The 72089-nt window shown below is 37.7% G+C and overlaps 2 long non-coding RNA genes across 2 annotated transcripts; one reads left to right on the top strand and one right to left on the bottom strand.

Annotated features, from left to right (window-relative positions):
* Window positions 1-10761: 10761 nt before the first annotated feature.
* LOC308654133 lies at window positions 10762-12396 on the bottom strand. The gene is made up of 3 exons (XR_014023183.1): window positions 12295-12396; window positions 11750-11890; window positions 10762-10831 (listed from the first exon to the last, which is right to left on the bottom strand). It is a non-coding gene; the product is annotated as an uncharacterized lncRNA (long non-coding RNA).
* Window positions 12397-36422: 24026 nt separating this feature from the next.
* Window positions 36423-71650, top strand: LOC308654230. Its single transcript, XR_014023201.1, has 2 exons — window positions 36423-37018; window positions 71280-71650. It is a non-coding gene; the product is annotated as an uncharacterized lncRNA (long non-coding RNA).
* The last annotated feature ends 439 nt before the right edge of the window (window positions 71651-72089 follow it).

Genomic DNA, 72089 nt, shown 5'->3' with positions numbered 1-72089 from the left:
GAGAAAGAGAATCAAAGGAAACAGATATGTCAGAGAAAAACTATATGTAGTAAACATTAAAAAAATTAAAAATAAAGATAAAAGACTACATAAAAAGTTAAATAGACTAATCAAACATCCTCTTCCTCAAAGAAACTGGTTCATGAAAAATAACTTGCTTCGGAAATGCTAGAAATAAGAGAAAAACAAATGTGAATATGTATAATGTCCATGTACCATTAAAGTCACAATTAAACAGAGAAAAGAAAAAAAAAAACAGAATCTTAATGAAATTAAGATTAATGTTGGAGTTCAACAGATTCTCAGCTTCTCTTCTCAGCAGTTTTAGGTGGGGTCATCTGGAGTGTGATGTTCCACCCTCCAGATTGCTGAGTGAGAGAGTTAATCCTATAGGCATAATTTTTGGAGGCAGTATTTAGGTTTAATCTTCACTGAATGCCAATTGTCTGGAGATTTTAAATCAGTGCACCTCCAAAGTCCAGTAATTGCAGGTCCATGCTGGAAGACTCTACGCCAGGGATCTCCCCTAGGTTCCACTCCTTTGGTGGGGAAGCCAATTTTTATTTCCTCTATGTTTCCTGTGGCCCCCACATTTCATGGTCTTGAGTTCAGTCTCCAATTTCTCCTACTGATACCCTTCCAAATTCCCAGCCAGACATGTCTCTCCTGGCTGGTCCTGTAAGTGGCCCGATTGGAGGGAGAGGGGTAAAGCTGCATGGCTATTCATGACCAGCTGTCCCTTGTGTAAGTCTCTCTCCATGTTTGATTTTCTCCTGGTCACTTAAGCACACTCTATGTCATGCAGTGTGTATCTACTGGGCCTGGATTTCAGGCCAAATTCAGGTTTTCCAGAAGTTGGCTCCCTAAGCTGCCAGCCCCCATACTGCAGCTGCAAGATGGTTCCTTCTTTTCTCCTCTGCACACTGCCTGGAGAGATGGCGGCTTCTTTTCTGTACAAGGATATTGTGCAGCACGTCTTTCAGGTTTGTTGGGCAATGTCCTTGATTTCTAAATGCTCCCTACCCAGACTCACCTCCGGCCTTCTAAAAATGCAGGTTCCTTTAATTCCCTTCTCCATCCACTTTTCTTGGGGAGGAATTACTCTGGCTGGTGCTTCTGGTCTGGTGGTGGCAGTGGCTATGTTGCTGTGGATTTTTTCCTTATTTTATTATACCCAATCTCCTGAGCCCATGATCTGCTTTGAACATCCAGTTTTAAATTCTGGCAAAGCTTCCCCCCACCCACCACCTTTGTATTTTTGTTCACCTACCTTTTGGAGAAGCCGCCTGTCTGCTTTCTTGATTTCATGCCACTAAGCAGTCAGGAAAGCTACCTCCACTAGTCTACCATCTTGAAAAACTCCTTTATTAAGCACTTATTATGGTTCCAGGTACTTCACATGTTTGCTTGTTTGTTTTTAGCTTTATTACCTCATTTAATTCTAAAAGCAACCACATGGGGTAGGGATTATTATTCTGATCATATTACAGATGGCAAACTGAGGCTCAGACCGAGTAAGTAAATTGCCTGTAATGTAGTGAAGCAAGGAATTCAGGGCTCTTTCAAGACCTATTTTCTTGAAAAAGAAACTTTGGAAGAATAGGTTGTGCTTGCTCATGTTAGGAAAAGCAGAACCAATGCTAGCAAAGAAATCATATTCTTGCATTTATACTTAAAAAGTAGAATGCTCTAACTTTCTGCTTCTCATGGTACTTGATGTCCTTCATAAAATCTAGGATAACACTTAGATCTACCCTGGGATGTGATGGATGAGAAAAGAATTTTAAAGATTTTGTCCTATGGAAGAGAACAAAAGAAGTAGAAATAGGTTTTCTGACACCTAGGTCTTTCCAGAATTTGATTTACTCTCTTTGTAGTGTTTGCCATATTTTGTTTTAATTTTTTCAATTTATCTGTGTTCATCCCCTCTCCTAACTTTAAGTTGGCAAGCCTCTAAAAGATAGGGACTGTGTCTCGCTCAATTTCTCATCAGACTCCATGTGATGCCCATAAGGTCTGGTAAGTCATAAGTGCCCAATAAACTCTTCTAAAATTGATGGTTGAGCTAGGCATGGTGGCATAAGCCTATAATCCCAGCAAGCTTGGGTGGCTGATGTAGGAGGACCATGAGTTCAAAGCCAACCTCAGAAACTTAGTGAGGCCTTAAGCAATTCAATGAGACCTTGTCTCTAAATCAAAATATAAAATAGGGCTTGGGATGGGGCTTAGTGATTGAGTGCCCCTGGGTTTGATCCCTAGTACCAAAAAAAATTGAAAAAAATTAAAAAAAAATAAGTTGATGGTTGACTTGCTTGTTTATTGTCTTTTATAAGACTTAACTTTTAATAGGCTTAAATTTGCAATTTTTTGACAGTAAAATTTTTATTGAACCTTATCATTTTATGTTACTGTCCTTGCTCAAGTCACTGATGGATATTCACTAAACTTCTGGATCTGTGGCTCCTTGCAGTCTATTTACTTCAGGAAACTATGAAGGATTAATGGTGAAATGGTAGAACCTTAAGAAAGGTTTTTTTAAATTTTATTTCTTCTTTTCTTTTCTGAAAAGACACAGAGTTCCTTATTGGCATAATTATTTTAAAATATTCATTTTCCTAATATATGCTCAAGGTTGACTACATAGTGATATTGTTTTTACCTAAGCAGTTTTAGAAAAGATGATGGGAATTTTTCTTAGGCGTGCCATTTTTGTGAAATAGAACTAGCATTTACTTCATTCTTTCCCTTTTTGTTTTCCTGTCTCTTCATTAAACCATTAGAAAGAAAATTTGGGTCATCTATTTAATGTGCATTATCCTTGATGCTTTTTTTCTTTCTAAACAGTCATTTTTACTAGATTTGTTGAGGAAAGTGGAGGGTGTTGTCCAGCATTAGCTCTGTGGCATACATCAATAGGATAGTACCTCTTTGGGAGCTTCGACTATGTTATGATGCCACTTTCTCCTCTTTCGTGTCTTTGATTCTGCTCTTTCCTTTTGAATACCAAGGTCTCTGTGTGTTATGTAGTTTGGGGCTTTATGTAGTTCAGTTGTTTTGTATGGATGGTCCCAACTGAGAGTGCCTCCCACTAAAAGCCCCTTAACTGACATTGCATAGTGATGATTCTAGAACTGTGATGCGGTTTGCACCCTTCCCCAAATTAAAGGGCACAGAAAATAACTTGTTAGTGGGCAATGAACATGAAACAACAGTGGCACACAGTGCTTAGTGAGCAGTTTGTATGTGCATTCCTAATGTCCTCAAGTGTCTCCAAGGGAGTCCTGTTTCAGGGTCATAAAACAGAGCGGTGGTACTGGGTACAGTCATTATGGACTAAACTACCTATCTCTTTCCTTTTTTTTTTTTTGACAGAAAATTTCCCTTTCCTTTCACATTAATCACAAAATTACTTCTAAGTGATAATGTATGCAAATCTCTCGATTTCTTGGAGTAATTCCTTTAGAAGTCTTAATGGTCACAGATTATCTCTGCTCTAAATGGTGGGATAGTCTTGGAAGAATACGGTCAGTGGCTCCTTATTTTAGCTGATGGCCCTATTAGACACAAGCAGGGATCTTAGAGAAATTTGACTTTGTTAACAGTCTCTTCCAAGGTTTTTGTTTTCCTCCAGCCAATTTGAATTTCAGGGGAAACTCAGCTGAATAAAACATGGCATGTAAATTTTGTTTGATCTTGTTTACATTTCTACTTTTAATGAGGCACAGATTCTTCAACCAGCCGACTCCAACTAATATAGCAGAAAGGCAATGCACCCTTCCACAGCTGGCTCTTCCTATTCTGGGGGACTGTGTTCTTAAAGATTCTACTTTATTGTTTGTTGAACAAACCTGTTTTCCTCATTTTGCAGTTTTTGAGAACATTTCTGATTTCCTGATAAAGTCTCCAGTGTGCAGAGCAGAGCTGAAGTGGAGACCCGTATCTGCCATCTTTCCCCTGTTAGGCAACCCCTTGGTGGCTTCTCATTTGTTCCATTTCCCACTGCTCTACCTGTCCCTATTTTCTGAATTTTTGGTAATGTCTGTGCCATGAGCAGCCTTATTGGTTTTCTCTATATATCTTTATTTCACTCATCCACTTGTAAAAGCCATGATTCTCTTGTCTATGGAGGGACAACAAATTCATTCTTTGAGGCTCAACCCAGAAGCCATCTTCTATTGAAATCCTTCCCACATGAGTCAAATGCTTCCCTGGAACTTCTCCAGCATGACTGTTGGAACCGTTTCTGTGGCAGCAGTAAAAGCTGTCACTACCAAAATGGGTTCACTTATGTGAAAACCCAAACAAATGGAATCAGGAGGTCACCCATGGAGGGTCTTCATGAAGCTGCTTGATAATAGGACCTATTCAAGAGATTCTACCTGAGAACTTCCCTACACAGAGAACCAAGACCTTGCACTAAGGCAGTCACTATGGGGACATCTGCTTAGCAACGGCCTATTCACCTTGGATGGATGCTGCCTTTGTTCTGAGTCCTTGTCACCAAGGATTATTGTTCCAAACAACTTATGTAATCCTCTGTATTTTGCTTTTACAAACCTTTTCTTTCCTTTTCCTCCCTGGGTACACCATGTCTCCACCACGGCTCACCATGACATTTGTACCTGGATTTGCAAAACTCTAGTTTATTCCTGAATGAACTCATTTTTTCTTTTGAGTCTCCCTGTTTGTTATTTAGGTTAAACCATCATTCTCTCTTCCTTATTGTTAGGACCATTTGTGCACACCTAGTTTTCCCTACCAATCTGTGAGCTCCTGGAAGGAGGAGACTACCTCCTCAAACACTCTTGAATAGAGAGGTCAGTACCCAGTACAAAATAAGAGATTGGTTATTTCTTATTGAGTGCATGAATATAGTCCCTCAGGAGTTATGCACTGACTCGAGCAAATTGCAGACTCTCTGCATCTCTATCTCTGACCTGGGGCTCCAGAGGTAGCATACCTGGCATGGCAGTAGAAATTCTGGACTCTCCCTCTCCCTTGTCTAGGTTAAACTGGCCATATTACAGGATATATGTACCCATAATAATAAATATACTAATATAATGTTTTCAAGTCTTTTGATATCAGGTATACTGTTCTGTAAAAAGTTGCCTCTTAGCTATTAAACTCCCAAGAAGTTTTTTTTGGATTTGAAATCATATATCTGGTGATATTTACCCAAATTCAAGCAATCTGCTGAAGAGCGAAACGTCCGTGGAATCCCTTCTGTTCGAGTTGGAAGGAACTTGTGTGACTGTCTATGCTTTCTAGTCTTAAGACCATTCTTCTCCAGGGGAAAAATGAAAACAAAGGAAAGACTTCATTCTGTTGTCATTCAGAATCTGTGAACAATTTTTTTTTTTGTTTTTGGAATTGGGATATTTTCCCTCCCTGATTCTACCTGCTTTAAATCTAACTTAAAAGTTTCTTCTTATGGGGCTGGGGATGTGGCTCAAGCGGTAGCGCGCTTGCCTGGCATGCATGCAGCCCGGGTTCGATCCTCAGCACCACATACAAACAAAGATGTTGCGTCTTCCGAGAACTAAAAAAGAAATAAATATTAAAAAAATTCTCTCTCTCTCTCTCTCTAAAAAAAAAAAAAGAGTTTCTTCTTATTATCTTTATCTTTTTTGACTTTAGACTTTAGTTTCTCTGAAATGATTTTAGTTCCACTTTTTAAAAATTGTGTTTTTCATTAGGTGTACATCTCTCTTCTTGGAATTTCTATGCGCATTAAAAATCTGAGTTTATCAGAAAGTAAGATCCCTTGCAGCGAACTGATTTTGTTGGCCACATCATTTGTACATTTCTTTAAAACCCATCCACTAATCAATAATTAAAATTCCACAATCAGGTGGATATTGACTCTTCATTCAAACACAAAGGTCAGGCTAAACACCCTTTGCCTGATTTCAACAAAGTTATAATCATTGTGCCTGAGAACATCAGGAAAAATTTATTCTTTTCTTTTTGTCATGAATCATTGGTATGATGTAGTTATTAGGAAAAAACTGAGTAGAAAGATACAAGAATCCATGTTTAATGCTCCTTTAACAAGGGTCCACTTTATGCTTTGAGTATGAATCTTATTTCTCCTCCTTCTCTTCCTCTTCCACTTCCTCCTCCTCCTCCTCCTCCTCCTTCTCCTCCTCCTCCTCCTTCTTCTTCTCCTTCTTTTTCTTCCTCTTCTCCTTCTCCCCATTCCTAACTGTAAGAGAAGTAAGATTAACATTCTCCTCATCCTAGGCTGGGTTATTTGTACTTCAGCTCATAGTTCAGAAGAATGGCGTTCAGACTGGGAACGGGTGCAGCAGATCTGAGTCATGGTTACCACAAGGCCACAATCTGGATGTGAATCCTGTCCACTGACAGGCACACCTGGAGCCCAGTCCCTGAATTTTTCTTTAAAAAGACTTTTGTTCTCCCTTTGAGACACTAGTCTGTTATTCTTCTCATTTGCTAGCAAATCATTAAGTCTTATTTTTCCTGTCTATCAAAATCTTGTCCTCCTTATTTGGATAAGCACGAGGGATAAGGACCACACTTTTGGTATCACTTTGGGTACTATATCCCAGAGATAACTTTTATACTCTCTGTGATCTTTTTCAATGATGGTTCAAAAGAAGGTAATGTATATTCTAATTCTTTAAGCTGCTCTTTTTGAAATGGTCTAAAAATGCCTTATGTCCACAGAGTTTTAGATATTTATGCTGGAGTTTTCCTTTTTGTAATTTTAGTTAATTAATTAATTTTGTGGACAAATTATAGTTGTATATAATTATGGGATACACAGTGTGCAATGATTGAATCAAGCAGATTAACATATTCTTTCCCTCACATACTTGTCTTTTATTCTTTCTAACTATAACTTTGTACCCTTCCTCTCACCCTAGACCTTGGTTAAGATCCATTGTTTAAGATTCCTCAAACAAGTGAGAAAATGCAGTTTTTGTCTTTCTATACTGAGTTTCTAAGTAGCAATTATTTATGGTCATAGTGTTATAGGAAAATTTTCATGTTCTTTCTATCTTTTTGTGTTTTCTAATTTTCCTGGAAAAAGAAAACCCAAACAAAAGACTGCCATATTTAAAAAGTCATTCAATTAATACAGCTTATTTATCACTGATGTTTATCCTAATCACAGTGAGGCTTTTAATCCCTTGCCAACTTTGCTGTGGTTTCTACTACTTTGTCTTTTCTCTTTTTATGTCTATTTCTTAAAAAAATAAATTTTATTATATGTATTTAAGGTATACAACCTGATGTTATAAGATATAAATATATAGCAAAATGGTACTATAATGGAAGAAATTAGCATGTACATTGTCTAAATTATCCATTTCTCTTCCCCCAGAGCAAGAATAGCTATGATGCAGTTTACACATCTATACATTTATCAAGAATACTGAATACAGTGACACTATTATTAACTTATTTCTAAAGCTCAGAAACCCCATGAATTTCTCCTGTCTGAGAGGTCCTTATCCTGGCTCAGTTCATTTATGTGGTTATTTGATAACCTGTCGTCATTGACATTTTTAAAATTGAACTAATCTCAATTTGAATTGGTTCTTTTCCTAAAGATAACCAGGAGATCTTCAAACAGATTTCCTCTGACATCCAAATAAATGTAGGGTCCAATCTTCATTCACTTTGCTGTCTAATCTCAACTGCTGCATCTTTGCATATTCAGTCTTATTTTCTTGGTTGTTTTGGCATTTGGGCACATCTTAAGTTTCTAGAAATAATGCTATCAAAGAGAGTCTAACAGTTTTTATTCTTCTTCTTTCCCTTGCATCTTTGTGATAGAGAAAGCACTCTGCCATTTTCAACTAAGGGCCTTTGGAATTAAAAGCATAGTTCAGTGTTTCATTTGTGTTCTAGCTCAGGGCCACATTTGGATAGTTACAGAGGCTCATGTGGCCTCATGATTTTCACAAAAAATTAATCTCTTTTGCATGAAAAAGTTGTGAATGAAGAAGTGACAGAGGCCTGCCAATCATGGAGATTCTGTCCAGTGGTCCAGGATTGTGACATTTTAGAGCTGTGCACGTCATGCTTGGAGTAGTCTGTTGAGACTTGGTTGTGTCTCTTTTCAGGGCATAGACAAACTGTCACACATTCACACTAGCCAACACAGCAGCTATGGAGCATGTCCATGGTACCTATTTCATTTCAGGCACCTTGATCTGCCTTTACTCATATCATGAAGAGGTAAGTGTTGCTGTTGTCATTTTTATAGATTAGGAGACTGAGAAGCATGTAGATTTTATGTGATGTAAGTCATATACATTCAGGGTGTTTGTAGGATTGGAATCAAGGTCTTTCTGATTAAAAGCTTCTGTCCAAAGCCCCATGCAACACTTCTCTTTACAGTGAACACAATTAGGGCTAATGGTGAATGAGAAAAGCTGATGGAACTGGGGATGGCAAGGTAGATGAAGAAGACTTGTGGAAAAGCTGTCATTAAATATTTTAAGAATTAAAATGTGGAAAAGAAGTTGCATTTGTTTTTGTTTTTATGGTTCCAAAGGATCTAAAAGGATTACAGGGTGAAAGTTGCCAAGACAGAGATAAAAGGCCTTTCTAACTCCATGGTGTATGGGATCAGGTTGCTTTTGGAAGAAGTAAGATATCCTTCTCTAGAGGTCTTACATAACTGGCAAAGACAGAATAGAAAATTTGCATTAGATGGGTGATGGGTTATCTTTAAAATGTTTCAGCTTTGGAATATGTGTATAAATATGTTTTGAAGACTAGAAAAATTGACCTTGAAGTTCATGCATTTTATTAGAATTTGTACTTTGGCTGTTTTCCTCATAATAGTGAGAACAAACCACCAGCGTGATCTTCCTCAGTATCCTGAGTGTTCAAAAGTGTGAACTTCTGACTTGTTTGCCGTGGTGGTTGTCTGTAGTTGGAGAAACCCAAATGATTGTTCTTAAAAGAAATCTTGTTGCTCTGGTTTCATTAGTTACATGCCCAAGTCCAGTACCTATTGTAGCCACCGAGGGGAAAGAAACTATCTATCTGTGGTTATGCCAAGAGACCAGTCTGGCTGCTCTTCACTGTCTTTTGGAGGTAGAGGCGCTCAGTCATAATGGCAAAGGCAGAAGAGAGAACGTAGGCGCCTGGGACTGCATCCAAACCTCAGGTAGGCAGTAGTGATGCAGGATGTTCCCTTTCAAAACCCAAATGCACTGGGGGAAGCACATAGTTTCAATATATCTCTACAGTAAGGATTTCCTGATTTGTATGCCATCTTGTTTTCAGTTTAGAGTGTACAAATGCAGAAGTTGTGTGAATTGCATACCCCACAACACAGAAGTGTAATAATGAGTGTGGAACTTCAGAAGACAAAAGCAGAGCTTGGAGCAGCTGACCTTGACTCAACAGTGTTACAGTAATGCTGCGCTGAGTCACTGAATCCAAACGATTACTTAAAACACAATGATGATATCTCTTGCCCAGAAGCACTCATGTTACCTCTCAGTCTCAACTAAAGACAAATAATGAAAGGCCAGGAAGCAGTTTCAGATCCAATACTTCAGGAATCTACTGTGGGGGTTCAGAAAGAGGTTATATTATGATGGCCTTGGGTAGGGACAGAGCCTTCTCAGAATCTGAAGGAAAGAATGGTGGCCTCATTCACTCCTTCCCAGAGTGAGGTGGATGTGAGTGTTGTCTGCTTTATATTCTTTTTTTTTCTTTTTTAATTATTATCTTGTTAATGTTTAATTTTTACCAAAGGACTTAGTGTACATATTTTTCAAAGTCAAATAATACAAAGTTTGCCTTATTTGCTCAACAGCTATTTTTCACTCCCGAGTACAATCATTTTCAACTCTTCAGCTCTTGATCCCAGTAATTATCTAGATGTTTCTAATAGAATGCATAGAATGCTATTCCATCATATTTTATGTTTTAGATATTACCTATTAACTATAGAAGATGTACTATAGTTTAGACATGAGGTGTCCCCCAAAAGCTCACATGTGAGACAGTGTAAGGTTTAGAGGTGAAGTGATTGGGTTGTGAGAGCCTGGATCTGCCTTTGGTGTCTATATTTTGTCCTGGTTAAGTAGAACTCTCTTTCTCTGCTTCCTGGTGCCATGGTGCCAGCTGCTTTCCTCTGCCACATCCTCTGCCCTGATGTTCGGCCTCACCTTGAGCCCTGAGGAATGGAGCCAGCCTTCTATGGACTGAGACCTCTGAAACCATAACCTCACAAATAAGCTTTTCCTCTACTAATTGTTCTTGTTATGTCTTTTGGTTGCAATGGTGAAAAAACTAATTAAAGCGAGATGAGATTGTTTTTGTGTCCCTCTTCTCTCTCTCCCTTTCTCTCTCTCTCTCTCTCTCTCTCTCTCTCTCACACACACACACACACACACACACACACACACACATGTTTTTCTAAAAACTTGCAAAATAACTTTATGGTTAAATCTGTATTTAGGGTTTTGATTATTTTGATCTTGTAAATATTTACTGCCAAGTAAATTTCTTGTGTAAACTTTTATTTTTACCATGAATTCACTAACTTTTTTTTTTGGCTTGGCTTTTTCCAAATTCCTGGCTAAGATTTCATCTAATGGCTTTGTATTTTTTATTATTAATATTTTATTTATTTATTTATTTATTTATTTATTTATTTATTTATTTATTTATTTTTCTACACACCTTTCTTCCTGCTTAGGTATGACCTTGGGCTCACCTTTGTTGTCAAAGAGGTCAACTCTTGTGTTCCATCTCTGACTTCCTGGATTTTATGTCTTGATCTTTTTAGATTAATTCTATGTTTTGATGGATCACAATATCCAGCAATTTTCTAAAAAAAAAAGGGGAGGAGGACACAGAAACAAAATCTTTGGACAACCTGGATGTCTAAAAATGTTTTGATTCCATTGTGGCATTTGATTGATATTGATTTAGATTGGAAATAAGTTGTTTGATATTGATTTGGATTTGAAAAGTTGTTCTCTTTTAGGAGAAAGATTCAAAATGATGAGTCCTTGGTTCCTTGACAAAACTGTTCAGTGTAGTTTGGGAAAGAGCAGTCTGAAGGAAAATTTAGGTTCTCTCGTCAGTAGCCTTCTGAGTATCATTAGGACAAAATAAACTTATTCTGTTACTTGGAAATATTAGCTTTATTTGCTGGTGTGCTATTGTCTCACTGGGAATCAGTGTTGCCCATCAATTTGTAGGTAATCTTCAATTTGTTATTTGAAAGAAATAGGCTACATCATGCCATAGTTTTGTGTAACCCGAATGGGAACAGTTGCCCTTCATTTTGGAAAAGAAATGTCCAGGTAGAAAGATTATATGCTTTAGCTCAGAAATTTTTGATTCTCATTCTTCTGTAGATGGTCTATGTGTCTATGTGCTTGAATTTCCTGAACTTGAGTGCTATTTTTATTTTGTTTTATTTATATAGTCTGAGATTTAGTGACCTAATACTAAGGAGATAATATTAAAATTTTCTCGTGTGGTGGATGTGATTTTTAATACTTGAAGAGATTCTTGACACAAATAGCTAGGAACTATTGAACTCTAACTGTCATCTTTTTTTTTCCCCACTCAACAAGTAGAAAAAGAGATCCCAAAGAAGTTCAGTATCATGTTAATATAATATGCATTTAGCACAGCTGGGTCCAGAGTGCTGGTTTCATGACCCCTAGTCATGGAGTCTTACCATGTCAACTTCAGTTAGGGTTATTATTGTGCCTTATTGATCAATATCACTCACCTGTTTTCCCAGGGAAGGTGAAATGAGGGTTATTTGTTCCAAGATTTATTGTATATCATTAAATGCAGCTGAAAAAGGCCTTTGAAATCAGAAATTGTCAAGGGGACAGCATTCATTTTTGTCATTACTTATTCTTCTCACCTGGTCATGAGAAAAATAAAAATATGGATAAATTGATGTGGATTCAAAACTTTACTGTACTATATGACTTGGGTGTACATTGAACTCTCAAGACAGTAAAATACATGTTGGAAAAGAAAATATTCTGTGAAAGCACTTCTGACAAAGAAGACCACTGTCTTTGTTTAATTGATCTCTTTAAGAAAATCAATTAATGTAACCCTGTGGGAGTGGCCTCAATAGTTGATATCCTGTGATCAGAAAACACTGTTTTAATTATTAATTACCTGTAATTTCTTACATGTGTATATTGTTTCATTGTTTACAAAGTGCTTTCACATTTTATTTGAGCCTCAAAGAATCTGGACATTTACAAATTTACAAATGAGAAACTGAGGACAGAGACTTGAATGTACATAACTTACATGGACTAGAAATGGAATGAGAATATTTGCCTTCTGTTTCCAAATTCAGTTCTTTTTCCCATCACAATATGTGACCTCCTAATCATCCTTAGTCATGCTGCCTCTCAAACTCCAATGACAGACACATTTTGGAGGTAGGGGTGGAACTGGAATGGTGTGTGCTGTCCTTGAGGGTTTGCAGCTGTGCCCCATGTGAAGGAAGCATGCTCTGTTAGCCTGCCAGGTGTGACCAGGCTGATGGCATGTGGCTTCAGGACTGGCCAGATACAGGATTCTGGGGATCCTGGCCAGTGCTATCATTCACTGAGAGATCAACTTCACTCATGCTATTTCAGATGGATCTTGATAGTAAATAAGGGCACTAAATACTTTGCAAAGAACTGAGACAGATGGACCAAGAAAGATTTATTAAATTACAACTCTCCTTGAAGGACCCAGCATAATGTGTTTTTTTTGGGGGGGAGGGGGGGTTTGTTTTGTTTTTTGTTAGTTTGCTTGTTTTGGTCAATTATATGGATCTATAAGAGTTTTCTTTAAAATTGCGATGGGTCCAGGTTTTCATCTTTTAGTTTTGTCTAAGAAGTAAATTACATTTTCAGTAGCTTATACAAACAATTGCTTTTCATTAAACTTAACTTTTTGGCTTTGAAAGTTTTATGAAAAGGAAAAAACCAAACCCTCAACTTTTTACTTTGCAAAGAAATCTGCCTTGTTTCTCTCAGGACATGAAAGGCTTTGACTAATGAAGTGCCCATTTCTGCCTTGCTTTAAATGGAGAGGGAAGTTTTCATTCTTTCCCCTGTTCTTGATTTAATGTACATGGGGTTCTCTAAATGCCTTGCTCATGATCAGTGCTTTGTTTTAGACAAGTGTACATTGAAGCAGCTGTAGTGGGAAGCCCATACCAACAGACACAGTCTTCTGAATCTCAATCCTCTTTGGTCCTGGTAGTTGCTGAACAGTAGCCTCTCAACAATGCTCTGGATGCATTACAGACCCAGGCTTCACCAGACCATGAACATGAGAAAGTCCTCTTTAGCAAAGAGCTATTTATAATCTTCTGTGAAAAACATGAAAATCATCCCTCTTGGATCACACTGTGCTGAAGTCCCTGGATAATTCCCCTGCTGTCCCTTTGCACCACTGTAATTGTCTTGAATACTATGCATACTTTAATTGAGGACATTGTTCCAACGAGATGTCTCAGGAACCATCTAAAAGAATAATTAGCATCATGTCCAGCACTTATGGTTTTAAATATTTGACAACCTGCTGTTATCCAATCTCACAATTTTCTTCCATACCAACCTTACAACTATTTCTCTTATATCTAGCCTTAAATACAGTGTTTTTCACCAGTACTTGCATTTGATTTTCTTAGCTTTAATAATTTGAAGGCCTCTTGGGGAGCATTTCCAAGCTTCTTTAGTCCTTAGCATCTTTTCTTCTTTGAGATGCTCTGCTCAACAGCCACCCTTGCTAGTCTCTTGGGTAGAGCTCAGAGGTAATGTGATGGTCACCTAAGAGACTGTCTATGAACCATTGCAAAATTACTAGCCCTCATTAACTGAACAATTTAAAAGTTGTTTTCATTCAAGCACTACTTCATCTATATTGGTATTTTCCAGACATCTGTATCTGTCAAGTCCAGGTATATTTCCTCAGCACTTCACTTGCTGGAGAGATGGGGAGAGGGAAAGCAGCGTGAATAAACAGTTAAAGAATTGACGGGAAATCTTGATGGATACACTGACAATATGCTTTGCAGTTTCCCCCTAGTTCTGATTGTGGTTCTGAATTCTTTGAAGACTAAAGAGAAATTTCTGTATTTGACAACTGAACTAACAGCTCGAGTAGGGGAAAACATGCTGTTGAAACCTGTCAATGAATGTTGCTAACGTATGTTGCATTTTTAGACAGGGAGAAAAAGAAACCTAGCAAGTCCTTGGAAAGACGTGCAAGCTGGCTGACGGGTGTGACAACTCAGCACAACAAGTTAAAGCTCTACTGAGCAGTGGTTGTGTCTGGTGAGACCTGATTGTTCACAGATGACAATTCCGGCTCACTGAGCTGTTTCTTCAGTGTCTGCAATTAATATCAAAGTCAAGTAAGGCTGACTTCCAACAATAAGGTCCGAAATATACTCAGTTAAAACAGCATAAGATTTTAGGTTTCTCTAAGCCAATTGAGCTGTCTAGATAAGTCCTCAGGAATAACACCTTCATGTCACCACTCTAGGATGAATTACATAGAAGAGTTTCAAGGGCTTTCCTGCAGCAAGGTTTGCAGTACAACAGAATGATCCTTGTCACTTGTATGTATTTATCACTCAAAATGGTAGGAACAGCCTCTTTCAGCCAAAGACATTGGATGTTTTAAGATTCTCTAAGAAGATTTTGAGAACAGAACCTCAGAAAGCACACAATCATGGAGCTAATAATGGTTTCAATCAAAAGGAAAGGTGGCTTACATATTTTTGGAATGGGTAAAGAAGAGAGTGCACATGTATGTACATATACATATATACTTTTTGGTTTTTATGCCTATGAGAGTCAAGGGTCTTATAGTCATCAGTAATAAGAAAAATATATATTTATTTTCTAAAAATATTTTTATAGGATATTGCTAAAATATTTTAAAGGTGACTAATATGGAAATATGAATAACAATTTGTATTGAAGATGTAGTTGGTTTCCTACCTTTTATCTCTAACAAAGGGTTCTTTGCAAGCCCTAAAGTATAGATGTGCTCTTGCTTTAGATGGTCAGAATTATTTTGGTGGTTTGTCAAAGTTGGTTACAAAGTTGCATTTATCATCATGTTTCCAATACCTTTGAAACAGTGCTTTAAAAGAAACCAATAAAATTTGAATTAAGTATTCACTTTCTTGTTGTCTAAAAGCTGAATTTATGAATTCTATATCCATGACTATTTATGTATTTATTCAACAAAAATTCCACAAAGATATGAAATTGCTTAAAACAAGACTATGAATAATAAAAATAATAGTATAGAAGTATACAGTTAAGATTAAGTAATTTTAAATAAAGGGAAAACAGTTTGTAAGGAATGATTCAACATGCACACTGAAGTCTGAATCTGAACTTGATCTTGATCATTCTGAGTATGAAGATCTGCACTATGATCGTCTTCATCAGACTGGAGATTGTGTGTGACCAAGATATGCCTGTTTCATGCATTCCTTTGTGGTTGGAGGAGAACCCCATAAACCTTGTATGCTCAAAGAGATAGTGAGAGTGAGATTAGTTTTAAAATTAAGTTTGCATGACACCAATGTCAGCAATTAAAAAATAAAAAAAAAAAAGATTTAGTCTATTTTCTTTATTTTTATCAGCACAAGGCCAAGTCACCTGCTTGATTAATTCTCTTAATGGGATGGTTTTGTTTTCTGTGGATCCATTCTGTGGTGCTTTCATCATTCATAGACTAATGAAAAGGCACAGTCCCTAGGGCATCCTGTTTTTGTCCCCAGGGCCATTTGTTCTTTTGGTGTGTCAGCACAATTGGTTGAAACTCTCACCATTATGAGAAAGTCATCCACTAAGAGCTAAGTCTTAAAGCCAGTTCTCCCAACAATGGCCTTTAGAAAAGGCAGGGCTTTAAGTAGATGCTGATGCTAAGAGTTCAAGTATACTGCTGGTTATCTAGCTGTCTCCTCCTCTATAAGCCTACACAGGCACTACCCTGTACACATGGGCTACAGAGGACAGTGACAGTGATTGTCCCTTTCTACTGCTTGACTTTCATGTAGTGAACAAGGGATTTTATTCTTTTTTCCACCAACGGTGTAATTATGAGTTTCTTTCTTATTAAGAAGAAGTTAAAGCCAGATTCTATATAAATTATAATCACCTCTAGTCGAGGACAGAAGTACATTTTTTCATGAATTAAATAACAACAAAAGCAACAAAAGAAACAAAAGACAAAAAAAATTCACAATTATGAATGTTATAGGAAATAGGTAAGAACTGTGTAGTCAAAAGCTTTGGAGAGTCTCATCTGCTGGTATGGCCCTGTGCTACTCCTTGAAGGAGGGGTACTTGGTGAGTAATGAGCAACAGGTAGGATTCAGGAAGTTAAAGTCGAAGAAGAAAAACATTCATGTTGTGCTGCATAAGGAAATGTAACTCATGGAAATGTAACTCATGGAGAAGCTGGCTATGAGGAAGAACTTGCTCTTCTCCTACTAGAAGCCTTTTCTCATTCTAAGAATGCCTTGATCTTTAGGAACACGTATTTTCCTAGATTACCAATTCCAAGAGGCAGACCATCTTGAAAGGAGGATTTTTAAATACAGTTTTGTAATCCTTCAAGTATAAAGCATTCTCTCAAAAACTGTTTTGCTTAATGACCCTGAATTTAAGTGCATACTGCAGTTTTTGCATCTGTGGGGGCGCTGATGATCACTTCTACTGGGATTGAATATTATAAAATGGTCATTAAGTGAGAATAAGAAGGCTCCCAAGGCTAAGGTTAACATGAACAGTGTGGTGTTGCTTCATTCTGGTTTTTGTTCTCTTCACATGTATAAATGTTTGTAAATAAGTTGAAGAATGGTATTTATATATGGTCTGTGATATATCTATTTCACTCAACCACATGAGAAGGACACTTTTTTCTCCCTAGAGCAGACATAGATCCCTATTTGTTGAAAGTTTTTATTGAAGTATAACATATACATACAAATTGCATCAATCACTAATATCCACTTTGATGCATTTTATAAAGTGAACAAACCTATGTAACGAGCAGAAAGAAATAGAAAACTACCAGCATCTCTGAAATTCCTCTTGTGTCCCCTTTTCCATTTATTAACTGACCACCCTCACAGCAAAGGTAGCTACTGTCCTGCCATCTAACACTGTAGATTGACTTTTCCTTTTGACCTTTATCCAAAATGGAATCATGTGGTATCTTTTGTATCTGGTGTAATTTTGTGGTTTCATATTATGTTTGTGAGATTCACCCATATTCTTGCATGAAGTTGTAACTTCTATTCAACAAAATTTAACATTTAAAAAACAAACAAAAAAAACCCCCACAGAATGGGAGGATATATTTTCAATGAATATACCTGATACATGAATCATATTTAGAATATAAAAAGAACTCTTAAAATTAAAAAGAAAAAGACAACCTCATAGAAAATTAGGCAAAAAGGCCTGAAGAGGTCTTTCACAGTAGATGACATCCAAATACATTTCTGTACATGAAAAGTGTTACAATTCATTAGTCATTATGGAGACAAGAAAGCAAACCACATGTGATTCCACTACAAATGCTGGAATAATTAAAAAGGATACGAAATAACAAGTATTGATATAGATATGGAATTACTGGAACTCATATAAATTGCTGTTGGGATAGTGATTTTGAATGTTTTGCCAAACAGGGAATGTCTGCTGGTTTGAGTCCCTGAGATGTAAGAGGGCAATACAGAAATAGATATACAGGATATTTTTTGTGGGTGTGGGGAAAAAGCATGAGTGGGCAAGGAGAGCCTTCATAGCACAGTGCTGGTCTGGTGGCTTTAAAGGAGGGGAGGAAGAAGAAGTGGGAAGAAGAGTCTCAATCTGTAGCACAGTTCCAAGAAACGTTTAGCCAGGAAGTTTGAGTCCTTGAACCAAAGTTGACAATTAGATGAACACCATGTCCCACAGGAATGGGCTTGCTCTTGTACCCACTTTGTGCTCAGTCATTGGCTGGGAGCAATTTGAAGACAGTGTAGCCTCGGTGCAGTCCCAGTGGTGAATCCAGAAAGCCAGCATCTGGGACAGCAGTCAACTGTACTTCCCATAGCCTCATATCTGAGCAGCCCATTTCCATGACTTGCCATAGGAAGCATCGACCAAATCTGAGCACACATTCCCTGTGATCCAGTGATCCCCCCTCTAGGAGTACACCCACAGAAATGTGTACATATATTCATCAAAACATATGTCTACATATGTTCACAACAGTGCTGTTTGTAATATCCTATACCCAGAAACCATCCAAATGCTCACCAACAGTAGAGTGGATAGTAAATTATGACATAGCCACACAGTGAATTCTTAGACAGCAGATTGAAGCTATTTATTCTAAAAAATTTTGACATAGTTTTTAATAGTATAGGTATATTATGGCTTATTTAACTATTTATCTATTGGTGAGCATTTGGCAATGTTTTATTTTTCTCCTGTTACAGATAATCATGTAGTCTCATTTTCAATTTCTTTTCCCTTTATGACTCCTGGGTTTCTTGTCTTTCTTGGAAAACATTCTACTTCCAGTTATAGTCCCCCCAGCCCCCGCAATTTTCTTAGTGTTTTTGAGTTTTGTTTTTTTACCTTTAGAAAAACCATCCTGAAATTTATTTTAATATTTGTGGTGAGGTATCTAATTATTTTTATATAGATATGATTTTCCAATGTCATTGGCTAAATAATCCATTCTTTTCCTACTAATTTGAAATGATGATTTTATCACATAAAAAATATCCATATATATTGGGATCTGTTTTTGAGCTGAGTTCTTTTTGTTGAATCTATCTTGTTAATTTTGGCATTAGGATTATGCACCTATAAGTACTCTGATTTTTAAATCTCTTTTGGTATCATAGGGAAAAACCTTTAATTCTTATTTTTTTAATGATATTCAAGTCTTTTCAATGATGGTTACTTTCCAGATAAGACACATTTGTTTAGACCATCTCTTCAGGCCATCTGATTTGTTCATTAAAGTTTTATGGTTTTCTTCTTGTAAATCTGTACCTTTTCTTCTAGGTAGATGTTTTATAAATTTTGCTGCTATTATTGATGCTATTTGTTTTTCTAGTTGGGTATTCTTGGTACTAAAAGAAGCTTTGGTTTTTAACATCAGTTTGGCTTTCTAATATTTCTAATTGCTTCTAGTTGATCTACCACCTTTTGAATGTTCCCTCTAGCACTTGGCTGTATATGACCGTCTCAGTTCTGATCCAACCTCCAAGGCAGCCCACATGTCTGCTCTTCTAGGACCTGCATCCTGTGTACAAAGGCAATTGTGGCATAATGGGAAGAGTGCTGAACAGGGACTAAGAGGACACAGGTGGGACCCTGCTTTGTGCTTTCTGTGTGATATTAGCCAGGATTGAATAGAGCTATTTGTGTCAGAAAACCACAAAAATAAAAGTGGCATAAGTACATAAGACCTTATTTTTGTTATGAAATAATCTGAAAATGGGAGTTATGGGCTAGTAAAGTAGTTCATGAAATTGTCCCTGACAGCCCTAGGACAAGAGTCTCATTCTTATGTTCTAAGAAGGTATCTGTGTGCCAGTGATTATGTCTGATTCCAGGCCAGTGGTACGAAGAACTGAGATAGCCCCCTATGGACTTTTCTTTAAGGCCAATTCTTTAGAATCATTCACAATCCTTTCAGTTGCATACCATGGGATGAACCTTCTCTCATGGCCTTGTCTCGTAGTAAGAGTCTGTGTAAGTACTTGCTAGTGAGTACCGTGACCACTAAAATTAAGGTGTTTGTTACTTAGGAAAAATGGATGAAGAAGGTATCTAGCAGGCTCTGTTGAATCACTAAATACTCATATAAATGTATGCTAATTCAGATTTTTCTCATAAAGGAAAGCACATTTTTTTCTCATTATAAAACATACTTCCATTAAAAACCATTCACACAAAGCAGGAAATTTGAAGACAAAGATAAACAGTGACTGAAATTTTACTATTTGAAGATAAATTATCATCACCATTTCAGTGAATATTTTCATACTCTTTGTACATACACTATATAATTTTCTAGAAATAGCATTATTTCATGCATTCCTTGTTTTTTTAAGCCTGTTGGGCATGCTTTGTCTCATGGTATTTGTATTTATGATCACCTGTATCTAGAATGTTCTTTCATTTGGTATTTAATGTAGCTCTTTTCTTTCCTCCTTAGTAGAGGTAGCCCTTTCTTGGTCCATAGGTGTGTCTAGCTTCTTCACTTTCTGAGCATGGTTAGGTCCTCATGTCTTCAGTGTGGCCAGATTTTGCAATTCCTTAGTATGACTAGCTCCTTTGCTTCTGTATGTAGGTAGCTCCCTCCCTTCCTCAGCCTGACACACTCCCTCCTTTATGTAGGATGGGCTAACTCTTCACATTTTCATTATGGCTAGTTCCTTTTCTTCCTCCACGTGTCTGGCTCTGTCACTTCTGCAGTGCGGCTATCTTCCTCACTTCTGTAGTATGGCTTTCTCCCTTTCTGTACTGTGGCAACTCCTGACTGTCTCTGTGTGACCAGCTAGCTGCTTCACTGCCTCTGTAACTAGTTTCCTGCTTCTTTCAAGTTTGTGCTCAAATGTCAGTGATTACTCCCTGTATAATTGTACATCTATTCCCCTTTTTATATTTTAATTTTCTCCATGGACTGTATAACCTTCTAAGTTATATAATTTTGCTATTTTTCTGGTTTTCTATTTCCTCCCTAAGACAGTGGAAATTCCATGAAAGGGAAATCTTGGTCTTCCCTGCCCACTGTTTATCCAGTGCCTGGTACGGGCCTCGTGTATAGCAGGTACTCAGCGACTCACTGCACTTCAAAACACCTGAGTCCATCAATGATCGTGAGGATTAAATGAAGTAACATGGACAACACTTAGCAAGCAAAGGGACAGTCAGCGGAGGCTCAAACGAGGACTGTTTTTGCTGCTGTGGCTTTTATTTAGACTTCTATGTCCCTCCCAGAGCGCTAACCACCACACCTCTGGGCTGTTTATTCCCATGTCTACCTCATCCACTATCTCCATGAAGCTCCGAAGGTAAAAATTGTTTTTGAATCACTAGCTTAGTATACAGTAGGTGCTCTACAAATTTGAATTAACTTGAATCATTTCTGACTATTCCTAAAACTTCAGACTGCCATACTTTCTAATTTTCAAATGTTTTCCTCCTCGTCCTGTACTGCAATATTTATGAAGCTATTTGGTACTCAGAGGAAATCAGGTCTTAGCACAGCTGAGTCTGTCTTCTCTCCAGTCAGTGGCTTTGTTGAAAGCTCATTTTAATAAATTCACCAGAGAGGCATTTTTGAATAGGAAGAGTCGTGGAGCTTTGTGAAATGTCCAGGTGGAATAAGCATTAGATGTTTTTGTTATTTCTGCCACTTTGGTTAATGAAGCTGTTCCCTTTATAATATAATTAGAGCATGAACAATTCTCTCACCAAATATAAAATGACACACATAGGATCTTGTTACTCAAGTGTCCCTCGGAAGAGTTACAGGAAATCATTCAAACACACAACTTGACCTACTAGGATAAATCCAGCCAATTAAGAAAGTGGTAAGTAATTCCAGGAGAGAAATTTTAATTCTTATTAAAGATGCTCAATGTTCCCTTTGTATCAAGTTGCCTGTTATTATTTGTTTTAAGGTTCCACGGAGGCCATTATATAAACATGTTTCTTTTTGTGTCCAGGCAAGGCATTTTTATGAGTGTGCTAATGTTTGTGTTTCTCAATACAAAGTTAGAATTTAAGGAGGAAAAAGGCATGACTCTAGTGATCTTGAGATTAATGACAAAATTAGTCTTAAATTCGGTGGTCTAACTCCTGATTGTGCAAGATAAGGCAGAGAAAAACATGTCATGCCTAAGAGAAGCAATTCAGCTCTTCTTCAGGGTCTATTAGGTCAGATACACTTCTACAAGACAAGGGATTCTTTGTTCTTCATTGTAGAAGGTGGTATTATATCAATGGTGTCCACACCACAACACTGGCTTGCTTCACATTTGTATGTCCTGACTTTTCCTTCCATCTCTCCATCCCATTCCACACATTTTTGGAATATTTTTTTTTTTTTTTTTTGCTTTAGGACTTTATAAAGTATGTTCATTTTTCTTGGCTAAAAATTTCTACACACAGTCAAGATAATGAACTCAATCAAACTGAAACATCTTGAGGTTTAATTGAATTGCATTGATTTCCTTCATCAACTCGAATGGCTTGAGATCTGCATTGATCATCTGTGACTGTGTGGTTGATGTATAATGACTTAAAAAAAAAACTAAGCAACTCACATATCTGATTTTGGCAAAAGATATACCTTACGTTTTTAGACATCTTCTAATTACTAACGTAGGATGAACACTTTGCTTTGAGTCATGTTTAAATTTGTAAAATGTGTGATATTTTAAGTTTGCCAGACTTGGACATGGTCCTTCATGCTGTTTGCAAGAAGAGGTCAATATCTAGTGTCATTTCTTTTCAAATACTTTCTCCCCTTTCACTCAAAGATGCCAGGTACCTTTGGGAAGTAGTGAGCTTAGTTGAAAGGGCCCGAGTGTTAGTTTTTGAGAGAATCAGATTCACACATCCACTGTCATTTAATAGCTCTGTGGCCTTTGGCCACCTCTTAATATATCTGAGTCTTATAAAACACAGCCAATAATACCTACTTTACAGGATACTAAACAGGAGAAAAATCAACATTTACATTGCTTGGTTTTTATCTAAGTTAGGGTTTGAAGAAATAGTGCTCTTACTTTTCTTTACTGCATTGTTTTGCAAAATTATTGTAAAATTATTGGCTTGGGAAAATTCCAGTAGATGGTGTTTTAGTTAAATTAAAGAAAAATCATATCATAATTTATAGCAGGCTTTATAGAGAAAATAATAATTTTAGAGCTATGTTGATTATTATGATTATTAGTAACAGTAATTCTGGTCCCTGAATAAAGGCTATTTAACACACACATGATGATTTTGCATTTTCATAGATCAATGTCCCTTTCAGGGTCATTCAGAATAGCTTGTCACATATGGAAAAGTCATTCCTATATATTTCATCAAATAAAAACTTTGAGCTATTAGTTTGGGAGAGCAGGAAAAAAAGAGGGCAAAGATGTGTTTGAGAGTCACGTAGTAACGAACAAAATGTGGGTTACTTAGAATGCCTGAAGAGTGATTAAATTGTTTTAAAGGTTGGTGAGTAGGTGGATAGTTTGACTCTATCAAAACTAGAATCAATGTGAAGCTCATTGTGCAAAGGAATAAAATGGCAGGGGCAAGAGTGGTAAAAGAAGCCAGTGATTTTAGACTTAGTAAGTCAGGCTGTAGAAGGGTAAACAGACTGAAGACTCCGTTCACTTATCAACAGACCAGCTAAGAGAAAATACATGGACACAAGAAAAGATACTTTGGGTCATTCTGCTAACTTGAAAGTAAAAACCTTGCATACACATAATGCTGACAATAATGAACTTTAATTAAGCCTGCATGGTGTGTGTGTGTGTGTGTGTGTGTGTGTGTGTGTGTGTGTTACTTTTTTCCCCTGAGGAATTTTTCAGTGGCATCACCAGGTTTTTATTTTATTTTATTTTATTGCCTGTGGTGTAATTTCCCCGACTTATTTCAGCAGTGGTGTTATTGATGCAGTGGTAATAGTTTGTAAAAGCTCTTACCTATGTCATGACCTCATTGGCATTTAATTCAAACACAGAAGCCAGAAGAGGAGAAAATTCCTGTTTTATAGACAAAATGCCAGAAATTCTAAGGTATTCAGTATTCAACACAGTAACTGATATTTTGACTTTTGTAGTCTGAAAGAATCAAGTGTGTCCAATATTTTCATTAAAATGATGTGGTAAGACTTGCTGAAGCTTCCTGTCTGGCTGTGCTCAGTTGCAAGTATGTTAACAAATGGCTAAGGGGTGCCAAGGTGAGGTAGGGCCCTGGTGGAGGTTTCAGGGGTTAGAGAAGCTGCTTCTTCTCAAAGGGACACTGATGCAGTAAGTGTGGTCGGACAGAAGAGAGAAGAACAAAAAAGTTGTATCCTGGAAGAGATGCAAAGGACCTGTTGAGAGGGCATTCTTAGGAAATGAGGTCCCAGAAATCCAATTAATCCAATTAAGGAACCGGAACCTGCCTGCTGAAGTGGTCTAGGAGGGCTACGGAGACAAAGTGTGAATCCTTGCCATGGCTCTTGTGCTTCTAGTACATCTACCCAGGCATTTTTATTATCATTGTTAATATTAATTAACTTACAATTTTAACTCTTATCTTTATATTCATCTCATATGTGTATGTGTGTGTGTGTGTGTGTGTGTGTGTGTGTGTGAGAGAGAGAGAGAGAGAGAGAGAGAGAGAAAGAAATTTCCTCTGAGGTACAGATTTACATTGATTTCTTTCTGGATAGTTCATGAATATTTTCAAATGAATATGTCTAGCTGGATTAATCACATTTCTTTCATGACTTTGTCTCCTTCCCATGTTCCTGATCACAGGATACAGCAACACTAGATGGTGTAGGTGAGTTGATACCCACCCCTCCAGACCAGAAAATTATAGTCACCCTAGATCCTTCCCTCCATAAACTCCCTAAATGCATCTTGGATCCAGTCTGTCCTCTCTATTTCTGTTTGTGTTGTTCAGATTTGTCTCTCTAGTAGGAAATTTTGACTGTATCAAATATCATCATCCATGCTGTTGCCAGAATGATTTCTCACACAAAATTCTTCACTTATTGGTTGGTTTTGTTTGTTCATTTGATGTGTCTATTAACCCCAGTTCAGCACAAGATGCTACAGAGAAGACTGAGTCACACAGAACCCCAGGGCACACACATTGTGGCATCACCTGGTTCTCAAGGTCCTTTCATAGGTTCCTATGCTAGCAAGGAGGAACATTTAAATGCTTCTGTGGTCATCAAGGCTGGCGCTCTCTGTTTCTCAGCCTCATTTTGAGCCACTGGCCACCTGACCCTTTCCCTAGCCACACAGGCCTCCACGCAGCATGTTAGACTTGCTGAGTCATTTCCTGCCTGGGGGCCCTGGTATGTGTTGCTTGCTGGGTTAGACTCTGGTCGTCTCCACCGGCCCTGGTGCACATGCACATTCCTGGGAATGCCTTCGTATGTGTTCATTGTGGTTGTTCTAGGATCCCACTTTTTTCAGGGTCCTTAATTTAGTTTGTTCACAGATAATCATTAATGTGAAATTTGGTCAATGTCTATCTTCCCTACTTCCTTGTTAGATAAAGATGATGTCAGTTTTGATTATCCTGGCAATTTTGGACCAGTACTATGTACCCAGTAAACACTTAATGAATATGAATGGAACGAATGCTGTCTATATTCTGATACTTTGCCTGACTTTCCTTTTCTTCTCTCTTCAGAAAATCATTTTCAACAGACTATATCATTTACCTGGAATGAATCTACAAGGAGCAACTGTGTGTGGGGAGGCAGCTGTTTTCATAGTTAGCCAAGTTTTAATTTTGGGAGGATTTTTTTTCACATGCAATCCTGTTACCCTTACCATATTTCATTCTTAGATGTATACTGTCATTATCTCATTTTATAATCTGTGCAGAAAGGGAAAAAATTCTTTCCTTTATTTACTTGTAGCCCTGTTAGCATTATTTTCTCCTTAAAATAAAAAACAACTTGACTAAGTAATAATAAAGAATTATCATAAAAATTGGTGTTTGCAAGGTGCATATCGGTTGCTGAGCCTAGGCCAATTTGGCTCTAGCATGAGGGTGACAGATTTGTTTCCCTTCTCTTTGCATCTGTGGTAGTGGGTCCTGGAGACCAGTGTTTGAAGGATTCTGAGGGTGAGACCAGTTTCAGTGGGAAAGTGTGCCAAATTCATTCAACACATATTTTTTGTGTGCTATATAATTAGCATGGCTGGCCAGAGATGTGGGAGGAGAGAGTCAGTAACCCTGCCAGCCCTTCTCTGCCACATGAAGGATTGACATTGTTATAATTTCAGCCTCCCATATAACATCATCCTCTTCCATTGTTTTTTTGCTTCCTCTTTTGACAGATGTATTTTGCCCCCATCTATTTTGTACTGACAGGCTAGAACCCCATTGAATAATCTGGCTTTTAATTCTGAGCTGTGGGGGAGACATCAAGCTGTCTGTGAATCGCGGGCTAAGTTCTGCTCAGAGTTACTCTATGATGTGTAGACCAGTAGTTTTCAGACAATGCATAAATCTGAATTACTCCACTTTGTAAAGCAGTCATTTGCCACAAGCTACTCCAATTTGGGTTTAAGGGCTGAAGTGAAATGACTCCATACCTTGTGTGTTTAAGTAACCAATCACCAACTGCCTAGCACAACTGTAAGGCACAAACTGATAAATAAATTGTACTAATAAAAATGACCACCTGCGTACTTATCAAATTAATCAGAAGCACATGGATGCATGGCTATATCCAACTCTCATAGAAAAAAACAGGCCCAAGAGTTTATTGAACACACCAGACCACTGAATGTGTTCAATGACCTCCCTCAAGGCCCATAAAAGGAGGAGCAGTCCAAGACTGGACATGGCCACACTTTGACCCCTTCCCTTGATCACTTGTCATGAGCTTTGCCAAGAAAATCACCATAGTGATAAACTTCTGAATATCTGTCCTTGGGCTCCTGTGAAGCATGGTTTCTCCTGCCTGTGACAACCACACAGGGCCCACTCCAAGTTGACATCACAAGCTGACTGCTTCAATAAGACACTTTGAAACCACTTTCCACTTTGACCTAGAGTAAGTTCCTGCTGTAACTTCTTTGGTTGGTTCATAAAATCTCATCTGACTACGCACAGTGACTCTTGGCATTTGTATCTGCTCTCTGCCTTTGCTTTCACTTCAGCCTCCTGAACCCCTGTGGCAGCCTTAGCCCTTTTTTTTTTTAGCCTTCCTGTGTTAAGTGTGATGTGTGATTTGGGGGTGTTACAGATATTAGAAATTAAGATTGAAGCAAAAGAACTTGTGATTTCCTGGCTCATGACTACAAGGTGACTGACAAATTTTCAGTGAACTGATACCCATAAAAGTGGTGTAGCCTGTGAATTTGTTATTCAATACCTTCTAACTTTGTGGAAAGAAACAAATGTGTTTGCTCTGTTTAATGACATAGCTAGCTCACGACACTCTCCAATATTTCCCCTTCTTTTTTAACAGGATGACAAATAAGTGGCCATTGAGTGGGGAATTTTCTAAATTTTCCCCTGTGTTATTTTTAGTTCTTCTTGCTGGAAAGTAGACATGATATCTGGAACTTCAGGAACCATCTTATGACTTTGAGACAGGACGGGATGCACTTGGTATAGTATCGAACCTAGTTGTGTTACCCTTCAAGCCCTGAACTGTTTACTTTTGTATATCATTTTGTATGAAAGAATAGCACTTGATATGTTCAAGCTACTGTCATCTGGTTTCTATTATTGGTAGCTAGATGTAATTCCTAGCAATATATAGCTTATTCAGCTCTGGCTTCTGGAAATTTTATTATAAGCTAATTCAGTTGAGCTCTCTTTCCACCTGGGAAGGACTCTTACATCTGTGTTTCTGTAAGCTTGGGAGCTCCATGAGAAGAGGGAATGTGACTATTCTGTTCACTCTTGTTTCCTCAGTGCCTAGCACAATGCCTGACACTTTGCAGATGGCTCAGTAAATACTTGATGTGTGAATGAATGAATAATACAGCATACTTTCTTCAAATGGAGGTCATAAAATATCCAACAGAATCAGCAATTATACAATTATTGGGCAGCCAATGTTTCAATGATTAACTGAAGATTCTGCTTACCTGAGAGCCTGTATATGATTACAAATCTGCATGAAATAAGAAAAAATAATATTTTTCAATAGTTTGATGTGTGAGATTCATAAGCAATTTCATTAATATAAACTTTAGCTGTAGTAATAATGCTTCTTTACTATGTCTTAGTTTGAGAACACTTTTCACATTAACTCATTGATACCTGACAGCTTGGTGGTGGGATAGTAGGAACTTTTATCTCCATTTGCTGGATAAGGAAAATAAACCTCAGAAAGGTGCCGTCTTTACTCTTTCTCACTCACATCTGGCAATGGGATAAACCACAACTTGACTGAAAATATTCTGATCTCATTTCACTCTGAGATTCACGTAAGTAGTTTAGGTGTTTTGCTTAACTCTAAAATGACCCTGTGATAGTCTCTGGAGATACAGTAAAGCATCTAATAAATCTCTTGTCTTAACTTATTTTTCATACTATTCGCAGTGAAGAAGACCAAAAAAATGTTAAAATAAGTTTTGGTTACCATTGAAAGCATTTTTTGAAAACAAATGAAAATAGAAGCTATCTGTTATAAGTAGGTATTATCCATTTCTTCATTTATTCATCTTTATTGGTGAGCAATGTACAAAGAATAATTGTAAATAATCAAGGTGTACAACATGATTTTTTTTCCTTTGTGTGTGTGCGTGTGATCCTGCTAATCAAACCCAGGACCTCACACCACTGAATTCTACTCAGCACTCAACTATTGAGCAATATCCCAGGTTCTTTCTAAAAAAAGTGAATTTGAGACAGGGTCTCACTAAGTTGTCCAGGTTGGCCTCAAACTTGTGATCTTCCTGCTTCAGCCACCTGTGTAGCTGGGATTATAGGTGAGTGCTACCTCTCCTGGCTTCCTAACTCCTGTCAGTCATTTTCTCTGTCTCTTGTTAATTCTACATATGTAATAACATTTACTTCTTTCTACCTAGCATTGACTCAAAGTATCAATGGACCATATAAGGTCCAATATCCAACAGAAAAAAGGCCTGAGGTAGTTCACAAACAGGAGAAGACACCTGCTTTATCATTTACCCAGTTGAACAGAGAGCTGAGTACTTATGCTTTGTGGCACACAGATGAAGGGAAAATTAAGATATTTTTTGAAATTTAATTCAAGCAAGAGACACAATCACACAATTCTTTTCACTGTTTCAAGCAATTTAATTTTTCCTTTGTTTTACATATGAAAATCTTGCACCCTCATTTCTGTTTCTTTTGTTCCACTTCTCTTTCTATGAGTACCTCTTAGTAAATCATAAATGGAATCTAAGTAGCATCTTCTTTATAAAGAACAATTTCTGTGTCCTGAGAATTTTTCTGTTAACTTTAGGAGTCGTTTATGAACTGGACTTTTCTTTTTTCTTTCCTTCCTTTTTTCCTATGTTACCTCCTTCTTTCTTTCATTCTCTTCCTTCCTTCTTTTCTTTCTTCTTCCTTTCAACTCTGTCCTTGAATCTGACAATTGTGATTTCAATTGAATTTGAACCACCCTAAAGAGAATATCATAGAGGTTCTTTGTGGCCTTTTCCAGACTTGACAATGTGAATGTTGGAGAATGTCCTCTTGACTTTTCTTGCTCTGGGAGTTTGATATTAAGGTCCCATATGATTCATATTATCATAAGTGCAAACCCACTAAACATTGCCAAAGAGCTGCACATTGATTTCTAAGAGATCTGTGTGGAATCTGCCCAGATATTATGTGGTAAGCCCTCTAAGTTCACATCACTAGGTTGGGAGAGAAAAGACCATGGGCAGATTTTCACCAGGAACTGATACCCTGTTGGTTTTCTCCTGTTCTATCTGCTCACCTTTAGTAGACTTGACTCTTCTTGGGCTCAAGGATGAACTCCAACAGGTTGAATTATTCCCTGTTTGAACTCTAGTCCCAATCTTCCTATCACCACCAGATCCTCATTTACAACTATCTATGGACACCATTTTCTACTTATTAATTTACATATTATTCTATATTGATTCATAAAGATTCAGTATGAGACATCTTCATGTGAATTTTCTGAAGGCCTCAAAATGATATCCTAAATTAAACTTTAACATTTTCTGTTTTCTCATTTTATCTTTACCCATTACTAAGGCTCCGATTTCTATTTATTTATTTTCTCATTTTTATTGGTATATTATAGTTACACATATTGATGGGATTTGTAGTTATTCATCTGAACCATACATGCAATATATAATTTGTCCAATATCACTCCAATTCCCCCTCCCTCCTTGCCTCCTATGCTTTGGTGCCTTTCCTCTACTGATTTCCCTTTGATTTTTAGGAGATCCACACTTTTTCTCTCTAGCGTCTGCATATGAGAGAAAACCTTTAACCCTCTGAGTTTGACTTATTTGGATTAACATGGTGGTCTCTAGTTCTATCCATTTTCCTGAAAATTCAAGATTCTAAATTCACCTTTAACTTCTTCCCCTTGACAATTCTCCCCATCTAATTGGTCACTGAGTCTTGCTCAAGGCTTATTAACCTCTCCAGGTTGCTGCAACAGCTTCCCAACTACGGCCTATGCCTTTGATTTCCATCTTCCCTAAATCTGCCAACAGAACTGTCTTCTTGAAGCAAATCTGAATTTATTATTTTATTGCTTAAAATCCTTTTGTGGCTTATTGAATAGAAAGTATTTTTTAAAGTTCTGCACTTTGTTACTCTCATATTTGTAGAGTGCTCTCTATGCATTTAGCCTAGTTATAACTGTTTTATATGTGCCAGCAGATTTAGTCCATGTACCAGAGCAAGCACTGTTATTCTCATTCTACAGATGAAGAAACTTGAGTCATACAAAGATTAAATAATTTGCTAAACTTACAGCTAATAAGCTACATGATATTTTATTTGAATTTTGAGTGATATATATATATATATATATATATATATATATATATATATATATTCAATCATTTGTTTAGCCATTAATCAAGTAAATATTCTTTATGGATTGATTAGCTCCTCTGTTGTTGGCAGTGCTAAGCTTTGGGGAAGGAGAAAAACTCAGTTCTCCACAGTAAGGTGCAGAGAGCATAAGGTGGCCTGAAGTGCTTGGATAAGTCTAGTCCAGATCAAGTTGGAAAGAGAGGTGAGGGGTTCTCAGAACTTCTAGAAGGAAATGGCATCTTACAGGATAATAGGAGTTGGCCAGGAAGAAGGTGGTGTTCCTTGCCACGGGAATAACATGTACAAAAGCAGGAAAGTGAGAGTGCATAACCAATTTAGAAAACCGGAAGTAATTAATGTGTCAAGGGCATACCCCAGAATGGGCAAGATGAAGAGAAATGTGACTGTGGCCAGGTATTTTAGTCTGCTTTTTCACTGCTATAACTGAAAGACCCAAGCAGAACAATTGTAGAGGAGTAAAAGTTTATTTGAGACCTCACAGTTTCAGAGGTCTCAGTCCATAGACAGCCAGTTCCATTTCTTGGGGCTCAGGGTGAGGCTGACCATCATGGTGGAAGAGTGTGGTGGAAGCAAGAAGCTCACATGATGGTCAGAAAGCAGACAGAAAGAGAGACTCCACCTGCTGGATACAAAATATATATTCCAAAGACCCAACCCCAGGGACCCACCTCCTCTAGCCACACCCTACCCACCTTCAGTTACCATTCAGTTAATTCTGTCAGGGGAATAACTTGCTGATTGGGTAAGACTTTCATAACCCAATCATTTCTCCTCTGAACCTTCTTGAATTATTTCACTCATGAGCTTTTGGGGGACACCTCATATACAAACCATAACATCAGGCCATTGAGGACATCTTTTCCTTGGGCAACTTGGATGCTTGTCTATAGGAACTAAGGAGATCAAAAGAGAGGGATGTAATTTCCTTTATATTTCAATAAGATAATTCTGATTATGGTGTAGAGAATAGTACAGAATAATTCCTGAGACTTAAATAAAGGTAAATGAATTAGTGTTCTTCCATATTATTTGGATTCAGATTTATTATCAATGTATAAAAGATATGTACATCTCTTTTTTTCTGGAAATGGGGATGGAACCCAGGGCCTCTTCCACCAGGCTTCACACCACCAGCTTCCCTCTCACCACTCCTTTTAATCAAGGCAGAGTCTCACTGAGTTGCCCAGACTGGCCTTGCACTGGTGATCCAAGCCTCTGGAGTAGCTGAGATTGCAGGCATGTACCTCCATACCAACCTGGATTCAGATTCATTTAGGGCTGAAAATTCATATGCTCATGAAGCATCTGCATTTTGACCTTTATTAAATATTTCAGATAGGATTAAATCTCTATTTTCCATCCTAGTGAAAAGAAATAGAGATTTATATAATATAAATTAGCAGATAATGTCAACTAGTGAATTCTAAATAAATGCACATATAATGATTATATGCGTATGTATGTGTACGTACATACACACCCTATTTTTACATTTAAGAACTTTCAATGTCTTGAAAATTAATTTCCAAACAACATCAAAGTAGAACTATGGAGAAACACTAGGAGAAACTAAGGAAGTGTCCTGGTTCCATGCTGTACTGGCTTTCTGTCCACAGCCTTTCTCCATCATAGACCATTCAAGGTATTGCTGGATAACATCTCAAAAGGATGTACAAAAATTATGTTAGTATTGTACTAAAAAATTAAATTACTGACATTTTTCAGCTAATATGAAATAACGATGCAGAAACAGGAGTTATCAGTAAGGTCCATCAATGCTGTCCACCTGTGCCTTCTTCTAAGTGGCCAGAGCAGAACTTGTGTTTACAGTTCTTCATCTAAACTTCCACAATCCAAAGAGCTTTGAAAAACTGAAGTGATTTCATGGCTGATTTGGCAGCAAAACCGTTAGGTTTTGCTGAATTCATGTGGCCACAATATATGACCCATGCTGATAGGAGACCATCTCTGGTGTCTGTACAAATGCAGCACTTGCTGCCCTTGTGACATTTACCTCATGTTACATTTTCCTTCTTTGGAATTCACCGTCATTTGCCTCATTTGCCTTCATCTCCATCTTGCATTTTCCTCCTGAAATTTCCAAGTCCTAGCCCTATCCTGTAATTCACTTTGTTTGAATAGGTTTTGCTGAAGAAATATTACTATGTTTGGCACTACTAAGTGCTATAGAATATAAATAATGTACTTTGTTGTTTTTTGATTATTTCCTTTTAAATATAGATATTTGGATAGAGTTGTAGATTCATAAGCAGTTGTAGGAAATAGTACAGATTCAGGGTATCTTGTACCCAATTTCTCCCAATGGTAACATTTGCATAACTACAGTACAATATTATAGCTAGGAAACTAACATTGATACAACTCATTTAGTTTGTTTGAATTTCACCAGTTTTATATTGATGCTTGTCTTGGTACATTAAGTTCTGTGGAATTTTGTTACAGGTAGATCCAATTCTTACAATCAATGCCATGGTTGCGATACAAAGTAGTTTCATCACAAGGATTCCTGTTATAGACATAACCACTTCCCTCATTGCCCTTCTCTCTAACCCCTGGCAACCACTAATCTGTCCTCCATCTCTGCAGTTTTATCATTCAACATCACTGGATAAATAGAATCATGCATCTTTTGTGATTGGCATTTTTCACTCAGCGTAATTCCTTTTGAGAGACATACAAGTTATTGCATGATTTTTGATACCTAAAGCTTCTGAACATCCAAATACACTTGACTCAGAGGTTTAGGATAGGGACTTGTGGAGCTGCACTAAAGTCTGCCATTGCAGATAGAGCCCTGCATGCTCTTTGACTTATTTGAGGAGCTGGGCTGTCAGGAACTGAAGGCTGTGTTCTTACTGCTCAGGGGAGTGTAACTTGGAACCTCCATCTCTGGGTGTCTGTACAAATGCAGCACTTGCTGCTCTTGTGACATTTACCTCATGTTACATTTTCCTTCTTCAGTATTCACCGTCATTTGCCTCACTTGCCTTCATCTCCATCTTGCATTTTTCCTCCTGAAATTTCTGAGTCCTAGCCGTAAGTTGCAGCCTGGTTTCCCCAGTCTTGTTGCTGACAGCTCCTCTCCCTGAGACTGCACCTGGCTTTCTATATCACTTAACATGGACTGTCATCAGCACAGGGATCTGTGACACACAGCTCGGATTTCAGCTCTTGTCTGCCTCAGGCTTGCGCTCAGTCACTCCGACTCCCAGAATTGGATGCAGGTTCTTCCTTTTAGAACTTTCTGGTATGGATACTCAATATTTGAGTGAATTTTGGTCTCAATAAAACTGAGCTCTAAGTATAATTGTGTTAATATATTTTAAAGTGAATTTCCCCCCTCTCCTCCGTCATTGGCTAACATGCTGTTCAAAAGGTACTTTGGTAAATTCTACAGTAAAAATTTTCACTAAGTTTAATGACATGCTATTCTTTTCTTGATATTTGACTAAAGCACATTTTGGGGTGTGTGTGTGTGTGTGTGTGTGTGTGTGTGTGTAACTCAGAAATTGTCAATCATGTGTAGGGAAGAGGAAAACATGGCAGCATGGCCTAAGGGTAGACATTTGTCACATTTGTCCTTGCATCCCAGTTCTCTTTACAGTCTGTTGTGATGGAAGACACCCAAAGAGTTGATGTAATGTTAATGTCCCAATCAATATTGATTGACTTATGTTTAGTTGTAGGTTCATCAAGATTTTGTTTCTACAGCCCTACAACTGTTATTTAAACCCCTTGGCGGGTGCTGTGGCAGACACCTGTAATCCCTGCGGCCCGGGAGGTTGAGGCAGGAGGATTGCCAACTCAAAGCCAGCTTCAGCAAAGGCAAGTTGCTAAGCAACTCCGTGAGACCCTGTCTCTAAATAAAAGACAAAAGAGGGCTGGGAGTGTGGCTCAGTGATTGAGTGCCCCTGAGTTCAATCCCTGGTGGTCCCCCCACCCCTCCCCCCCAAAAAAAACCCTTATTCAGGTGAAAAGTAAACACTTTCATTTTTTTTTTTTTGTAATTGAAATAATTGGTTGAGGTGAAATAATGATGCAGGGAGTTTCCTGATGTCTGATTGTTTCAGTTTTCTGCCTTGTGTTTGCTATTGTGCAGAGCAGCTCAGCATTCCTCTGTGATACTTTGGTTAGCACTGACTAGCCAAGAATCTGTTCTGGGAATAGTGAAAGAATCCATTTATTCCCCAAAGAAATCAATTAGGAATAAAGGAAGAAGAGAGGAGGAAGAGGCAAAACCTAGGCCTAATTTACTTTCTAATCTAAAATATTGACAGTCTTCTTCCCCAAAAGAACAAAAGGTAAGGATTTGGCAAAGAAGATAGAAAATAGGAAAAATTAACAAGATATAAGGTAATTTAAACAATCTTTTAAACATTTGTACAGAAGAAATGGTATAACTCTGAACAAAATTATCACAATTTTTCCCCCATGGAAGAGAAAAGGATTTATCAAATTTCCTCCTTTAAAGAAATATTTTCTTTAAATCTTTAAGTCTCAATGTTCCAAGAAAATTTTTGACAACTGAAAAATTGTCCCATTTCCCCTAAAAGTCTTCTTAAATAGCAAAACACTAAATTCCAATTATTTTTATTTAATTTAAAGCAGTTTTTCCTTATACAACATGCCTTAACACTGAAGAGATATGGCCATATTAATGGACTTTTTCTTTTGCTCTGTATGTCAAAAAGCTTTTGTGAAAGATAACTCTTATTCTACATTGTAAATATTTCCAGTTGGAAGGTATGTAAAATAAACAAGAAAATGTGTGTTTCTAGCTGGTTACCTGGGATGGAATGGTGCTGTTAGGGAAAATAAACATGAAAAGCAAAGACTGACATCCTTGTTTATATTTTTAGTCTAATTATAGACATACATATTCATTATTGTTATCACTTGTTTATCTCAAATATTTAAATCACAATCTAGCACCTTACCACTATTGGAGGTGCAGAATAGTGACTAGCACTAAGTGGGCACTGAAGAAATATCTATTGACTAACTGCACTCATGAATGAGGATCTCTGCCTTTATTCTCTCTCAGTCCTTAAAAATATTGTATGATAGCCCCAGAACCTTGACCAAAACAAATACTCCTGAATTTGGAACTAAGCCTTTCACTTACTTATTTTGCAGTGTTTGGGAATGTCTTGCTTGCAGAATTTTAGTTGTACATAATATAATACCAATCTTTGTTTTATTTGCACAAATAAATAAAGATTTTTGCTATCTGGTTTAATTATCTCATTAGAATTCAGTAAGCTCTGTAGAAGCTGCCCTTTGGGGCTCATTAAGCCAAACTTCCACATCAGGGTTAGGAATGTTGCAAGTGAAGGAAATACATTTTAGAGCTGAGAGCATGAGTTGAGAGTGTGTTGTTGCTGAAAAGCCCTTTGGTTACTACAACACAGTTTGCAAGGAGTGGACTTTTGGGGCCGGATGGTGGACAGATACCTGGGATGGGTGCATAGTGCATGGTGCTTAGCTCTGTGTTGCCCAAGAGGAGATACCATTACACCACCTGGGATCGCCTGGGATCCAGACTCCTGTGGTGCAGTGGATTTCTGAATGTTGATGTGCAGGGTCAACAAGCTTAATCTTTTGAGCTGGCTGACCCCAGCTTCACTGAAGAAACAGGCTGAATCACAACTGTCTTTGGATTGAAATCTGAGTTCCAATGAAACACAAGCTCTTTACTGTTGTTGCTAGTGCTGGGAAGCATATTTGTCTCCAGGGCTTTGAGGTCTAAATCTTTCTACCAGCTTGAAAGTCTCACGGAGTTGTTAAAAAACAATCAGCAAAAGAAAAAGAAAAAAAAAATCAAACATACAAAGCCACAAATCCTTTCCGTTTAATTTTGCTGGACAGTGAATCGTGTTAATTTGAAAATAGAATTTATAGCTCAGTGTTTTAGAAATGCTTTCTTTCTCTTTTGTGTATTTTAAATTTGCCATGGTTGCCCTGCCATGAACTTCTTAACCAGAAAACAAAAGAAGAAGTACTTTGCACCTGGATATAAAATTCTGCGTCTCTTGATAATGTCGCAATATGCCAGTCTCCTACAAATGGCCAGCTTGATGATGCTGAGTTACATTTCCTAACCGCAAAACCACGGACTTGTCAACATATCCTGTTCCAAATGACTGATTAAAAGAATGCTGAAGAGATTTGAAATTTTGATGTTCTCAACTATGGTAGGTAGGTATATGAAGGTTCTTTTCATAATTTGAAATGGTTTTGTTTAGTCAGGCTCTTAATAAAATGAAGTGCATTTTTGTGTGAATTTATGAATGCTTGCAGCCTAAGCTGCTCCTGCCTGCCTCCTTGATTTTGGCTTGACTTGGCTCCTTTTATTGGTTTTTGGCAAGTTGCTGAGGGCATATGTTTTGCACTTTGCTTGCCTGATTTGTGAGATTCTGCTGACATCCAGGAAAATGCCAAAAAAACCTGTTGCTCATATCTAAGCTTATGTGTTTTATGGCAAATCCACAGAGCTCAAGTTTCTTGACAACAAGTCTTATTTATGGAGAAACAAACACAGGCAATATTTTGTGGGTCTATAATGCTCTCTTTCTGGGAGTAACTTTTGGCATTTCTTTGCAAAGGGGCAGTTTTTTGAACATCTCATCTTTCATGTATGATGGAGAAAGTGTCGCTACTGCTGCTGCTTGCTACCATTTATTGAGTACATACCATTTAGTGAGAAATATGCATTGACTTGTTACCAGAAAACTGCAAGAGAGATGCTACTGTTCCCATTCTGAAGATGAAGAGACTGAGGTTTAATGATGTTAAGCAACTTTCTCTGATTTTTATAAAGCAGTGAAGCCAAGATTTAAACTTAGTTCTTTGTCACTTAAATTCATGGATTTTGCAAAAGAGATCTGAGAAATAAATATTACCCTTGATATTGGGTAAAGGAAATTTTGTTTTATGATTTGTATTCCATTGAATAATAATTATTAAACCATTTAGACAATTATTAAACAATTATTGGTAACATGGAGATACAGTAAAGGCTAAGATGTTCTTATTCTTTAAGGATTCATTGATTAGAGGTATGTTTTATTTTTTTTTTCAACTGGAGATGCTTTTGTCACTCCAGCAAACATTTTGTAAGGTCTGGAGCCATGTTTGTTTGATGTTTCAATTGGGTAAATGTGTGTGGAGTTATTGGCACCTGTTGGGTTAGAGATCAGGGATGCTGCTTAACAACCTGTAATACACAGACAGCTGTCCAGAATGTTCATAGTGCTGAGGTTGAGATATCTGGGTGAAAAATTAATCAAAACACAGGAAACATATTAGAGTCATGCTGCACCTTCAATGATGGTCGATTTTATTATTTGTTCAAACATTTGCTGATGCTCCCTATTGGGGTCTTCCATGTGGAAGAATTACATCTGCAATCCCACTAATGCCAGGCTTGGCCATTGGACTTTCTTTGACCAACAAAATACAGGTAGACTCTTACAGAGTCATCATTCTTTTTCTTTGTTTACAAGATCATCAGGTTCCAGGGAGGGCCTTCTTCACCTTGGATTGCCACCAGAGACAATCTTACTGAAAGAATGTATTAGGAGTTCACAGGTGGAGGCGGGGAATCTCCACTCAGGATCAGTGGGGAACTTGATGTACATGAAGAAAAAGAATTTCAGCACCTGTCAGCCTAGGCATAGACAGACTTATTTGGGAAAGCAATGTACATTCAAGGGAGAATGCAGGTTATCTTGAGGAAGAAACACATTTTCAGTGTTCATTGATCCTATTTTAAAGGATACTCAGCAAGAGGTAGACATAGAAAGGTATGTGGAGTTGACATCAGTTTGGTAATGACAAAACAGTTTATGGTTATCTGGTTGTTCTTAGGATCCTTAGGCTGATGAGTTCTCTATTAACTGATCGATAGATAATGCTGGAAAGTTCCCTAAATTATAGGTTTCTTACAATATATCTCTCCTTGCTTAATCTATTTATTGGTGGCTTACTTAACATTGCACAAGGTAATTATCATAAATGGGTGAATTTCTGGTTAACTCTAAGATTTACATATTTCCCAGAAATTTGGGAATGACAGACCTGGAAGAGACTGGCTTAGGGAGTGACAGAGCTACAAAGGCATATGGAACCTGAAGTTAGAATTTCATTTCCTTGTTATTTCTTTATGTCTCCTTCCAACCTCTTTTTCTTTCTTTCTTTTAAAATTTCTTCTATCCTGCCTCAGTATCTCAAATGAATACAACATGGAGGAAAGATCCAGCCAACTCCAAAAGAACTGATATTGGAAACAAGAAATAATCCTTTGTTGAAAGCCACTGTTATTTTGAGATTGTGCCTATGGCATAATTTAGTGCATGCTGACCAATACTTTCATAGTCATTATTTCAGTGGATGGAGATGGGGTGGAATTGTAAAAGAAAACCTCCCAGTAGCAGGAAAGTCTGAGGCTGATATATATATATATATATATATATATATATATATATATATATATATATACACACACACACACACACACACACACACACACACACACACACCTGTGGCAAAGGTTGGGCTTTAATTTTATGTGTGGGAACTTTATTAGGGATGAGAAAGAAAATTAATCTGAGAACAGAAGGGATAATTATTTACACAGGGACAGATTCAGGAGGTAGGAAAACCAGTTAGACTATGGTAATAATAGTCCTAATGAAAGAACCAAGAGCCGCCACATGGGCAGAGTCTGTGTAACTGAAAAGTTGGAGGCTTATGCAAGAGTGATTGGGAAAGAAAAAAAATGCCATGAAAATTTACCTTGTGCTGATTCAACGATAATAGCAAGATTTCAAGAGGGATTATTTTGGAAGATGATGTCACACAAGAACTTATTTTGGACTCAATATGATAAATCCTTTCTGGGCTATCCAGTGGGGAATGTTCAGAGGCAAGTGGCTGTGAGGGATTAAAGAAGGGGAATCTTGATGTGACTTACATATTTGGGCATCATCTGTGTAAAGGTGCAATTTATTTATTTATTTATTTAATACACGACAATAGTGGAATGCTAAGGGTGCAATTTGGACATTATGTAGGTAGAGTGACTGGAATAGAAAGAGAAGGATAAAGTTGGAGTTTGGGTGAAGAATAAACATGAAGAGAGATATGTCAGGCACTTCCGTGGAGAATACTGTCATAGCTGGCTGGTGAGGAGCTGTCTGGAGCTTTCAGAGGTAAGTAAGAGTGTTAAAAGAGCCAATTAATGCCTATTCCTTGTTTAATGGCAAATAGGTACCTTAGTGCCTCTGATATTTCACTGAAGCAGTTAAGCATTGGTTTTAAAAAAAGCTGCTTACCGTTATAAGGTCAGGAGTTTATAAAAACTCATAGACAGAATGTAAGTTCAAAGTTTTTCTCAATTAAAAAAGGAAGGTCAAAATAACAGTAACAAGTACTTAACAGAAAGAAAAAATCATTTATAATTGAAAGGTTATGGTTTTAATCGTTGTTATGCCTACCAGTTTGAAATGAGTGTACTACATTCTTTCTTTATTAGTTGTGTATTTATGTCAAATCATTCTTCTTTAGATCATGACCTATTAGTCTTCCTTCTCAGTTTCTGGACCTTGCAGACACCTAACTAGCAGATGTTCACATCCATAACTGAAGGACGGTGCTGCTTTCTGTCTGTTCCTTCCCCATCCTCCCAGGACTCACAGATAAAATGCCCATTACTTTGGAAGTTTTGCCAAGGTCTACTCCAAAGGTAAAATTGGTTGCTGATATGATATTTTTCCCAAGAATAAGTCAGAATATAATCATTTCTCTTCCTCTGGTTTCACTTCACTGGGACATTGTGGCAGAGAAATGATCACCTACCAGTCCATCACCAGCCTTCGGGTGGCTGCAGGAATTACAAACACAACACTTGGGAGAAGTCACAAGGATGCATGAGATAGCCCAGGGAAAGACAGCATTAAACACCCTGGTGTAAAATGTCATTAATCCCTGTGAAGATATAACCTGCCCCTCTTCATAGAGCAGCACTAATCAAAGTGATTTCATCTGGAATATTGATTTTCTTTCATTTCTCAGCCAAAGCAGTCTGTCAGTTTGCATTTACAATAAAATCTTAGGGCCTGTCTCATTCTTTTCCAGGCATTTATCAAATTACTAATTAAGTCCAATCCTTTGATGATCTTGCTATTTACATCAGAGAAGGCATTTTCTTCCGGTCTTTTATTTTCCATTTCTAAGCCATCTTATCATCATCAAACATTCTCTCTGCACAGAAAAACGGGAATTATGGAGTTCAATGACGGAGTCTCATATTTCCAGATCCTAGAAAACAAGACTTTTACCTCACCTCCTTTGTCACAGACCTATGTCCCCTTGGGCCTTAATCCTTTTCACACTGCAGCTTCCTACATTTTATTTCAGGTTGCTGAACTTTCCATCTCTTTGAAAATGTTGTATGTATTATCACACTGTCAGGTGGTAACTCATGACATAGTGGCAGACTAATTTGATAATCTAATCACTGAAATACATTCCCAGGAGTGGCCATCTTAATTGCTTTTTTTCTGGGTTATGCATTTTCCTCTTAGTGGAGGCCATTTGGAGATATGAAGCTTTAACCCACATAACTGTAATCAACAGTGTAGGGAAGGTGGAGGAGCTATTTCCAAGAAGGCCATCTTTAATTATATCACTTTGGTGATCAACTCCATTGCCTCTCTACTATGTATATTCAAAGAATACCAAATGCTGTTTTGACATGGGGTGAGCAGAGTTAAGACCATGGCCCATTATTAATATTTCTGCATTTTAATTAGTGACTAGGGTTAATCAGATGAGTTAGCTTTAGGAGGTTTTCCAGATTCACTATTTCACCACAATTCACATGATAAAAAAATTGTGTACAAAAAGAGTTATTTACAAGACTCAATTAGCTTCAGACTAGATCTCAATGTGGAAGATGGAGTCTCAGATCATGTGATTTTCTTGGTGATGGTTTTTCATCTCTGCACTGGCAGCATCGCCAGATGGTAAGTCATCCTATAAGCAATGGCAGAATGATGGGCCACTCTCATGCTTAGAACAAAAGTAGAGAAAGTGAAGGTGGGGAAAGAGGAAGAGAAAAATGCATAGGTTATGGGTTCAGACACCAGATGGATGCTCATTTCCTATAGCCACTCAAGAATTGGTCTGTCTGGGAAATAGCTGGAATAGGGACTGGAGAAAGGGGCTGTTGTGAAGGCAAGCATGAGGCCAGATGGGAGGAGCCCTTGGCAACTCCCTCAGTGGCTGCTTCACTGTGGGAGGAAGCTCTGCTCTCTGCCTGCGCTTGGATACCTCATGGTGTCCCCCATAAGCATGCATCCCATAGTACCCAAGATCTAGGTATCTTTGAACACTAATGGGTTGTGAGAGGAACTTAAATCTGTATGTTTTGGAGGTCAAAAGAGACAGAAGTAGGTGTATAGTTCTATTATCTACAGATGAGGAAATGGGATCAGACAGATTAACTTACTTTCCCAAGTTCTGGCAGATAAGAAGACGACTTAGTATTTGAGCAACATATTTTTAATTTCATAGCTGTTTTTTCTACATTTACTCTACTTGCTAATTTTTCACAAAGTATCAATACTACAAATATTAAAATTCAGGTAGTGTTTTTCCATATGCATTTTCTCTTTTCTAGAATGTACATATGTTTTGCGTCTCTCTTGTGTTGGCTGGGGTAGAGCAGCAAGGATGTTGAGCTGAAGGATCCACATGAAGGTATTAGGTGTTTGGTCTAGCTGGGTAACTGAGGCATTTTTCCTGCGATGCTGACAGCATTAGAATTGACAGGATTTATATCGTGGTGTAGGAATGAAGCATAGCTGAACATTTCATTTGAGGAAAATTGAAACAACCAAAATAGAGCTTTCTCAACCCCCCCACCATCCCATCTAATCATTGAGCATCTGTACCTTCTGTAGCCTTCTTCCCACCTGCTTCCACACGTGCATTTCTGTGCCCTCAACCACTTCCACTCTCCACTTTTCACCGGATCACTTCCATTCTTTTTAAAAATTTGTCTTAATTAGCTATCCATGAAGTAGAATGCCACTTTCATTCTTATCAAGGACCATCACTCCAGCAATCCCTTCTGTCTCTCTCACATTCTCAAAATGTTATTCTGCTGAATAAAATCATGCAACCATACATTCTGTAAATGGTCTCATTAAAAAAAATAATCTTCTCTTGTTGGGTGTTGTGTGTCTCACATCTGTTATTCCAGCAACGCATGAGGCGGAGACAGGAGGATCACAAGTTCCAGGTTGTCCTTAGCAACGTAGTAAGACCCTCTCTCAAATTAAAAAAAAAAAAAAAGAAAAAAATTAAAAGGATTGGGGATGTAGTTTGGTGGTAAAGTGCCCCTGAGTTCAATCCTCAGTACCAAAAAGAAAAAAGAAAAGAATCTTTCCTTGATCCCATTTCTTCTAACGATTGGCCCTTTGTAGCAAAATTCAAACATTGCTTTCTTCCTATTTGTTTTCCAGTCCACTCCAATGTGCCTTTGTCCCTGACCACAGTACTGAGATTGTTCTTGTCAAAGTAATTAATGACCTCCATGCTGCTAGGGCCAATGGTCTCTTCTCCGTGCTCATTGGGCTTGACCTATCAGCAGCAGTCGACACAGTGGATCACACTCTTTTCTCTGAAGCTTTCTTAACTGAGCCTGGATGGCATGGCCCTCTCCCAGTGGGTGTCTAACATGCTAGACTCTCCTTTTCTGTTCCATTGCTTCTTTCTCTTTGCCCTGACCTCCTATTGTCAGAGACCCCCAGAGTACAACCTTGATCTCCTTCACTTCGACGTCTGCACTCACTCCCTTGATGCTGTAATTCAATTGTATGGTTAAAAGGTCATATACATTCAAAAGACTTTCACATTGACATCTGTAGCCCAATCTTAGATAGTAAACTCTGTACTTGAAATTTCTAATTGAAAGTCTAACACAGCTCCAACTTTAACTGTACTCAGCTGATCTTCCTCCCCAAAACTCATTTCAATTGATGGCAGCTTCTTCCTTTTGGGCTGCTCAAGCAGAGACCTTCATTAGTCTCAACTCTCTTTTCTCTCACATCTGGACGTCCAGGAAGTCTTTGTTTTACCTTTCCATGCCCACACTGCTGCCATTTTGGTGTGAGTGGCACCGTTGCTCATCTGGATTTGAATGTTGCCTTTTCATTGATGCCTTGGCTCTGACCTTGCTCCTCCAGAATCTGTGCTTTGCACAGAAGCTAGGGTGATCCTTTCAAATTATGTCAAATTATGTGGCTTCTCTGCTTAAAACCTTTTCATGGAGTCCCACCTTAATCAGAGTAAAATCTAAGGTTGGCATCATTATCTCTCTGAGCTCATTTCCTGCTCTCTTTTCTGGCACGTAGCATTCTGGGCTCTTGCATTCTCATGTGTCCATGGGGATGAATTTTTTTCTCTCTGCTATGGTTTGGAGTGTCCCCCAAAGGCCTGTGTGGTAAAATCTTTGTTCCCCATTTAGCATTATTGAGAGGTGGGGAAATTTTAAGAAGTGGGATTTAGTGGAAAGACTTCCAGTCATTAGAGGCAAGTTCTCAAAGCAGACCCTTCCTCTTCTTTCATTTTTATGTCATGACAATGAGGATGAATGGATTTTCTGGGTCACGTGCTCCCACTGCGATATACTGCTGTGCTGAAGGTCTCCTTTATTATTTTATTCAAATTTGATCCTTCAAGGAGGCTGACCATGACACTACCACTTAAAATTGCAAATGCTACCTCCTTATTCCCAGCATCTTTGAATCATTTTCTTTATTTTTTTTTCCTCCCACTGCACTTTTCAACTTTTAACATACCATAACATTTTCTCATTTATAATATTATTTCTGACCCTTCACTTTTTTTTTTAGAATGTTATCTTCATAATGGTAGGGAATTTTTGGTTTGTTATGTTCACTGACATTCATAGTGCTTGGAATAAGTTTCCTAAAAAATAGATGATGAGTCAATAAGTTCTTTACCAGGAGAAGAGCTGTCATAGGGTCAGAAGACTGGAAGATCAGGAAGCAGAGAAGGGGAAATAAAACCAGTGATCAGGTGGGGACCATGGACAAATGCCACAAGGCAGGACTTTGTTTTATGTAGCGGCGGTGGGTTTAGCAAACACAACTTACCATGTAGCACCAAACATCTAGTTTTTTCACCATTTTGCATAACACGTGGCCTGCAGCATCTCTGCTACCTTGATTTCCCCCTTTTCTCAAAATTAAACATGATATTCCAGATACACTTAGACCAACAGCTCATTAAGGGTGGGGGACCATCATTTCCCTTTGTCTGAACTCACACATTCACCAGTGTAGTCAAAGAGATTAATAATTCCCAGGGTTAAACGATACATGACTCATATTGAGCCCACTGTTGGCCAAACCACAAACTATTTTTGTTTCATTTTTTTTTTTTACACAAGTCCTACTTAAACAAAATCTGCTCAATTCTTTTATTTAAACCTATATGTATGACTTTTTGGATTAAATTATACCTTTTAATTTGGATCTCTTATTTATATCAAGATCTCAGTCCAGTATTTCAGTAACCCTTATAGCTTTTCATTGTCTAGAAAACTGACAATTATAAAAATAGTTAAGGTATTGATAAAATATAGTACTGGACAGGAAAGACCTGTGTCAAACTATTACAAACTTTCCTTCCCACAGTAACAGGATCTACTTAAGCCAGCTATTTCTTAATCTTGCCCACAAAATTGTCACTGAATAATTTTTCAAATGCCTTGCTGAAACCCAACTGTATTATTTCTATAGGATTATGCTGATTTTTAGTCTTTAATTTTAACCAAAAAAGAAAAAGAAATCAGTCTGGTATTGTTCTATTAGATAAGCCCATGTTGGCTCCTGAGGAGCCCTTTCTATGATTTCACAAAACCACCTTTTATTAAGCCAGTCTTAAGGTCGGGTTTATAATATGCAATTCAAAGGTTTGATTTTTCCCAATTATAGTGACATCTCATCCTTGTTTATTTTGTGACTTATGCTTAGAAGGAATCATTTATATACTTCTTCTGCTTGAGTGGTCTTTGTCATTTAAAATATAAAAATTTTTAATATTTTATGTGAATGCTTTTATGAAATCTTATGTAGTTTTAAAAATTTGTTCTTTTTAGATATACATGAGGGTGGAGTGTATTTTGACATATTATACACACAGGAGTATAACTTCCCATTCTTGTGGTTGTACATGATATGGAGTTACACTGGTTGGTTGTACATGAACATAGGAATGTTATGTCTGATTCATTCTACTGTCTTTCCCATTCTCATCCTCCCTCCCTTCCCTCATTCCCCTTTATCTAATCCAGTGAACTTCTATTCTTCCTTCCACCATCCCCTTATTGGGTGTTAGCATCCACATATTAGATATGTGGATGTTATAATAATGTTGTCTTGGAACATTCGGCCTTTGATTTTTTGGATTGGCTTATTTCACTTAGTCTCCAGTTCCATCCAGTTACTGTCAATGGCCATAATTTTATTTTCTTTGTGGCTGGGTAGTATTCCATTGTTTATATGTACCACATTTTCTTTATCCATTCAACTGTTGAAGGGCACCTAGGCTGGTTCCATAGCTTACCTATTGTGAATTGAGCTGCTATAACCATTGATGTGGCTGCATCACTATAGAATGCAGATTTTATAGTATGCAGATTTAGGTATATGCTGAGGAGTGGGATAACTATGTCAAATGGTGGTGCCATTTCAAGTTTTCTGAGGAATCTCCACAATGCTTTCCATAGTGGTTGCTTATCACGTAGTTTTAGCATCATCTTTTTCCATTTATCTTGGCTCTCTGTCTATTGATGAATAGCAAACCCTCCAAAACTTACAATGGTTTATAATTTCTCACAGTCCTCTGAATGGAATGAAGATCAGAAAGGCAGTTATTTTGCTGGTCCCACCTGGGATCTTCACTCAGCAGAGAGGCCTCCAGGATTGTTTCTCCTCCTCAGGGCCTCTCTCCATCCAATGATAACCCCTCAGTAGCCTGGCCTAGATTTCTTCACCTCATCACAGAAGGGTTCAGAAGGAGATCACTTAAAAAGTCTAAAATGTCACTGTTCTTACAATTTACTTGCCAAAGCAAGTCTGAAGACCAGCCTATATTCAAAGCAAGGAGAAACTTATAGCATCTCTTGGAGTAAGGAACAGCAAGTTGTCCAAGGAGGAAAGAGATCAACTGGGGCCATCTTTGACAACTATCTGCTAGCCCTTGAAGCTCCCCTTCTTCTACAAAGTCCTCTATTCTTCTTCCCATTTTTTGCCCTTTATTAGTTCTGCTGAAGCTGCTATTATTACTTCTAATCCAGCATCCCTTTCTCCGGACTCCAATTCCAACCCACTGAATATATTTCTGATAGATTAATCTCTATAAAATAAAATCAAGACAGTCTAACATCTTTCCTAAAAACCTCAAATTAAAACGAATTGATATTCAGACTACATAGAATATGCTTCCGAGTCATATTTTCCTACTTGTACTACCTTCAGTGTGATTTTTTTTTCTTGTCTCATGAAATATTCATTGGTTTTCCCAACCTCTGTATCAAAATCTTATACATTTATCAAAGTCTATTTCCAGATTTTCTGTGAACCTTTTTCTGATAGCCTCCACAAGAGATGATCTCTCCTTTTATGTATACTTAGAATTTCTTTTGATCTCTTGTCACACTAATCCTGTTCTTCCTTATATTGTAGTTAGTTATCATTATGGGGTCCCACCCCACCAAGACTGAGAGCTCTTTGAAATCAGAGCTATATCACATTTAGTGCTTGACGAAGTATCTGGTTCAAAAGATTTACTTATATAAATTCTCAATCTATTTCATTGGATGGAATGTACAAAAGTCACAGCATGTTTTATTATTTGCAGAAACCAAAGGCAGGAATCTCCACTTCTTCGCAGTGGAGAGAATTCTGGAGAGATGGTGGAGGAAGAAGGACAGCAAAGACTCCAAGTGTTCTTCCTTCCCCATTCACTCCTCCCCAGCTGCTTATACCAGAGATTCCCTAATTCTGGTTCTTACACCAGAGGGAGACAGAGCCTATTGGTTGAGAGACACAGAGCCCCACCACACCCACCATACCATACTCCCCTCCCGGTTCTTTAGCCTTAATTACTACCTATCTACAACCACAAATATAGGTAGGGAGCTGTGTGAGGGTCTCTGTGTATGTATTGGGGTCGGGGCACAAAGTTTTAGTTCACAATGGAAGACTTCCAAGTAGGAGAGTTTTATGTTTTTTTGATTATGGTTAGAGGGAAGAGCAAAGATAGATTAAACTTAAAATCTTGTCAAGGCAGAACATATTCATTAAAAATTGTGATTATTAATTATATGGATATTGTTACCTACAGGATTCTGGCTATAGTATTCAGCAGGATTAAATATAAATGGAAGACAATGTTATGACCCAAATTGTGTCCCTCTTTTATCTCAAAATATGATTATGTTTGAAGGTAAGTTAAAGAGGTGAGTAAGTTAAAATGAGGCCATTAGGGTGGATGGGTACCAGTCTAACTGGTGTCCTTATCAGAAGGTAAAACTGGGAGACACAGAGGGACACCAAGAATGTGCATTCAGAGGATGACCACATGAGGACACTGGGAGAAGATGACCATCTATATAATCTAAGCAGAAAGACCTGAGGAGAAACCAAACTTGTGGATACTTGGATCTTGGACTTTAGGCTCTAGAACTCTGAAACAATAAATTTCTGTTGTTTAAGTCATCTGGTCTGTAGTATTTTGTTATGGCTGCCCTAGCAAATTAACATAGGCAAGATAAAAGCCCTGTGACTATTTGATTTTTAAAACCCTTCTATCTAATTTTCTGTAGGTTCTGCAAGTACCTTGTGGTCACTTCGATAGTTAAGGAGATTCTTTTACTTGTTCTCAGGGACCTTGAGCATAATATCATTTCTGTGAATATTAAGTTCTGGCAAAATCATCTGAAGAACACGATTCTCCTAAGTGACAAAAAGCTAAATCGCGATGAGACTAACCAGTCATTCTTAAAAAGCACACAAAATGTAGCATTCTATCTATGAGAATTCAGATTTTTCAAAACAATGCACAACCCCACTTAGGACATACCCTGAAAGTACTCTCCATTTATGAAGTTAATCTATTTATTTGAATTTTCCTTCCAAGTTCTTTCTGTGACTTTCCCTCTCTTCCTTTTCATAAGAACAAAGTGATGTACCCATCCAGATGGCAGGGGGTTGGTAAAAACAAACACTGGAGTTAGTTTCAACTTTTAAACCCACGCTCAGTTTTGAAGGCCAAGGGATTCAATGGAGCATGCAAAAGACTGAAGCCAGAGCACAGGATCAGGGCGGGTGGGGGAGGACAGCAAGACAGTAAACTGCTTCGGTGACTCAGAACTTATTCCCTGGAGCCTAAACATCCTTGAGGTTCCTTAGCTCAATTCCCATACTTAGTATACTTTTTGAGCCAAGTCCTAATCTGTTCCGGGCTTTACCATGGAAGCCTTTGCCCCACAGCTGGGGCTCATTTGGTTTGGATTTTCATCTGTAAATTACTGTCAGCAAGGATCTTTGGGGGCTAATTGGTGAAAGTGACCTAAAATAGGGAACTCCAGAGGGAACTCGAAGACTCAGAATTTTCATTCTTTCGATCTTTTCCCCAAGAATCTGTGTTACCCTTTGTCAAGGAACAACTAGCTTTGAAGTGGGAGTAATCTCTGTTATTTAAAAGCTAAAAAACCACCTTAGATGAGACACCATTAAACAAGAGCATGTTTCCTGGTCCTAGAGGAGAGAGCGTGAGCAGGGAGCGTTTGTGATTTAAAGTCCCATTTGGACACACTTCAAAGAGAGACTCCAGGCAGAACTGCTAAAAGCCTGGCCAGCACCAGGATATACAGATTTCAGTTGCTGCGGCTGGAGCTCAGTTCCTGCATCTGAGGAAGATCATAATTGCTGTCCTTTTAATCTTCTTTGCAGCCTATGGAATGGAGGCCACTTCACAGCAGGATGCTTAGGTTCACAATAATAACAGTGAAATGTGTAACGATTTGACTTCCCTTTGAAAAAAAATAAAAAAGGTCTGCAGTGATACTGGCGCTTTAACATAAGTGCAGAAGTTTAAACCTGGAATAAAGAAGTACAGGAACAGCTGTGGCTGCAGCAAAGCAAAATCCGACATCTAAGAACTGGTAGCAATCAGGTGCATTGGATACGAATCTCAGTTCACAAACAAAGGTCTGAGAACATAACTTTTCATTTTCATACAAAAACCAATTTTTATCTCTAAGCCCTATTCCATGGAGGTGGTATTATTTGATTTCCATGAGTTCAGGGTCTTCAATGTCATGGTGGTTCCTAAATGTTGCCTGTACAAGTCCCTAAATGGGAAGCTTTGAGGTGTCTATCATCCTGTTGGGACTTGGTCATTTGCTTGTATAACTTGTTACCTTGATGCCCCTTTGGGCTAGGCTAGCCCTGTTGGCTCCAGTAGCTCTGTTCCTGCTGCCAGGCACAGTGTGGAAGCACAGGCCCCATCAGGCCTCTCCCAGAGGGCATTAAAGACTCACTGTGAGGACTTGGGCCAGTCATTCAGGTGGAAATTACCCCTGAGGCTCCCATAAGGGGGAGATTCTTTTTTTTTTTTTTTTTTTCCACACCTTTTTCAAAGTTGGCCACACTTAGGGACAAAAGAGGTCCCTGGAGATTCACCACTGTTCATACCCTAATTGTTTTGTCTTTTTCTTTGTCCCCAGACAGTGGGATATTTTCTGTGTCTGAAGTAGAGGCAAAGGCATTGTGTATGACTCTGCCTTCCATGGTCTTCCTGATTTGAGAAGCTCCTAAACATTTGTCTATGTCAAAAGTGCTTCCTGCACCTAAAGGCGTAAGTCTTTGAAAATAATATCTAAGAAGATTCTTCCTTTCCTTTGCTTTTTGTTATAATGTAATCTTCCCTTAAGGCAAAGATTTTAAGATTCCTAGGAACTGGGGTGAGGTTGAGGGAGGAGGTAAGAAGCCCTGGAAGGACAAGAGGGAAGATTTAGGGGAAAAAAAACTATTGATTAGCACTTCAAAGATAGGATTTCACCTCAATAGCTGTTTTTTTTTTGTTTTTGTTTTTTTTTTTTTTTTTTTTGGTCATTTCAGGACTGCACTGGAACAAGACCCAACAGCCATATCTCATCTTCCCTTTGTAATTTAGAGACTTTGCTTATTATTCTCATACCCATTCCTGTTTCTTCCCCTGAATATACTGCAGCCCTATATTTCCCCCTTTGGCAGAACAACAATGACCCAGGAAGAATAGCATTATGTTCCAAAATGTCTTCTTCCCACATTCGTGTATTCCCATTCCAAGTTCTTCCTAACCAACCTCAGAAGACTAGAGCAAGCTCTCTGTTATTCACTCTTTGAGTCTCCTACAGTTCTTCCTTCACAGTGTGTCACAGCACAGATTATTTAATCATGCTATTATTTGCTAGATATACATCATATCAACAAGGAATACAGACACCATTGTTTTTTTTTTTTTTTATCTCCTGTTATGCTCATAGTGCTCAGTGTGTGGCAGGCGTGTAATAAGTATCTGAGTCAGTGAACAAAAAACAGCTAAATGCGGTGGCGAGGGGAGCAGAGACCCAAATTTGAGTTCCTGTTACCCCAGGCACTTTCTCATAAAACTCATCTGTATCCTCACTTAGACCTCTGAAGAAAACTTCATTATCTCTGTTTTTCAGTACAGATGCTAAGGATCTGAGCGTGAAGGGAGATGGTTTCTAAAGTTATTCAGCGGATAAAGGGCAAATGTTTTATTGACTCCCTGCTCCATTTGTGTTCTCCTTAGCATCTGACCTTTTTTTTTTTTTGAAAATATCTTCATGCCCTCTAAGAATGAGTCACCAAATAATACTTGCTTTTTCAAAGAGAATGGCAGTTAAGCCACACTTGTGTCCAGTCAGTCAAGTGCCCCGTGGAAAGAATTATAGGCAGATTAGGATGCCAGAGTTTGGGCAAAATCCTTCCCTAGGTTACCTAGTCACACTGTATGTACTTGTGTTCTGCCCACATTCTTCCTTTCTCCCAATTACTAGGCCTGCTCCATTTCAAATACCATATTCATTTCACTTTTAGGGCTTTGGTTTCAGTGGGTGGTGGAGCACCCACTCTGAGCAATGCATTGAAGAGAAAGCAGAATAAAAGCAAAACTAAACAAAACACAAATATGATGGATTTTGTGACTTTAAAAACCAATGAATTGGGGCAGGGTGTGGTTGATAGAAGAAGATGAACCCAGATTGGAGGCTTGAAGGGAATTTTGGGGGGAGAAGATTTAGACTGGTCTTTGAGCAAAGCATAAAATTTCTGCAGGCAGATAAAAGGTGATTGCGGGGGTAGTGGGCCTTCCAAGAAAACCTAGTGGTTTATCCTGGCTCTAGAGCTCCAATTTAGAGAACTTCCGAGAAGCACAGATGGCCCCAGGGTCAGCTTACAAGTTGGAATATAACACATTCGGTTTGAGTTTCTTTGAGGTTTGAATTTTTCAGGGCCAGCTTAGGTGTACCTCCAACAGAGCCAAAACTCCAGATTAGTTTCAGAGATCTCCTGATCTTCTGGAAGTGCTCCTGACCACAAGATTAGCCTCCGGGTCAGAGTCAATGAGGAGTTCAGGAAGCCTTCTGGACTGGCCTCCTACCTACTCTAGTTAATGATCATCTTGGTCATGCAACCTCCAGAGCTTTTGCTTGACTCCTGGTGTGGTCATTGGTTACTTGATTTACAGAGCACCTTCCCTCCATGATTAGGATCCTCTAGAACAGGGTTTTCTTTTATTCTCAGTGTACTCAGTTGGCCCCAATGTCTTAGGCTTCCTTAGCCCCTAGCTAGGAGAGATTCAATGAATGAATCAGTCTAAATGAAAATGTCCTATCCCCAGTCCCTGTACCCTGCTACTCTTCATGGGGACAAATATACTTTTTCATAGGCTGTCTGAATCTCATGTAACTTTACAACTTAGATATTTCTGTGCTTCCATTTTAATTTCACTTTGGCTGAGTGATTAAACGGCCACAGTTGCAAGCAAACACTGTATTCATTTAGTTTCAACTCTGTGCTTAGAGAGAGAGAAGTAAGTCCTGAAGAAGAGTTTGATGGGACCCACACGGCTCCCTAACTACATGTATTTCACACACCATTTGCTATGAATTCAAATATGCCCTTTGTTAGAATTTTATGGTTGGTTGATAAAGCCCCTATGAATTTCATTTGTTACCTGATAGTGACTACTTGGTAATGAAGCTTACATGATGTGGCTCACTGATTTTTTTAAATAACAGTAATAAATTCTTAAGTTTGTCTGTGAGTGTTTTACATGTTATTTTAGTTATCCTTCAAAATAACCCAGATGAGAGACATAGTACTATTTCCCTCATTTTATAGATGGAGAAACCAAGGCAATGGAGAGTAAGTAACTTTAGAAAGGTATCCAGGAAGAGGCGGAGCCAATTCCAATATTTATCAATATTGTCAATATTTATTAGAGTCCACCCTGTGGCTGGCATTGCTCCGTGTTGAGTGCTGGAGTGGTACACGAATCAGGCGAGGTTCTGTCTTCATGGAGCTTTTATTCTAGATGTGGACGACAGGCTGAAAACCAAAAGAACAAATATCAAACAGACGACGAAAAAGCAGTGAAGGGAACACTGGGGTAATGTCACCAAGTGTGACCAGGTCACTTTAGATGATAGGGCAAGGAAATGGTGACAGTTAAACTGAAGCTTAAAGAATGAGAAAATGTCACCTATCCAAAGTGCTATGGGACAGGGCAGAGAAGAGGTTATTTTCCACTTGTATTTAGAGCTTGAGAAAAAATTGAGCAGGGGAAAGAGGAAGAGGTAAGATTACATAGGGTTTATGGGTAATAATCAATTTATTCTAAGTGCTATGGGAAGGGTTGTACCCAGAGTAGTAAAGTGATATGATTCATATTATACAAAATTATACAAGCAGTATGCTGTTTTGATCTGTAGTTGGTATAGAGACAGGAGTAGGGAGAAGAGTTGGGAGGTCATCGCACAGACCTGGCTGAGGAGATGGTATCTGGAACTTCAGTGGTTGCTGAAAAAAACAAGAGAAAGGAGTCAGGTGGGAAATATTTTGGAAGTTGATTCTACAACTCTTATTAATGGATTGAATGAGGAATGTGGTAAAGGGAGAAACCTATCTTCAATGTCTTTTCTTTCAGCCACTGATTGACTGTCTCTGCTATTTTACTGAACTGAGGCAAACTGCAGCAGAAGCTAGTCTTGAGGAATGAGGTGAAATTTAAGAATCTTCTGTTTGAAATGTCATTTTGAGTGGCTTTTAAGTATTCAAGTGAAATTTTAAGGAGGCAACTGTATATGAAATTAGGATTTCAGGGGTACATGTTAAATAGTAGCCTAGTGAGATTTGATAACATCACAATAGAACTTCTATAGCTTTAGTATTTCTACTCTAGAGAAGAGTCCTTTTTTTTTTTTTTTTAAGTATTTCTTGACACTGAAAGTTTCTACTCTTATAAAAAAAAAAAAAATGGACTGCAATTCCCACCACCACCTCTGTGCAGTGGTACTGTTGATTAGGATGAACTCATAGGAAGTGAGGAAGAGTGGTTGGGAGACTGCAGGCATGTGTGATCCTGTAATCTTGCACACAAGATTCTTAGGGAAAATAGTAACTTAAGGATTGTATACTGGAGGTAAACAAAAGCTTCCTAGCAATAAGACTTGTCAAAATACTGCTATTAAAATTTGAGCTTTGAGTAAATATAGAGACTATGCCCAAGAATATGGGTAGATATAAGAATGTGCTCATTCCCATAGAAGACTGGCATAGAAAAGGAGTAGGTGACATTGTGTGGAAGATCTGCAAGATGAGGCAATACAAGGTAAATATGAATCCACACCAAATCAGAACAGAAATCATTTTCTCAGCTAAAGCTGACAAAAGGTTTTTAGTGACCTTTAGTGATGAGAAACTGGAATGCTACATAAGAACCCCAACTGTGCATTTATACTCTGCTAAATGCACTTATGCCTAAGTCAACTATATAGTAAAACAAAGTATATTTAAATTCTAGTTTAGTTTCGATCTTTTTAGACTAATCAATGCTACTTTTCTTACTAAGTTCAAGGGAAGGAAAATCTACAGATTTTATGAGAGACTTCCTGGCTATTGCTATTAAGATTCTGGTCTGAACTGGTGGGCAGAACCAGTTGGCAGACCCTCTCTCATGATTATGTCTTAGTCACGTTGATTCCTTCCTTGAAAGATGGTGGACAAGCTGCCATATTTCCTGTGTGAAAGAGAGCAGAGAACATTCCTAAACAAATCGATGTCACTCAAGGTAGACCTCACCCGGAGAAGAGGGAGGTGTATAAAGATAACAGAGCAATTTACACTTCTAAAATGGGCTTGAGCATGTCATCTCAGCTGCTGGGAGAGGACTTGAGAGATGGTCAGAAGCACAAAGGCACTGGGTGCTGAGAAAGAGGGAAAGGGAGAGAGAAGGGAAATTGCATGGAAATGGAAGGTGATCCTCAGGGTTATACAAAATTACATACAAGAGGAAGTGAGGGGTAAGGGAAGAATAATACAAGTGGAAGAAATGATTTACAGTAGAGGGGGTAGAGAGAGAAGAGGGGAGGGGAGGGGAGGGGAGGGGGGATAGTAGAGGATAGGAAAGGCAGCAGAATACAACAGACACTAGAATGGCAATGTGTAAATCAATGGAAGTGTAACTGATGTGATACAGCAATCTGTATACGGGGTAAAAATGGGAGTTCATAACCCACTTGAATCAAAATGTGAAATATGATATGTCAAGAACTATGTAATGTTTTGAACAACCAACAATAAAAAAAGGGAAAAAAAGAAAGTATAGTTGTAGGGAGTTAAAATGGTGTAGAGGAGAGGGAGAATTTTAAAATTTATCTTTAGATTTCCAGTTTTGTGTAAGGTTTATCGTTGTACAAGAAGAGATCTATACCTCTCTTTCTTGACCACAGCCAAATTGTCTTCTGGAAGTCAAGAACATGGACATTCATTTCAGACCTACTGCTGGCTGGAATGTTACCCTTTCCTTTAGACCTTGCCCAAGTAAAATGCTCAGGAGGTCAAGAAGAATCATTCATCCTTGGTCAGTTAATGTTTACATATATCTTTGTATGCAGGCAATTTTGCTGACTAGGCAATTTCCTGCGGAAAGGTACTCTGAGCCGTTGAGGACTAATGGAGCAAGACGGAGGATTTGGTAAACTTGGTACCCAGTGGCCTGGATATTCTCCTGTATTTTCCAGGATATCGAGAATAGCTGGGATAATAACTAAATCAGTAAAGTCACTTTCTATAGAAAGTTCTGTTATTTTATACCAGTAACCATGTTCTGAATTTACATAGTGTTCCTTTATTTGCTTTCCTACATGCCCATAAGCAAATACAAGAAAATATACTACATTGTTTGTTAGACAAAAACAAAACAAAACAAAAAATTGGAACTCATGTCAGGCCTTATCAAATGCATTCTTAAAAGCACATGAGCATATATACATGGTGCATGTTTTAATGAGAAATGTATCTTTAAAATGAGCATGGATTTATAGAATGTAAAAGCTAAAGGAACACAGGAAGTGATGCAGTAAGGTGTTTCTCAAATGGATTTTGAAGCTTAGACTATTTTCTTCAGGTGAGAGTTCTGCAGAATACAGTTCCCACTTATACAGTTCTGTATTAAATGCAGAAGCCCATTTATGCATAAAGGGGGTGAGACAGGGCTCTGCAGAACTGGTGCTGCTCAGCAGGCTCATTCCACTGGCTGCCTTGCATTATTGCTAAGGAAACTGTGTACCAAATTGGCCCAAGCACACGTTGTGAACAGTTTAACTACTGCTATAATGTGGTTCTATTGACTCTTGGCCTATTGCATCATCCCCCCCCCAAAAAAAATTAAGTGGAATCAGTAAAAAAAGAAGTGTATGGTTATTGATGTTGTTATTATTAAATCTTTCTCACTTTCAAAAAGGAGTTGGGTAGTTGAAAAGAATCAGGTGCTTTTATGCCTTGGTCTTTCTGTTTGGTGTTTGGGAATAAAAAGCCAGCTTTGTTAAGTAAGGATTTGAGTTCTTGTAGCCTATACCTAGGTTATCTCTTCGGTGGTATTATTATTATTATTTTCTTGCTGTGCTGGGGATTGAAACCAAGGCCTTACACATGCTAGGAAAGTGCTCTACCAATGAGCTCCATCCCTACCTTCTTTAGAATTTAATTTACCCACCTGTCTCTCCAACGTCTTGGAGACCTAGGCTGATCTCTTCCTACTCCCCGGATCCACATGTCTTGGGTGCTGTTCACTCATGCCCTCCAGCTGCCCTCCTCCTGCATTTCTTCCTACTGATATGCTACAGCTTACCTAACATCTCACATCTCAACTCCTCCATGACGTTTTCCAGAGGTCCCTCTTGGCTCTCCCCCTTTTTCCTATTATAGACTGGCAATTACCAAAGGTCACTTGATTTTAGTGTTAGACTGTGTGTCTCTCTTTCCTTTCCAGTTGCTAACCCTGGGGAAAAAGCTGGAAACATATCATATTCACAGTATCAGACACATATCCATATAAGAGGTTCCCAGCCATTGGCTGAATTGACTATCACATAATATATAGAAAAAGTCTTATTGCCAGGTTCTTATTACATGCAAAGATGGAGGTAGAAATGGCTGGTAGACAATGAAAAATAAGTCACCTGAAGTTTTGAGTAGGTAGGACTTAAGAGCTATCCATCCCGCTCATGCAGTTCTGTATTAAATTCCTCCCAGTTTTAAAAATTATTTTTGAGGCCTTATATCTCAGTTGGCATATAATTTCATGATTAGAAAGATAAACTTTTTTTCTTTAAAAAATCTATTTCACAAATGTAATGTTTTTCTGATGTGGTTTTCCTTGAATTTATGAAGGTTTTAATTTATGTATTTATCTCTTCATCTATCTCTATCACATAAGATAGTGGGGGGCAGGTTTAAAAAGCATTTCCTTTTTGCTTCCTGCTGGATTACAGTCTTTACTGGAAGGCTAGTTATCCATCTTTTTGGTTCCACTGTAATAACCTTTCCAAAGATTCTTGTTTTTAACAAGAGGCCGTATGACATTACAATTAAGAGCCATGCCTGGTTTTGAATCACAGCTTTACTACCCAGTTGTATGAACTGGGGCAAGGTACTTTAACCCTCTGTTTCTGTTATGCTGACTATAAAATGAGGATAATAATAGGACTTACTTCCGAGGGGGGCTGTAAAGACTGAATGAAGAAAGATTTAAAGTGCTTAGATCAGAACTTGGAGCATAACAAATGCTATACTGAAACTAGTAGTTATTCTGGAACCCTCTTTTTACTCTTCCCACTTGCAACCGACAACCTCCTACACAAGCTCTTCATCATATTATTGAGTATTAGTTATATGGCCAAGATGCTATACAGGCATATCCACCTCAAAGAAAGTATTTCTGCAGGAGAGGTATTAATAGCACTGAAATAATTCTTTAGTAAGGCTATCAGTATAGGGTTAACAGATTAAAGTACTAATGATCTTTCTCATAAATCAGAGTAGAGTATATGGAGGAGTGATTAGAAATACAGTCACTGCATTAAAAAAAAAACTTTCAGATAATACTTAGCATGGACTTTTCCACAGGGAACTTCAATGTATTATTGAAGTGTGAATAGAGCTGCATATCTCAAAAAGCCACTCTGGACTGTGAAGTTTGCTGATGTTAAAGAAGTGCAAATATGTACAATTAATGGGTGAACAGTGAGCAGGGGTGGTTGCTGACTCAGCCTAATGCTGAGCTTCATCAGATTGATATTATTTACAGCTCTTTGGGAAACAGCTCTGCATGCATGAGCTGGTTTTAATGATCCTGTTACTTGCCATCAGTCTGCATAATAAGACTAGCCTTCATGGGCATTTTTCCTGAGTTCTGAAATTCTGCAGTTTTTTTTTCCCCCTTTATCTTTACATTTCTAAAGCATATGTGTTTAGTAAAGAAAGACTCCAAATCGTACTCATCGTGCAGGATTGGGCACGTAGATTTTTCCACTTGGGGTTTTAAATAGATTTGTGGTTTTGGAAATCGGCAGAGGTAAAGCTGCCCTATTTCTTTTCCAAGTGGACAACCTCCTTTCTTAACCAGATAATTCAGCACCCATTAAAAATTTCTAGTTTTTTTCCATCTTATTTGTAGATGCAACTCCCAAACCATATGTTTACCTTAATGTTTAATGTATTTACATACAGAAACAAAATTATGGATCCTTAATTCAGAGGAACTGCAGTAGTCAAGAAAAGCGTAAGAGGCAATGGAATTTACATATAAGTTTATGTATTGTTTTTAAGCCATGAAAGTTGTGGCATGGCTAAGGAGCCTGGCAAGTAGTTGTATAGAAAAGCATAAGCCTAATGCCAAATACCTAAATAAAAGCCAAAAAAATTATGCCAATATTCAGAAAGCCTGTCTACATAACATCAGATAGCCAGATACTTGAAAATATCTGCATAATGGAGAGCGTTTGTCTAAATTTATCTCATGCATGATGTTCTTTAGAGTACAGTGGACTTAATGATTAAATTAGTTCTTGGCAATCTCTAATGCAGTCTTTTTTTATAAAAAGAATTTTTTAATTAATCTTTTTTCAGTACTGGAGATTGAACCCGTGGGTTCTCTACCACTGAACTAAATCCTCAGTCCTTTTTATTTCTGTTTTGAGATGAAGTCTCATTTATTTGGCCAGGCTGGCCTTGAACTTGTGAACCTTCTGCTTCAGTCTCCTCGGTCTCTATGATTACAGGTGTATGCCCAGCTAGTTAAAATTTATTTTTTTTAAAAGAGCTGTCTTCTGGGTGTGTGAATCTAGCAGCTAGTGGAAGAATAGAGGTTAATCTAGTCACGTTATGCCCTAAGAGGTTCCTACTTATCTAGGCAAAATACCACCCCAAAGAAAGGAACCCTTAGTTGTCTATTAATTCAACTCCAAGGTAAACAATTGTCCCAAAGATTAATTTAATAACTGTCTCTAGAAATGATACAAAACACCTAGGAGAATTGGCTTTTGTTTCTAGAAGAAATCAAGACAAATAATTTGTTGTGTTATCTAGATTTACTATCATGCACGGCCATATGCATGTTCCTTAGCCAATCTGAGCCTCAGTTCCTTGATAAGTAATGCAGGCATAACAATACTATTTCGGAGTACATATGAGGTTAAATAAGAACAATTGTGTTAAAATCCTTACCCGAGACATGATGCATAGCAAGGGATCAATAAGTAGTAAGTGTAGGGTAAGATCTAATACTTAGGCACATTGACAGAACTTTGAATGGCTGTTAGGGTAGTTGTATTCCAGCATACAATAGAAAAGGTGCAGGTGTTTGATGCTTTTTCTCTCCCATTTACTGAGTAAAGTAAGTTTAATTTTTAATAATGGCGACTTGAGGATCTCTGTTCTGCAGTCTTTAGTGAAGAATGCTTGACTAAAGGGCTCTCTCCTTGAGGGAGTTCAAGTTAATCATTAATAGCCCTTCTGTTAGTCTTTGCTGCCCAAAGGGATTTCATTCTCTGATTCCTTTTTTCACTCCTAAATGAGGCCAAGAGAGATGATGCAATAGGAGGGGAAATTATTATTGAAGGCAATACTTATTGCTATAAGATTTGAGTTCCAATTTTCTAAGGATTTTTAGAAATTTTAAAATAGGCAAATGCTCTACCATTGAACTACATCCCCAGGCTTAAACAGAGAATATTGAAGAAGTGACTTCTGAGGTGTGGATGCCACTTAGTTTGAGTCTCTGAGTTCAGAGAGAGACCCTGAGAAGCTGGGACACAGACCTCTGATAATTTGGGTATTGGCCAACGAGAACATGGGTCTTGAGAAGGGAAATGAAGACACTGGTTCCAGAATCTCTCAGGTGATACCTCAGGTCTGTGAGTGTTAGACTTCAACCTTCTGCTACTGGAAGGAACTAATTTGGTTGGCAAAGGTAGTATTTCTAGGTGACTTAGATAGAAGCCAAAGCCCCAAGGAGAAAAGAGATATCCAGGAGGCCGACCAGTAGGAGCAAATTCTCTCCTCTTCTTCTGGCCTTCCCCTCTTCCATTCACCCCCTACTGGTAAAATCTAGTAGGACCCAGATGGCAAAGCAGAACTGTGGACTGAAGAGCACCAGTCTCAGAACAAGGTGTAGAAAGGTGTGTTGGAAGTGAAAGCTTAATAACTCCCACAAACAGTAACCAAGAAACTAGGAGAGATCTGAGGATGGCTTGGGCCTCTCTCTTCCCAGCTGGATCTGTGGCAGCTCCCCTAGGACTTGATGCAGATCCTCTAATGGTCAGAAGATGCTTCTGAAGACTCAATTAGCATGACCTTTTCAAATAGATCTTACAATGTATGTAGCTTTAATTTGCCCTGAGAACATTATGAGAATTTATGCCATGTATAATTTCAGTTCAGACTAGAAAAGTGTCCAGATGCATATTATTTTAGTCAGCTTTTCCATTGCTGTTAACAAAACACTTGATAAGGACAACTTAGAGGAGAAAATGTTGATTTGGGGCTCATAGTTTTGGAGATTCAGTGCATGTTCCAAGCCCAAGGTGAGGCAGAACATCATGGTGAAAGGGGCCTGGTGAAGGAAGGCAGCTCAGGAAACCAAGAAACAGAGGGAGAGAGCTTTACTAACCAGGGACAAAATACAAACCCCAAAGATTAACCCACTGGTTAAGTTAAAATGCTCATAACCTAATCATTTTACTTCTGAATATTTTTGCATTGTCTCAACCGTGAGCTTTTGGGGACATCTCGTATCAAAACCATAACACATATGTATTAGAAAAGGGGAAGAAATCTTCACTATGCAGAGTTTTTATTTTCTGTCTGCTTTCTGGCAAAAAAAAAAAATCCAGTTTTTTGTCTTTCCCCAAGATTTAGAGTTATATTTATGCCATAGTTAGGTAAAATTTGTTGAAAATTTTACTTCTGATAGTTATTTTTCCTTTCTTACTGTTGTCTTAAAAGTTTTTTTTTCACTGTGATCATTTAGAGATCATTATTTCACTTTTATAAAAAAATCTTTAGCATTTAATGACTCAAAATTCCCATATGGAAAACCACCTTCCAGGTGAATGCATATTTGTTCACCCTGCCCACATGTTTGGTGGCTAATCTGTAGCATTGATGAGTTTAGTTATCCAAATTTGGTAGATTAAAGAAAGTTAGGTTCTAAAATAGCACAAAGAATGGCATCTTCACCACTTATATGTTACTTCTCCTGTAGCTTCCCTTCAATTTTCCTTTTAAAACTGAGTACCACATTTCCTAATATCTGTATATGCCTAGGGAAAAAGTATTTTTTAGAACAATGATATTAATAAAGGTAACTATGTGAGCTTAAACTAAGGCCAACCTTCATAAGGCTAGTTTCTCTAGCTCAGGTTGCCATCCAACAATGCCTTGAAAAATCAAATAGTTCTATGGTCGCTGAAAGGTCAGTAGTATAGAAAGTATACAGGTGAAAGAGAAAGAATCTGAAACAAAATTATTTTGTTGGAGTTTTTTTGCAGATGAAGAACAAATAGAGTAATCATTCAAATACCTATCACCCATGGTTGATCCCAATGTGTTCTCAAAGAGGAGTGAATAACATCTTAGAAGAGAATTTCAAACCTCTATCTTGAGCAACTTAGCCAGTCCCAGTTGACGTGCTCAGTTTACAGCTGCCGTTCATGCAGACAGGCTGACAGATTAACTTGATATACTTGATTTCAACATCAGTGTTGGATCAAGGAGAGTCCCAGCAAGCATCCTGGATTCAGAGAGGTGATTGCTTATGAAATGCCAAAGGTGGGTTCTGTACAAAACTATCTAAGAGAAATCCATCTGCGAGATGCCTTTTCTTCATCAAGTGCAGAATTTACCATAAAGAACACAATAATAATGCTACCTGCTGCTTTGCTTGTGTCTGTTTTTCATTTAACAGCAAGAATCCTCAAATTATATAAACATGTAGAGGCTTTGGTGCACTTTTAGGGAAGGGAAGAAAGAGACCCAGCTGAATCAGCTTCCTAAACTACTGCATTATTTTACCCTGATGGTTTTAATTAGAGAAAAATAACTGCATTGAGACCATCTGCATATTCATAATGTGGAACATATGGTTGGTTTGAAAAAGAAAGTGTATTAATAGTCGTGCTCCTTTCAAGTCATTTCTCACATTCCAGGTTATTTCTTTGAGAAATAATATATTTGAAAAATCTGTTTACTCTTTACATGAGCAAAATATTCTCATTCCTTTAGGTTTTGTGTGTTGCATCTGCTACTATTGTACATTTTAACAAATGCTGAGAGAGAATATGTTTGTTGATGATTGAGAATGCCCCATCAGTGAGTTCAAAATACTTTGCACATGCATGTTTATATTGTCTTTTATTAAGCATAAGTTACTAGAATTCAGTTTATGGAAAGTCTACTAGAATTTTCTGAGGGCACGATAAAGACTCAAAACCAAGATGGCTGTGTAGTAGCATGCATGTATACATGCTTATGTGTGTTCTTGCCAGTTTATGTGAGAGCCTGTGTATCTCTCCTAAGACATAATGTCATGCATATAATTTTGACCAAGTGAAATAATAAGCCATTGTGAAAACTAAGATAATTAGGTATACACAAAGTAATTCAGACATAATGTTATTCTTGTAAAATAAAAAATAAGATGATATGATTTTTCATCTTAAAGTTCTTAATGGAAGAAAAAGCAATATCTAGTTATATGAGAAGTAAATAGAAAACTAATGGAACTTTTGCTTTTTTGTCTGGTTTTTCATGTGGTCACTGGATCAATAAATTCAATTCCCAATGTGAAATAACAAACAAGAAACAACCAGAGAACTTGCACTGGCATAGGTACCTTAATAACAAAACAGAAAAGGGTATAAACTTGGAGGAAAAAGATTAGGAAAGAAATGAAATTTTATTCCTTGGAGACCAAGCTACCATGTTTGTTGAGTAGGGGTAAAAGGGAACAGGGGAAAGAGAATTTAGAAGGTGGAGATGTGTGTGCTGTGAAGAATTTCAGGAAATCAACGTGCTCCCAAGGAGACTGCTACGAAGCTTGCAGGTCCCGTGAGCCTTGACATGCCTGAGTTATTCTTGGCATGTTCCAAGATGCTGTGCGAGCTCCAAGAGCTCAGAGATACAATTTCTTCTTTCAGACTTTGGTAAGGAGCGTTAGAGGATTGAATGAAACAACTTCCAACTTGTTGCCTCCTTTGGAGATTAAATTAATACAGGTATATCAGCAGGTATTGTTCATTAAAAAGACAAAAAAATGTTAAGGCAATCATTGACATTGAAGTAACCAGTTATACTTTTATGAACTGGGTATCTTGCAGGAGAAAACACTCTGACTTTAGTAAGGACATTTGGAGATTTATAGTATTTCACAAAATTTACTGTGATAATTGCCAGATGCAGAATGAGTTTGCTTTTAGAAACACTGAGCGACTCCTTTTAAAGGAACTGACTTTATCTGAATTAGTTTCCTTTGTCTCCCCTCACTCCTTTCGATTAGGACACCACACCTGTAATTTCATTAGATACAGTTCAGTTATTTATCTTGTTTTGAAATAAATGACATCAATTACATTGTCATAGCTCTTTGAATAGCAGGAAGAATGACTTCCTTGTTTTATCTATCTTCTAATTTCCAGTGATAACAATACAAGCTTTTGCATTTGGTTTTTAAATTTGCTTCATGTTGATTATCATTTTATATATCCCAAAACACCCTTGGCTTTTTTCTTTACTGCGAATACAAAAATTTTCACTAGATTTATGATAGTTTTTTGTGCGTGTATTTATCTTGGCTACAAGCAGTGTGGCATAAGTATTCTTTTTGCTTTAGGTCCCAAATTGTTTTATTTATCCTACTAATGACTTTATTTTTCATCCATGAATTTTATAGTAGTTAGAACTCAGTTATAGGTGATTAAATTGTCTCCACTTTTTTCAAGGGGACAGATTGTACTTAGATGTGGTAAATCTAGGTTTCAGTAAAATATGGACAATTTGATAAATCCAAACATTTTTTTTTACCTATGCTTCTAACTACATGCCAATTCAGACATAACTTGGAATAAAAGATCTTCATCAATAACCATTTTCCTTTCCTTAGTAACTTAGCATAGGACTTGATATATATCACTAAGTACTGTGTACTTATCAATATTTTTAACAAAAAATCAAATCAGTGATGCAATATGAAGTGGCTAAATCATATGATGTAAACCTTTCTTTTTAAAAATTGTGATAACATGTAGTGCAAATAAAATTTATCATTTTGGCCATTTTAAGCATATAATTCTTTGGCATTGAGTATATTCATATTCTGGTGCAACCATCATCTCTTGAATTTTTCATCATCCCAAACTGAAACTCTGTACCTATTCAATGATAATTCTTCATTTCCTGGCAACCACCATTCTACTTTCTGTTCTATGAATTTGATTATCCCAGGTACCTCATATAAATGAAATTACACAATATTTTCTATTTTATGTAAATTTTCTCTTTTAAAGTGGATCTTGCAATACTAAGGCGATGACTTGGACTCTCCCATTTTCTCCTCCACCCCACTTCAGTTCCAAACTCTATTACCAATGGAATATGGTGGGAGGTTTCATGATGTGTTCCCTTGGTCCTAGTGACATCATGCTTCAATTATCTTCTCCAAAGACAAATTCATTTCACGTCTAATCAGACTGATTGAATGTATCACACTAATAGCAGAATAAGTTATGTGAGGTAGGGAAGTAGAAATATACTAAAGTAACGAAGTAACTGGAATTATTCTGTCTTGTGTGTGTACCTAAAGGAAATTATTTTGCTTAGCAAGTAACAGTAATAACTGATCTTCATATGTCAGATTATAGTTTACCAGTCTGACATTTTCCTATCAAACAATTGTCTCAAAAATATTAATCTGTATCTCACATTTAGATACTAGGATTAAGGTTCAGTGAGATTAACTCACATTCATAAGTCAAGTGAATGGTTTGCAGGGCTCCAATGTCATTCCCATGTCCAGTGTTTGGCTTCCCATTCTGGTGATCTGATCAGGAGATGCAGCCTTCTCCTTTTAATTTGACCTCCTAAGAAACCTCCCCCTATTTCCGACACTCTGCTACTCTCTCTAAGGACCAGACATTTAACCTACCCATCCTGAGTTTTCATGAGGGTCAGGAGCTTCCCATGTCTGGCAAAGAGCTTCACCCCAGCAGCTGTACTTAAGGATTATGAACTCTTTCCTCTCATCCAAACTAGGTCACATTTTAGATAGTGGGGAGAAATAGTGCAGAACTAGTTGAGAGAGGCAGCTGACCAAGTTCTATTACTGGCAACAAAAATGGAAAATGGCCTTATGTCAAACTCCAATATGAAATTGCAAATGATTAAAATAATAAAAAATGATGCCAATGATTTTTAAAAAGGCTTTCAACATCTAAGGAACATGGCATAGAACGTATCAATTGACTCTGTGATCCCCCTGTTGTATCTGTGTGAAAGGGCTGTGTGGGAAATACAGCAAAGGGAAGAAGGTACTAAGCAGAAACCTCAGGGCTGTGCTTTCCTGACTCTTGGAACCTCACATCCCCGAGAGTATTGTCAGTGGTTTTTAATTTTTTTTTTAATGTAGCTTGGCAGGGCTGTAGAAGTGTTTTATTTTTTAAACCCTTACTGAACACATCCATTGACAGAACAGTGTTCTGCTGGTCCTGAAAGCCTGCCAAGGCAGGAAAATGAGTTAGGCTACATGGATTCATCTCTCAGCTCCTTCTCATTTGCTCCTACTTTCCATGGCACTTTGATCCTTTCTCTTTTTCCATTCCAAATTGGTCCCTGTGTATCCTGTGCCAATTGGCACACTTCTATTAAAGAAATATTTTGCTAATAATATCTTAGCTCTGAATCCTCCGCCCCAGTCTCTTTTATCCTGTCTGGGTATAAAGTAGATTGTTCTAAATTCTACTGTTGAATCTTGCAAGTACAAGCTAGACTGCTTACCCTTAACTTCAATTTATTTATTTATAGATTCACCAAACATTTTTTTTATTGTAAAGGTTCATGTTTCTACAAAAATAATTTTTAAAAATTATATAACATTTTATTTTAACAATTTGATAAAAAGATAATCATTACTGAATGTATAATGGTTTGCTAATTTGTGAGTGTAGCCTACTATATGGAGCTATTTGAAATATAGTTTTCAGTTGGTAAAAGTGAATCTTATCAAGAGACACAGAAGGCTTTCTAACAAGCTGTGCCGTACTGGACAAGTTACTTCATCTATTCACGTCTTCAGTATGCATCAAAATCAAGCAGCGGAAGTTTCCACTTGCTTTGGGCATTAAAATGCAATGACTGTATGGATTTATAAAATAAAGAGAAAACCTGGCATGTTGCCTGGGGACTCCTAGGAGTTATATTTCAGATGCTGTTGGCTGTATGTTTCTAGAAATCAATTTTCTCATTAGGTTTCCTTCAATTTTGAAATTCTCTGTTTCTAAATTCTGCCCCTGTATATGGAGAAGCTACTGGCTTCTAGAAATAAATAAGTTGAGTTGTGCTTCAGTGAGGAGACCGAAAAAAAAAATCCAGAGTTAGAAGAGTAACTTTAAGGCAATGATGTCTTGCCATTTGTTTTTGGTTTTAGACGTTGAACTGTTGTCAGACATAATATGACTTCTGTGCTTGGTTTGAATTGTGTGGCTTGGTTTACATGAATATTTTATCATTATACATTAACTTTATCTGGAACATGATTTTTTAAAGAGTTCTATTTGAGTAAAAATGTTTCTATTATGCCCTGGGCCCTACTGTTCTATGAAATGTACTTTGAATGTTATAATAGAACTCCATTAGAAACAGGATTAAAATGAAAGCATTTCATTTTAAGAGAAACTTTTCAATAATAGTACATAGAGAAGCTTGATAAAATTCTTAATATTTAATAAGGTGGTTTATAAGTTTGAACAATATTTCTTTTTTTTCTAATTTATTTTTTGGTGCATTAAAATTATATATAACGGTGGAATTCATTGTTACATATTTATGCCTGCACACAATATAACAATATAATTTGGTCAGTTTTGCTCCTCAGTACCTCCTCTTTCCCTTGATCCTCCCTTCCTCTGCACTCCTTCCTTTATTCTACTGGTTTCCCTTCTATTTTCATGAGATTCCCTCCCCACACACCTTTCTTTTCCTTTTTCTTCTCTAGCTTCCACATGTGAGAGAAAACATACAACCTTTGACTTTTTGTTTCCCTTATTTTACTTAACATCATGGTCTCAAGTTCCATCCATTTTCCTGCAAATGATATAATTTCACTCTGTTTTATGACTGAATAAAATTCCATTGTGTTTATATAGCACATTTGCTTTATCCATTCATCTTTTGTTGGCCACCTAGACTGGTTCCATGACTTGGCTATTGTGAATTGGGTTGCTGTAAACATGGGTATGCATGCATCACTATGGTACGCTCACTTTAATTCTTTATGATATACACCAAGGAGTAGGAGAGCTAGGTCATATGGTACTTCCATTCCTAGTCTTTTCAGGAAAATCCATACTGATTTTCACAGAGGTTGTACTAATTTACCATTCCAGCAGTGTAAAATTATTCCTTTACCCCACATCCTCTCCAGCATTTATTATCATTCATATTCTTGATGGCTGCCATTCTTAGTGCAATGAGATGAAATCTCAGTATAGTTTTTTTTTTTATTGTTGGTTGTTCAAAACATTACATAGTTCTTGATATATCATATTTCACACTTTGATTCAAGTGGGTTATGAACTCCCATTTTTACCCCATATACAGATTGCTGAAGATGTTGAACATTTTTTTCATGTATTTGTTGGCGATTTTTGAACAATATATTTCGTAGAGGCAGGGTGTTTCTACATTTCGTAAAGGAAGATTGTCTAGGATTTAAATTGGATGACTTTGGGCCAGTTATGTGAGCTTAGACTAATCATTTTCCACCTTTGAGTCTTAGTTTTTCGTATGTAAGGTGGCACAATAATAATTACTTCATGGTATAAGAGCTAAATACTCTCTTGCCCATAGCAGGAACTAAGCAAGTGATCTTGGGATAATTTTTTACTTAGAGATGAGAGACTTTAATTCTCCTAACTACACGGTACACTATTTTTTTTTTCTTTTGGAATTGAAATAAGCATTTGCTGGGTACAGTTGTGCAATTTAACTATTACTTTAATAAATTTGCTTTTAAATTATATCTACTGATTACTTCCTCCATGGCTAGAATTGGCCTTTTATTACATACTCACCCTTAAAAATTAAACTGTCAGCAAAGCAAGTCAATGACTCACCAGCTGAACTACTCCCTGTAAAATATGGTCTTCATTTTATATTTCATTTTGCTTCTCTGCTGGTTTTCTGACCTGAATCAAGAACATTTCTTTTCCCCCTGTCTTCCTTTTATTCAGAATATATTTATTGAGTGTCAGTTACTAGCAAGGGACACTTCCAGGTCCTGGGTATAGAGCAGTAGATAATCAAGAAGGCCTTCTTTCAATCAGAGGGGTCAGTGAAGTCCTCTTTGGGAGGGCCACTTAAGTTGTGCAATCTTTACAATATGATATCTGTTCTCATTTCCCTCTGCTCAGAGGTTGCTGAAGTGCTTCTGGTGCTCAGGCCATCTTTACTGGAACAACATCTTCTAGATGCATAGGGCCATCTGGTTTTGTCTTACCCTCCTCATGATTTTCCACTTGATTGCTTCTCAGAATGCTTGGGAAGTCATGTGTGTCAAGGATAACTGTTTCAAGGATCACTGATCAATGTTTCCTTTAAACCTTTCTACTTAAGCTGTACAACACAGAGTGAGAAAGTTTGGAGATTGGGTGTATAGGTATTAGGGACAAAGTAACAATATCTCCTAAGCACTGTGTTTTGGTACTATGCAAAACATTTTCTTTGTATCCCCATACCCTGATAAAAATCCTGTGAGATGGCTATTACTACCATTTATATTGTGGAAGCATCTCAGAAACATTAAGCCTCTTGTTTAAGTCACCACCTAATAAGAGGCAAAGCCCAATTTTCATGCCCATATTTCATTTACCATTCCATGTTTCCATCTATGCTATGGTACTTGTTTGGGAGGTATGCCTATTTGCTCTGATTCTCATAATGAATATAATTCACAATGCCCTTTTTCTAGCCACCTGACGCTTTATACACATCAGCCAGAGATACACTAATCTCAAGGATGGAATTGAACCAAATACTCATGGAACAAAAGAATACAATAAAATTAAAAAAAAAACTTTGAAAAATCCAATTTTATTTGTATGAAGGAAAAAGCCAAACACAACCAATGGCAATAGATATGCTATTTGTTGTAGTTGTTGGCTTAGTGTCCCTTTCTTTGAGAAATCATCTTTCTCCCTAAATTTCATGTGGTTCTGGACATATTTTCAATCAATATATCTGGCCTCCAAGAGATAGCACCTCCCAGCTACTTTCTTGCAGTCATGATGGGAATGTGAGTCAGGCTTGGACTATCCTGTTACCTGACACCATAGGCCACATTGAAGCTTCCAATAGGAGAGTCATGACTCAAGGTGAACCAATAAAATCCTTTGCCAATATTGGCAGGTAGATGGTAGGAAAGGAAAATTAATTTTGGCTGCAGTTACAAAGTTGGGAAGCCATAAATTTCTCTGGAAAGTGGTTATTTTTTAAAACAGCAAAGGTTATTTGCAATATAAAGCAAAAGAAGAAAATGCTCTAAGTCTGTCTCATTCTCAGGGTGAGGAGTGGAGATTGAGAATGAACCAGGAGAAAGAGAGAAATAGTGGAGAAGAGGCAGAGAATCCTGGTAATATTGGGTTCTGAGATCTGGGTTCCTATAGTTTTAAATCTGTGAGAAACTTAAGTAGATATTGGTCCAGCTAGTTGGAGTGAGTTTCTATTACTTGAACCTAAAAAATTTATGATTAATATATTGGGACTCTCCAAGAAGCTATAGAGAGCTATTGATTCTTATTCTCTGGAGAACATAGATTAATCTGATCTTTTATCAGCCCACTTTCCTATAGTAGTCCAACAAAACTTGTATGGCTGTTGTTTTATTGATAGCTACATTAGCAAGGGCAGTTCTTCATTCTCAATCTAAACAAGAAATTTTGGAACCTACAGTCTGATGATCACACAATTGACCATAGTGACCCTGATTTAGGTCTAAATCAATCTTTTCTCTTTTTAGGTCAGCTAAAAAGATGCAAAAAAGGAGGTACTCTTCAAAATGTGTGGACCTGACACTCATGTAGCACTACTGCTATGGATGAATTCAAGAGACTTTGGATTTTTTCATTACCTGTAATTTAAAATAACCCTGAGGTTTAGAGTGAAAGTGGTTGTCTTCTTGCCTACAAAATGGAGAGAGATGAGCACAAGGTACTTCCATGCTATTGTTGTGTTCTTAAAAAATGGCACCTAAGCTGGATGCTTGCAAACCAATCAGATGACAGTGGTGATGTAATTTATGAAGTAAAAAAAATCAAACTGTAAAAACAATCGCAATACATACTCTCATTAAATGTATTTCTTATTAAAAATTCAAAGTTTTATACATTTGACCTAAGGTAATGTGATGTGCCTGGAAGTAAAACATTTCTTGAACTATAAATGTTAGTAGAAGTTTTATTCTAGAACTCTCTGGCTTTCTTTTCTTTTTCTTTCTTTTTTTTTCCTTATTTCAAAGAAAACTTGGTTTTATGCCCCCCCCCCCCCCCGCCCCAAACTTCTCAGCCCCTCCAAGACTTTTCAGAATCTGGGCATCACATGTATATCCATGTGAACTTTTCTCTTTAGCCAATGAAGTATGCTCAATGTTAGTTTCTACATACCCAGTGCAGCCAAATGGCAAGAAGTACTAAATGCTGTGGACTTAATACTGTCCTTGTCATGCACCAACGTGCATGATGTTTGGCAGATATAAAAGGAACTCTGTTCCCCTGGGACAGGAATTACTGGGATACTCTGAGCCTTGAGTGCCTGAAGTAGACCCCTGGGT

Source organism: Spermophilus citellus (genome assembly GCF_964194105.1).
Source record: "Spermophilus citellus genome assembly, chromosome: 8".
Classification (NCBI taxonomy): Eukaryota; Metazoa; Chordata; class Mammalia; order Rodentia; family Sciuridae; genus Spermophilus; species Spermophilus citellus.
The sequence above is the reverse complement of the archived record's forward strand: the minus strand, read 5'-3'. Positions and strand labels throughout refer to the sequence as shown.